General features: G+C 43.1%; 1 long non-coding RNA gene across 1 annotated transcript; it reads left to right on the top strand.

Annotated features, from left to right (window-relative positions):
- Nucleotides 1–7517: 7517 nt before the first annotated feature.
- LOC141417193 (uncharacterized) lies at nucleotides 7518–32195 on the top strand. Its single transcript, XR_012441782.1, has 3 exons — nucleotides 7518–7644; nucleotides 9043–9217; nucleotides 32042–32195. It is a non-coding gene; the product is annotated as an uncharacterized lncRNA (long non-coding RNA).
- The last annotated feature ends 39894 nt before the right edge of the window (nucleotides 32196–72089 follow it).

Raw genomic sequence — 72089 nt, forward strand, 5'->3', positions numbered from 1 at the left:
TGAACAACCTTTTCCATTTTCTGCCTTTTAAATTTTATTTATTTATTTATAACAAATACTGGAGTTTGTACTCAAGGGCCTCGCGCTCGTAAAGCAAGAGTTCTACCACTTGAGCCACGCCCTCTGTCTTTTTGCTTTTACTTTGTTCTTTAGGGTTTCTTGCTAACTTTACCCATGCTGGCCTCACACTGTGACCTTCCTGCCTCAGACTCCTGAGTAGCTGGGATTACATGCATGCTCTACCACATCCATAGCCCCTTCTGTTTGGAACAACTTGTGTTCTTGATGGTAAGGTTGCTGGCAGGGTGTCGGGATGTCACATTGGCCATTGTGCAGAAGTGGAGGTCCAGGAACAGAGTGAGGTAGATCTTACGGGAACTATGAAACATCAGTGACCATCACAGATCCTCCCTCCAAACTTCTTACAATCTGTTCTTTACCAAAGGGGAGGGCTGACTGGAGGTATAGCTCAAGCGATAGACTTCCTGGTTTGCAAGCACAAAGCCCTGAGTTCAAACCCCAGTCCCACCAAAAAAAAAAAGGGGGGGGAGGGCTGACTAAAACCACCCAGATATTTAGAGTCCAGTTAGATGGATGAGTTCCCAGTCATCCAATTTTTCTTTATTACTTTCTAAGTATAGCTTACTAACAGAATGGTTGCACAACTTATGGAAGAGAGAAAGAAAGAAAAGAGAGAGAGAGGAGAGAAGGAGGGAGAGAGGGGGGAGGAAAAGAAAACAAGTTTAAAATAATACTCTTTTCTGATCATAAAACTAATATGTGTTATAAGTTCAAACAATCCAGAAACATAAAAGATAGAAAGTGGAAGTCCCCTAAACACTATCCCATAGGAATAAATATTTTACAGCTATTAAAAACAGAGGTGCCTGATGGTGCCTGCGTGGAGGTGCCAGCCCTGCCGAGTCAGTCACTGCCCAGACTTCTGCAGTTCCGCTGTCAGCCCACATCTTCTTCCTTTGTCTTGAAAACACTCTGGGAACTCCAATCACCTTCCAGTTCCTCTGGAAGGTCCAGCCAAGAAAAGTGCTACTCAGGTACATTATGGATCTTGACTTCCACCCACCCCTCTACATCTATCTTTGGATCAAAAGGGACACTGGAAACCTGCTCATTTGTGCTGTATTTATTTAGGCTAAGGATGGCAGGTACACAGTGCACGTGTGATCAGCCATCTTCCCTATGACCATCTCTACACTAGCGTAGCCTCTTTTCTGTTCATCCTGATTGTGGCCTTGAATCTCTCTCAAGACAGAACTCTGTGAGCCCACCACAGGCCCTAAACAGGTGTCCATGTGTCTTGTTTTTTGTTTTTTGTTTTTTTTTTTATTCTGGCCTTGGGAATTCTGAACCTGTATTTGTTCTCAAAGTTGACATTGAACTTCTGTTCTCAATGTCCCCTTATGAAGATCCTTGAGTATAAAATTTACTTAAAAATGAAGCATTTGGAAATTTTGTCATTACTCATCCATCACCCTTTCACTCTGGCTGCCAGGAGGCTCTGAGGTAGCAAATATAATGAACCTATGATTGCCTTGTTTGCATGTCCAGAGTTTTGGTTTCTATCAAAAATACAAGGCAAACTGCCTTGTATTTAAGAGGCAAAGGTATAATTAAATAAACGATCAAATTAAAAAATCATGCATCCAATCTGGAGTCATATCAACACAGGCCTTGGTCTGACAGTCCTTTTGAGGGTTTTTGTTTGTTTGTTTGATGCTTAAAAAAAAAACCTATCCATGTATCCTTTGCATGGTAGCTAAGAAGAAACTATGCCTGTCAGAACAATGTAACCAGAGCTGGAAGCTGGAGATCAAACTGGGTTGATGAGCTGGATATATGAGGTCTTTATCTTCAGCCTTTTGAGAATATTGTTGTGGGCCCATTTTACAGAAAGTGAAGGTAAGCTCAGCTTCCAGGGTCCACCAGAGTGTGTCTGAGTGACACGTCCCTCCTGGATCCTGCTTCCAGTCCACTCTGGTGTGTAATTTTGCACAACCTTTTCCACTTCAAAGCACTTCTGCACTCTCTGATCTTGCCAAATGCTGCTAGTGAGCACATTTAATTTCTACTTTGTTTAGCAATCAGAATTGTCATGACTTGGGAGACGCATGAAATCTCTAAATGAAGGAACCCTAAGGCACTTGACACCCCCACCACCACCAATATGGAGAAAGACTCTGAATCCACAAAATTAGAAAAACATACAGCGAAAGGTTGTTTAAAATTCACAGCTGTCAACATCAAGTATTTTGTGTGAGAGAAAGAATGTAAGAGATATCAAGTTAACAAAAAGCTGCAGATGGATGCGTGCGCAGGGAGGACCGCCTGCCATTGTCGGCCCTCCCTTTTGCAGAGTCTCATTTGCATTCAGGGACAAAGGTCCGCTGTTGGAGACCCTTTCTCTCCATCCTCCTCCAAACTGCGCCTCCCCATCGCCGTGAGGACCCTCTGCCTCCCTCCTACAGGAATGAACACAAATCTGTTATTTTAACACAACGTGAGCACAAAGTGGTGTTTTCACTCCGAATGAAGCTGGGGGAAGACGAAGAATGGGGCCTTTTATTTGCAGGAGATACTCAAAGGAAGTAGGATTGAAGGGTAGGCCAGCGCATATGAATAAAGTTGTTACAGAATTCGCAGCCTGTGGCCTGGGAGCCCCCCTGGAAGTTCCCCAACTGTCAGTGTGGAGCACTCTGTATCAGAATGCATAATTGCATCTGTTAATTACATTTTCAGCCTCCTCCTCCAACATAGAATAAATTCATTTTCTCTCCACTTTTCACAGCGCCTGCAAGAAAAGACTTTTTTTTTCAATTTAATAAACATGATTGACAACAGAAAATGTAGGTTTACTTTCTTCCTGTTATGACTGTGTATTTGAGTGCAAAATGCGCACGTGTATTTTGCTGGTGATCACGGAGCAATCCATTAACAATTGCATTCATTCCACAAATTCTAAGGACCCTGTTCTACTGCTCTTCTAAGAGGAAGCTTGAAATGTGGCACCAAGATATGTTTAAAAAGACACGAAGACCCAGGACATTTAAGCACTGTATCTAAAGTTAAACGCCAGGATAGACTGGCATTGGAGTGGCCAAGACCAGCCTCTGAGACTCGTCCCTGGGCCACACAGTCTTGTACCAATGCCTCTGAACCAGGAAGACTTTGAGTATTTGCCAAAGTCACAAAGAGACAACAGTACCTTTGAATCTAGAGAGGAGGTTAGGGCTGTGGGAGGGAGCCTGTGGTGTCTGTACCTTTCCTGTCTTCTCTGTCTCTTTTTGTGATACTCAGAAGAAAAGGTGAAGTTCACCTGCTGTAGTTTGCATATGGTTTGTTTCCCAAAGTTGTCTTGGAAGCTTAAACCCAGTGTGGTGATGTGATGGAGCCTTTAAGAGGTAGGGCCTCCAGAAGTCATTACATAATGGGGGCTCCACTGTGGATAGAGTAATGCTGGTCTGAAGTTGGGTCTCACTAGAGTGGATTTGTTCTTGAGAAAGGGAGTTATAAATTTATAAAATTATAAATTTTATAATTTTATTAAATTATAAATTTATAAAATTATAAATTTTATAATTTTATTAAATTATAAATTTATAAAATTATAAATTTTATAATTTTATTAAATTATAAATTTATAAAATCCCTTTCATAAAGTTATAAAAGGGAGTCCACCCCATGTGCTTGGCCCCTTCTCCAAGCAGCTTTCTGTCTCTTTCTTTCTCTCTACCATATTATAACACAACTAGGAGGCCTTTGCCAGGGCGCCATTGCCATGACAGTTGCCAGAATCATGAGCTCTTTTCTTTATCCATTACCTAGAATCAGGCATTTGATTATAGCAATAAAACATGACACTACCTTTCCCACATGGGTGAGGGAAGAGCACAGCAAAGAAGACTGAGGCTGAGAACCCAGGGGACCATGGGTTTGTTCATCCTTCCTTCCTTCTTTGCTTTTTTCCTTCCTTCCTTCTTTCCTTCTCTCCTTCCTTCCTTTGTTGTTTTGTTTGTGTTTTTGTTTTTGCTGTGGTGCTTGGGATCCAACCCAGGGCTATGTGTGCTTTAAGCAAGCACTCCACCTCACAGCTCAACTCTCAGCCAAGAGAATGTGAATTCTGAGGCCACAGCATAAGGCACCATGAGTCTGCGGTGGTGACTGTCCAGGCCTGCTCAGGACAGCGTCCCCATGACGTCACTGAGAGTCTTGACCTCAGCCCTTTAAATCAGGGGCTCCTTTGGAGGCCCGCTTCTGTGTTCTCCCACAGGGCCTTAATTACAGGCCTGTGGGGCAAAGTAAATATTTTTTTCCTTTTTAATCACCAAAGAAACCCTGACGTTTTCGTAGAAGAGAGGCAAAAAAGCTAATGTTACAGAGCACACATAATCTCCTCTTGATCTGGTCTCCCTGGGCCTCTGACTGCACAGCTAACCTGCAAGTTGCTTCTGAGAAAATCAGTGTGAGAATCTATGTGAGCTTAAATCAGAATGCCCAAGGTTCTCAATTTATAAAGGGAAAAGGGTTATTTTGTCTTATGGGTTTGAATGTTTCAATCCATGACTGATGGCCCCATGGCTTTGGGCCTGTGGCAGGGCTGTAGATCATGGCGGGAACATTTACCAGAGTAACCTGTTCATCTCATGGCTCGGATATGAAAAGAGTGAGGAAGAGTCCCCTGTCTCACAATCCCCTTGGAGGGCACACTCCTAGTGATCTCAAACCTCCCACTAGGACCCACTACTCAAAGGTCCTACCACCTCCCGGTAGCAACAGCCAGGGGACCAGGCCTTTAACACATGGACCTTAGGGACATTCCCTACCTAGACCAAGGCAGTCTCCCTCCTTTAGGCTGGGTGAGCATGTGAAGGAGAGGGGTCCTGTGGATTTCTCAGAGACTGAAGCCAGCTCTCTGTTAACAGCTGCTGGAGACACACATGAATCTTGGTGTCCCTTGGTCGTCTGTCTTCATCCCAATGAGGAGTTACATGAGACCTGAAAGAGCTCTGTGAACTGTAAAGCACTAGGCAAACAGGGGTCTGTTTTTATTGTTAAACAGTGGCACAGTTCTTCTCTTGCCAAGGAGCTTGGTTAAAAAAGTTCTGTTTTGGTGGGGAGGTCCTCAGTTCTTTTAATCCTTTTTATTGTTAACAGATATGTGTTAACAGCCTACCACTGATCAGGCACTTTAAAAACATACATCAAATCATGTCACTCTACATTGGGAACAGACCAAGGCTCCCGATCACACCTAGTATGGTCAAGGTCCTTCTTGAGACTTGCAACACTGGTGAGGCTGGGCCTTAACATGAGCTTCTCCCTCATTTCCATGTAGTAGTCCTTTCCCTCTGTAGGACTGGGCTGCCACCCTTGTTGCTTCTCAAACTTGTCACCTTCCCTTTCACCTTAGGGCCCTCACACATGCAGCTGCACTGCCCGGAAAGCACGTGCTCTTTTATGGCACTCAGGCCTCAGGTGAAATGTCATTTCCTGTCACTTCCTCTGAGAGGCATTCTTTGGCCACAACCTCCAGAGACAGTGCTCTTCCTCCCTTCCCTTGTTTTAAAGTTCTTCATAGCCCTTGACAGAGCCTGGAGTGATTGCAGGTACGTGTGTGTGTGTGTGTGTGTGTGTGTGTGTGTGTGTGTGTGTGTGTGTGTTATTGCCGTTGTTTCTCTACTAGAATGTATTGTGCTCAGGGCTGCATGTCCGCCTACTAGAATAGTACTAGACCTAGCAGGTGCTCCAGAAATAATTGTGAAATGAATGCATTGCACTAAGATGCAAGAAGAGAAAAAATTGAGGGGCTCACAGTCCTGTCTTTTATCTGATGGGATTTAGCTCAGAAGGAAGTAAAAACAGTTAATATTGCCAAGCTTATTTTGTGGCTCAGTGTTAAACACTTGGATACTGTTTTTTTTTTGTCATAAGAAGGCTTGTTCAGGATTGACGATCAGGTTTCGAGAGGTTTCTCTGGGTCAGAAGTCTTGTCATGTGACATTGAGGACCAGGGTCAGTAGAGTCAGCACTCCTCGAGACACACACTAGGAGCCTCCCCAACTCCCAGGGACTCCTTCCATGGTTACATCGGCATTACCCAGCCTCTTCCACACCTCCACGTGTATCACATGGGAGCCCCATGGTGCCTGCTCGTTGCCTCCCCCATGCCGAACCAACCCAACTATACTCTCTCAAGCCTATCCAAAGGTGCTTTTAGCCAAACCAGAGTCCTCTCCTGGGGTCATTCCAACTGGAACCAGAGAGAAACACTGATTTCCTTTTCAGCCTCAAAGCTATGAGGTTGAGAGGCCAGGAACAGTCAGAAGTGAAGAGTCTTCCTTCACAGCAACAGCCCAGGCTGAGAGAGTCTTTGACAAGAGGTAGTGAGAGACAGACAATGCGAGGATATATAGGCCTTGGATTTGGATTCACCTCCATCTTTTCTTGGCTTATAGTCACGAGCCACTGAATTCCTCTTTGGCCTCAAGTAGCTCAGGCTGGGTTTGTTTTATCAACCAAAAGTTTTATCTCAGCTAGTTTTTTTTAATTATGACAAAATAAACACATAAATTTAATTTAAAATTTCCAGCACTCCAGGGGATTTACAGAAGTGGTCTTCCTTCCTGTCCCCAAGGCCTCCTTCTCCTCCACCTCACCCCCTCCCCACTTTCATTCTTAGAGGTAACCCGCAACCACTTATTAAACTTATTATCCTTCGAACTGTCACTTGGCCCACTTCTGGCAAGCATTCTGAAAAGCAGCAGAAAATCCTTTGTAATTTTGATTTATCTGATTGTAATATATATTACTCTTGTAGATTTTCAAACAATGGGTTATTCAACCATTTATTTCAGTCAGCTTTGTCTGCATTAGTAAATGTTTTGACATCAGCCATTTATTTTGGAGATGAATGATTCATTTGGGTATTTCTCAACAACATGAAATAATACTCGGGGTGAAGGCATTGCTGGCTTTTTGGCAGGGCCTGAATTATTTGTCTGCACATTCTTCAGATGGCTCTCGGTGTGCTTTGCGCAGAGTAGGGGCACAGTATGTGTTGGAAAGGATGAAGAATTTGGTGAAAAGAAACCCAAGACAGAAGGGAAAAGAATGAAGCGTTATTGAGCAGTTCCACTGGACATTGGCGTGGTTTATCTCTGTCCTTGCTGTAGCTCTGAGCAGCTCTTGTTCTTATCTTTTCTCCAGGCAGGACTTCAGTTTTTCGTGTTGTGTACTGCTGCCCCATTTCTCTTCGGTGTATTCATTTAGCTTAGGTTTCTGTTGCTTGCAACCCAAGAATTTTGACAGTGCATCAAATATGGTGAGCAGACTTGAGCAGGAAAAAATAGACATGACCCCACTTAGAAATGAGGAAGCCAAATGCACAGACCCATCAAGTACTTTGCTTCAGGCCACATAGCTGGGGAGAGGCCAAACAGGAATTAAGTCAGATTTGCCAAAGTACAAAAGCTTGGCCCTTTCCACCCCTCTGTAGCCAGGTGCCAGGATCTGGCACAGGAACAAGCTATTTCTAGAGGCCAAAAAAAGCATGACAGAACTGGTATGGTTCTCACCAAGATGTGGGGCTACATGTATTTTGCAGAAGATGGCTTCCTCCAGAAGTCTGTAAGTTTTTATCCTTCAAGAATTTTCTGGATCTTTGCTAGTGCAATAGTGTATCAATTCGCTTAGAAAAAAAATATTCAGATTAGAAGAGACGAATGAGGAAGAAACATCAGGTGCTATTCTCTTATTTGTCTTTCTTATCCGTCTTTGTGTTTCAACATATGCCTCGTTTCTCTTCTGTTGCCAGTCACTGCCCAGAGGAAAAACAAGCCTAGCATCTATGATGAATATCAATCATTTGTTTGGGGGTAGAAATATTTATTTGACATAATGTTACATCATGGTCAGAGCAGGGACTTTAGAGACTGATCCCCTGGGTTTGAATTCCTGTTCTACCACTTGCTGTGCAATCTTGTTGTGTGTGATAGGTTACTTACTGTTTTCTCATCTGTAAAATGAGTATAAGAAAACTTCCCTCCTCCTGGGATTGTCGTAAGAATTGAAAAGTTAACATATGTAAAACACTTAGAATAGGGCCTGGCATTAATATATTTGCTATTTGTATTATTCCTTAATATATTATTTTAATATTTAAAAAGTACTCAGGGAATCTGGACAGACAAATGAGTTTTAAATTCTGCAAGGATATATGTGGGGGGTGTGCAATTTGCAATTGAGAGTGGTTCTGAGTCTGTGATTAAGGCATTGGGTCTTAGAGTAACAAGTAACTGGTAGGAGGCAATAGGAACAGAAAAAAACTCTGCTCCATGGATATCCTAATTATTCTTTCCTCTTTGACACAAGTCCATGTTTAGCTACATGGCATTAAGCAACACTTAGGCAGTTTGAGAAAGGGCAATTTAGAAAGATCAGACCCAATGATCTTAAAGCTGGGAAATATTGGTTCAGTGAAAATATAAGTAGGTCAAATACCTCTAACATTGAATTAGCTGAAATTATGCAAGCTATTAAATTGGATACACTATTTGAACATTTTGAATAAACTGCAGTAATACACACTCATGTTTATGAGATGAATCAGAACTTAAAAGTAATTCTGGTGAATCAAGAATTGTATTTTCTAGGAATTAACTACCCCAATTTGACTGCAGCTGTAAAAATTTTATTAGGCAATACATCCAACCTCAAATTGGAAATTTGTGTTGGAATCAGTCTGGGAAATAATTATTGCTGTGTTGTTAATTTTATATTTGTCTAATAAAACACAGCAGGAGAAAGAGGGTTGGGTGACTGTAACAAAAGAAAGCCCTTGGACATGCTTTAAGTGAGTGTTTCTGACCAAGCTGGAGCTAGGAATGTGCATCTCTGATGGACACTGTAGCTGCTGACAATGTGGAATTAATAGTTTGTGCTTATCACACTGTGAAAGAGACATGAAACATGCCAGGGTTGTTTATATCATTCTAAGCAGCCAATAAGAAGTATTTCTGTGTGCAGATCTCCAACTGTTTGCTTTGGCAAAGTTGGGCTTCAGCTACTTAGGAGCTCCCAGAAGCAAGCACCTCTGCACACACGTGCATTGACCCTGACCCTCCAAGGCCCACTGGCTCGTTCCTGTTTCTCTGGCCTGCGTTGTGAAGAGCATTAGCGGAAAGCCCAACTTCTCCTGGAGGTAAGAGGTTGCTCTCAGTGTTGTTCTGGAGGGAAGGCTAACTGTCTCATGCAAGCATATGAATGGTTATTATGATCCCTTGTGCTAGTATTGTCTTCTAGTCTCTTCTACTATCATCTAGAATCTTCATCTTGAAGACATAACTCAAGGCTATAAACTATGTCAGTAGTTACTTGCTACCTGTTCCTGCGTGGTAATATTGTACAAAAGATAAAACACACATTGCCTTTGGATGGGATATCAAATAACATGATTCACACTACCAGGAAGGCTCAGTTTGGTGTCTTTAACACCTTTGTCACTCTTGTTCAACTCTAATTTTACCAATGAATGGGCAGGATTCAGGCTAAGAGCCTTGGGTGGCAGTAACAACTAGCTAGAGTTTAGCGATACTGAATTGCTTGCCCAGTCTTTTCTTTTTTTTAATTATTATATTCAATTTAGGGTAATTAATCATTGTTTTTCATTTCTAATAAGGATAGAATATATCCGCTTTAAAAATAATTAACTAGGAAATAAGCTAATCTATTTAAAGAAAACGTATATGATAATAATAAAAGAGGTCCTTGGAGAAGCCAAAATCAAGAAGATGGCTGTGAGAGGCAGGGCTGTGTCTGAGCATAGTTACATGCATAGGGTGTTAAAGGCATGGCTAATCACAGAGCTACAGGAGGGATTAGGGGAACTAACAGAGATGGCAAGCACCTAGGAATGAGCAACAGCAGGGGGCCATTAACCTCCTAGAGCTGAAGAGTAAGGGAAAAGAACAGGTTTCCTAGAGTCCAGTGAGAGCTGAGACTCTGGAAGCAAGGGACAGCTATCCTATTGGACAGCAAGGAGGGATCCAGTCATACAGATCCTAACCTCTCTCTCCTTCCATCTTCCAACACCCTGCTGGTGCTTTCCACTATCCAACCCAACCAGAAACCAAGGTCAAGGTGATGCTAGGAGATGAAGTCCTCAGAAATCAGCCTCCTGGGACATGTATCAAGAGAGGGAAGGACTAAGAGTATCAGAAAGTGGGGAGGGTAGCACAGAAAAAGAGAGCTGGTGCTGATCCTGCAGAGGTGTGTGGCAAAGAGCCAAATGGAGATTTAACTGACTTCTGAAAACCTACTTTGTTTGCCATAGTTCAAATATCCCTTACCTGATTTATTTAATTAGTGAACAAATCATCAGATACAGGAAATTCACTACTGAAATTCCAACATTGCATGTGTGCCAGGTAGGCTTGCAAATGAAGCCTTGGTTTAAAATCTCTACTCCAAGCAACTCAGCTCTATAAAACAGGCCAGCAGTGTGAGTCACAACCAGCTGGGGTTCAAGTCCAGTCCCATCATTCACTGTTGTCTGATGTTGGGCCCCTTGACTTTCTGTGCTCATTCACTCCTCTAGTAGGTGGAGACACGACAGTTCCTACTTCCCGGGGATGCTGTGATGCTCCACTGAGCATATGTTAGTGTGGATAGAGCTCTGTGTCCAACACCTAGCACATACTAAGTGCTCAATGGGTATTTTACAGTTGCGAGTTATTGCTGCCCTGTGTGGTTTTCATTTTATTTTGCAGAAATGGTACCCATTCTCTTTGAGGGATAAAAATAATAGCAAGTAGTTAGGCACTAAAAAATTGAACAGAGAAAGAACTTTTCTCCCCACTTTTTCTTAACTGCTATAAACCTGCAGTAGACCAGCAAACATGACATTCCAGAAAATAAGGTGCTGACTAATGAAACCTTTTTGCTCCGATAGATATTAAGACATTTTCTAAGCTAGACTAGACTGCTTAGCTGACCTAGTGCACAGAGTAGCAAAGACAGCTGAAAATTCTCTTGGAGGGTAAAAAACTCACTGCTCTGAGATTCATCATCTGTAAGATGTGGACTTATGCTTCTAGTCCAGTGGATCGCTCAGCGTTAGGCTACACATCGCAGGCATTAATTTTGAAAGATCTTTCCTTAATTCACAATACGTTATTTTATTCTCATTTGCACCTTTCTGATGAAATGAATCAAATACTCTAGAAGGTTAAGGCTCTCCTAGACAAAATGCTTTCAGCATTTTCATCTCCAAAATAACCAGCAAAATGGACTGGAGGTGTAACTCAAATGGCAGAGTACCTGCTTTGCAAGGGCAAAGCCCTGAGTTCAAACCCCAATCCTAGTTAAAAAAAAAAAAAAAAAAGAGTATTTGTTGGTCTTCAAACTTTAGAACACTGAAAAAGTGTCCCAGTTTCTGAGATTAAGGGATAGTAAATTATGCTTTACAGAGTTCACAGTCACACATGGAAGACACTAATGATGGTACCATGTGGTGAAGACCACAGGAGAGGGACTGTGGAGACAGACAAGCAGGCTTCCTGCTGAGTTACCCCTAGAAAGAGGAGGGCCTTGTGTAAGCCATAGGGATGGACAGTTGTTGACTCAACAAAAAAAATCAGGAAAAAAAAGGTGTTCATGCAGAGGATGTGTGTGTGCAAAGATCCAGAGGTGAAAAGAAGAGCACCACCAAGAAACAGTCAAGCACCTTCCTTAAAGGATATCCCGGCCATGGAGATTTTGTTTCCAAGGCACAGAAACCCACTCAAGCTACTGCAAATCAAAACGTGTGCTTACTGTGAGTAGGTCAAGATCTTCTGGGATCCAAAAACAGTGTAGTCAGGTATGACCACCAGGAATCAAACAGTCTTGCACCATCTCTCATCTCTGCCATTTCTGTCTACATGTCTCTCTTTTCTTTGACTTCAGTCTGACTCTGTGGCTATTAGCCCACAGCGCGACAGTCCATACAGCCCTAACTCAGCCTCTCTACCCATATTCCCAGGACAGGGCTCTGTCCCCGTTGCCTCAATTTAGGCAGAGCTCGTGGCTCCAAACCACGTGACCCCACTGTCTACAGACTTTAGGTCAAGACCTCTGGACCAATCAGCTATGGCTGAGAAGGGAGGGGGAATGTCACATGCTCCATGCCCAATCTTTCAAGGCAATGGGTTTTACACCCAAATCCTCAAAGGTTCCAGATGCCAGTGAAGTGACAGCTGTGGAGAAATTCAGGGAAGAGTTGGCTGATGATTTAAATGGAGAGCCCATCCCTGGACCTGACCACAGTGTCCTAGAAAAGCCAAAAGTGTGATTTTGTGAGAGCCACTGATGTTAATGGCAAGATCCAGTCTTTCTTTCCCTTTTTTCTTTTTCTTTCCTTCTTTCTTTCTCTCTTTCTTTTTTTTCCCCCCCCTTCCTTCCTTTCTTCCTTCCTTCTTCTCATTCTGGACCTACACTTTTCTTTAGGAGTAGCAAAGAATGAAGGATTCAATTAGGTATTTTTCTCTCCCCCCTATGGTGAGAACCATTGATAGGGATCTCCCCATCAAGTCGTCAGTTTTATCTTAAGCGCTCAGGGACAGAAAAGGGCTGCAAACAACAATTTGTGACTGAGAAAAAACATAAAGTGAGACCCTCCAGTCAGAATGTTAATTCTTAGAATTTTGCGTTTATCTTGATGGTATGCCTCCTTCGTTTTATTAAAAGACTAAGAACTTCTCTGATCAAAAATACAGTCATGTGCTGAGGAAAAAAACAAGCCCCTTCCCCCAAATAACAAAATGTTAAAAGTTATTTCCCAGCAGAGACAGTAAATTTCCATGAAATGAAAGAAAGAACTAATAGAGAATCATTTTCTGAGGAACCATGGGTTTGTTTTGTTTTGTTTTGTTTTCCCTGCAAAGAACACCCGTTCAGGCAAATGTATTTGTGTGACTCTTGAGGGATGTGATGTCTGTGGCTGTAAGACAATAGTAATTAAAGAATTAAACAATTAAAAAAGGAAAAAGTTTGTCGTCAATTTTAATTTTATGTTGTGTGAATTAATATTTCTTTTTATAATGCAATATTCTGCAATTTATCATGCAGGCACAGTCCTTGCTTCAGAATTGTGGATAATTAGTTTATATTACTCTACAGAAATGAATTGTCTCTGGTAATGTCGGTTTGCCTGCTAACAAATCATTTCTGTTGGGAATTCATTGAGATTCTGCTCAAGCTGCTCTATGCCAATATATTGTATTGTCCTTCCGTGTTAAAGATCATGCTAATTAAAAAAATAAGAAGAAGACTAGTCTAGACACCCATCCTACGGACAGATCAGCACTCTGTTTTTTACTTCACAGAAAGGACTTATGTGCTCCAAGTTTAATTCTCATTACTAATTTTTCTTCCCCCCCTCCTCCCCAACTCACCCAAGCAGGCCACTAAACAACACAGAAGGACTGTGAAGAGAGACTTGGGACTCTTCCAGGCTGTTAATGAGGCAAAATTACTCATGAGTCTTTGTGCCCCTTCTCCTCTGAAACTTGATCTTACCATAAAACACTCATTAAAAAAAAGAAAATTGACCTCAAGATCTAATTCAGAATTCCAGTGTGTTAGTTAACTTTCTGTTGCTATGACAAAATACCTGAAAAACAAGCCGGGTGCCTGTGGCTCACACCGTAATTCCAACCACTTGAGTGGCTGAGATAGGGAGGATCAGGACAGCCAGGCATAAAAGTTTATGAGACCTCCATCTCAACCAATAGTTGATTGTGATGATGTGCCTGTCATCCCAGCTAGGGCAGGAAGCCTAAACTAGGAGGCTCTCAGTGCAGGCTGACCTGGGCAAAAAGTGAGACCCTTTTTCAAAATTAAATAGAGGGAAAAAGGACTGGAGGCGTGACTGAAGTGGTAGAGGGCCTGCCTAGAAAGAACAAAGCCCTGAGTTCTAACCCCAGTACCACCAAAAAGAAACGAAAAAAAATTAGAACACTTGACAAACAACTTATAAGGAGGAAAGATGGATTTTGGTTCATGCAAAGCTTCTCACTATAGTAAACAGAAAGCAGAGAGCAAGAGAAAGAGAGCGCGAGAGAGGCCAGAGACAAAATATGTCCTTCAAGACCTTGCCACCAGTGACCACTTCCTCCTACTAAATCCTGTGCCCTAGACTGTCCACAGCCTTCCAAGAGCACCATCAGCTGGGAGCCAAGCTTTTAGCACATGGCCTTTGGAGAACACTTAAAATCCAAACCATAAAATCCAGTATTTGCCATCAATTTCATCATAGGAGAAAAGTTGGGCCAGGTGCTGGTGGCTTAAACCTGTAATCCTAGCTGTTCAGGAAATTGGGATTAGGAGGATCATGGTTCAAGGCCAGCCTGAGCAAATAGTTTGCAAAACTTCATCTCCAAAATAAACAGAGCAAAAATGGACTGGTAGAATGGTAGAGCACCTGCTTTGCAAAAGCATTAGCAAATTGGATGGTCTGCTGATGTTTTGTGAGGTCAGTATCACAGAGTTGATCTGTCTCATGCACATCAGTCTGTGCAGGTTAAGAACTGACCAGAAACTGAGATGCTGCCTCCAAAAGTATCTTCTATGGGATTTTTAGAAAAAAAAAAAGTTGCTAATTTTCAGTAAGTTGGATTCACTGTCGTCCAGAGACTCTTAAGGACTGAGTAATACTCTAGAAAATTCCAGAAAGACATTAGCTCAGTCTGCTGAGCGTTTCAAACCTATGCCATAACTAGATCTGACCAATAGTTAGTTATTGTGTATATTGTGACCTGTACAATAGTCGGGCGTGGAGTGAAACTACTGACTACGAGCTTAAGTCTGATCTGTTCATTTGAGGGACTTACAGACCAACTAAAGAAAAGATGGGCATAGGGAAAGAGCAAATTAAATTTAAGGGAATAAATACTGATCTATTTAGCATTTCCCCAAATTATGATGGCCCTTAAGTGACCTGAGGTGGACATGGACAACACATTAATTAATAATTTAATGAGAAAGTTAATTCTTTTCAATCTTTCTCATTCTCATAATGACAAGAGAAAGTCTTAGTTTGTTGTTAATATGTCTTTAGTATTTTGTTAATTCTTGCCAACTTCCCTTCCAACAACAGAAGGGCAGGTTTCAGGGCACAGCCTTAGTTGATATTACTAATTCTATTTTTGTGTATCTACTTATATTCTGTTCATGCCAAATGCCACGGGTTTTCAAATTCCAATTCTGATGCAAGTTTTAAAATCAAGTGTTTAAAGAGTGAGTCTATTTAAAGAAACATGTGAGGTAAACATCAGCCTATATGGTAGGTGGTTATAGAAAAACAAATAAAACGAATACAAAAATGTAGCTGCGCATGGCAATACACACCTGGAATCCCAGCACTCGGGAGGCTGAGGCAGGAAGATCACAAATTCAAGGCCAGCCTGGTGAATTTGAGACCATACTTTCTCCCTGTCTCAAAAAAAAGCGAAACAACAGAAAGTAAAGATGATACATGCATGACTAAATTTTGGGAAACTTGGATTTCCTGGAATCAGGCAATAAGCCCAATTGACCTTCATGGAAAGGCATGAGGAGGCACACTGAAGAAAGAGACAATGGGAAATGGAAGTGGAGGAATGTGGCCAGGGAAGGAGGCGAAGGTTGTGGACATCATGACACCATTGCTTCTTGTGACTTGTGGCCCTGATGAGCAGAAATCCTGTTCAGTAAGTCCGAAGGCTTGCAGGCATCCCAGCTGAGCCACTTAGATGCCCTGACACAAACACATATACTCAGACACCTGTCCCCATGTCCCACAAGTGAACATCTTCCTTTCAGCTAGAGTTCAGAGACAGGAACACACCTGTTTCCCAGCTCTAGCAGAACACTTGAGCTGCATCTGATGGACAAAAACAGTGACCAAGAACTAGAATGTCCACTTGGCCAGCTGGAGCTACATGCCCACCACCATAGCCCAGGACATGAGGCCAGGTGATCAGCAGTTTCAGTAGGGGTATGTGTGAATGTTCTTGAAATAAAAGATGCTGGGCAGAAAGTAACAACTACCCACCACAAATGGGTAAGATTTCGAAGACAGGAATAGAAAAGGGCCAACAAAACCTTTCTTTGGTGTGTAAGCATTCTTGGCTTCCTCCACAGAGCAGTGCCCACTCTCCATCTTCCTCTAGGTGCTCAGAGCATCTTGGTCCCCTTGGACCTTGGGAACTTTCCCCTAGACTTGCACTAATGGCTTTTTAAGCTAGACTGAACAGCCAGGAAGTATGTTAGCAATAGTTGTATCCTGGTACCATGTGGGGCTTCATGGCACCATCAAAGTTGTCCTGCCATGTGAATATCCCATTTCAGCCTCCAACTCATAGGACTCATTGGTTTATAGCTGAAATGGAGGGCTGTTTCCCAAGGAGGGTGAATCTTACTAAGAAGAAGGTCTTTGGTTTTGCTTAACACCTCAGTGGATTTAGGGCTGCCAATGGTAGACATCTTGAATCCAAGGGGGAAGCAGGAATTGGTGAGGAGTAAATTTACAGCATTCACTAAGACAGCATGGCAGGAGGTAGAAGAAGACCAAGGAAATGGTTTGATGTTATGTGGAGTGACTTGGCCGCTGAACAATCTCAAATGGCTGGGAGTGAAGAATTCACAAGCAGAAGGATGGAAACTAGGAAGTCATTTGCACAGCTGGGTTCCAAGTCTCTAGTCATTCCTCCTCCTCTATCACTCCAAACCTTCAAAGTCTACACATATCCGTGTGCATCTGTGCATGTGTGGAGTGGAGCTGGGACTGGTTTGATCTCTGAGTCTGGACCACATGGAGCATGGGAACTACATGTGTCATGTGGTTGTGATGATGCTATGGAAAAAGGCACTCGGTGTCAGAAGCTCTGGTGGCAAGTCACTCCCCTGAGGAGAGAGCTCTTTGCAGAGTGTTCAGGTGCGGAGGTAGAGAAATCTAGTTTTTAAAGGATGCAAGCAAGACCTGAGCTAACATCTATTTGGATCTCCAGAGAAAAATGGAAATAACCAACAAGGTCAAGTTTTGAACTGTCCTCAGACAAGAAATGGGAGCTTCAGACAAATTCTGACCCACACGCAGTATTCAGACACCAAGTAACCAAAGATGGAAGGGTTCAAGCCCCTCTGGGTCTGAAAATTAGACCTCAATTGCATTGTGGGTCCAAACTAATTGACATGTGGTCTTGGTACAGCTCTCAGATCTCTCCCATCCAATCAGTACATGTGTGTGTTATGACAGCATTGTTTGTTGATATCACAAACCTCCCTGGTGCGTTGTTATGCAAAGCTGTGGAACAATAAGTAGGTGTCTAAAAGCAGCCTTTTGAATCCTTAAAGAAGAGGCAATAGCCATTGTCAATGCAGAGCCTCATTCCATATATTCTACTTGCATAAGTCTCCCAAGAATAGTGGCCTTGGGAATCACCCTCCTGCACTGCCTATTGGAATTCCTCCATACTTGGAACAATCTCACCCCAGGCCCTACGTCACCAGCCTGACAGCGCTGTAGAGACAAGCAGGAGGGCATGAAGGAAGGGCAGACACCATTCCCACCCCATGGATGCTCCTCCAGGTGGGACTGCCACCCCCCCACTCCCCCCCCCCGACCCCCATCCATCCTTCTCCATCTCTGCCCACTCCCCAGTCTACCTCAGGTAAAATGCTTGGAATTGAAAACCACTGGATGGCTTCTCTGGAATGCAGACTGGTCGCCCCAAGTCCCATCTTTAGTGAGCCTTAAGGAGATATCATCTTTGAGAGACAGGACAGCAGGAAAACACCTTTTGTTATGGTTGTTTCTGTCTTTTCAGTTTTCCTTGTTGGCTATAAGTAAAACTTCTTAGAAAACCCAAGAAAGAAGGGAATGTAGATTTACTGGCAGGAGTCAGGCAGAGGGGCTCTCTTCCCAGGTGTTCCCCAGGCTCAGTACTCACCTTCTCCAAGGTTTGCTCAAGTATCACCTCCTCATGGAGCTCTCCCTGGCCTCCTTTTCCAAAACACTCCTCGCCTTGTTCCTCTGGTGTCATTTTCTCCTTAATACTTACTACTATGGAATATTCTATATAGAATTTTAACCTACAGATCTGACTGGATTGCCTATTGCCCCGAACCCCCATTAGAACATCTGCTCCATAAGAATGGAGATTTTTGACTATTTTGTTCACTTCCATCTCTCCAGAATCTAGAACAATGTCCAGCTCCCTCTAGGTGGCCAATAACTACCGGGTAATGAAAGACTTTTGTCTGCCTGGGCTAAGAGACCAAAGCCCCAGTTGGAAAACATAGATATTATCAATCAGATGGGAAGCAGACAGGCATCCCTTGGTCTTTACAAAGACCTGGGATGAGCAGAAATTCAGGCCAGGAAAAAGAATTGTGGTTACCACTTCATTACGATGTCCCAAAGCCCCACTCAATGCCCCAAAGCCCCACTCCTGCTAACATTCCCATCTCAGACTGCCTTTTGGAAATGCTGCTTCCACCCTGGAAACTGCAAAAGTGGTTGGTTCTGGGTAAGCCTTACTTCCTTCTAAAGTTTCTTTAAGGATGAAGTCCACACACTCGTCTTATCCTGGAGCTTAAGGGTATCATGGGTTAAAAGGCATTTGGAGATTTTCTTGGGATGCTCATCCCTGGACTGTCTGAGAAATAGGTCTGGCTTCCCTTAGCTCCCCCACTGCTGCTCATCTGTAGGATGGGATGTGGGAGCTGCCAGTCCCCAGGATGCACCCGTTGGAAAGTGTCTTTCCTTGCCTCCTACTGTTTAAAGGCTAATCTTTTTGCCTCACATGGGTTAAGAGTGCAAAGTGGAATCGAAAAAGGGCTCAATTCAATCTCATTTCCTCCTCCCTTTGATCCCTTCATTTCCTATTTCGCTTCCTCTGACATATTCCTCCTTCCATTCCCAGAAAAAACAACTCTCACCGTGGCACTTGGCCATGTTCAACCATTTTCCCAGAGGCCAAGCTTCTTACTTGGCTGCTGTTCACCGTTGCACCATGGACAATCAAATAAATGTCAGGTGCAGGCTGTAAAAAGGCCGGGCTGAGGACACCTCACCTGTGCCCTGTGGATCCTCACGACTGGAAACTTGGGTGTAGCTAGCATGTCAGTCCATCAATCCATGGATCCCCCACAAAGGGAACAACCATGAAGCCAGGCGTTTCACAGTTTAGAGTTGCTAAAGTCCTGCTTTCAGTCACTAGTGATGTTTTTTTCCTTAATGACCTCATAGGCAAAACCCAAATATTCCATAAAAAAAAAAATCAAGGAACAAAATGTTCTAGAAACTTCTGTGTTCTATTTTGACATTTAAGTCTCAATGTGAAATGGTTCCTGAACTAATCATATTAGTAAAACTGGCAAGATTAAAAGAGCCATAAACACACCCGCTCAGTGTTTCAACATCCATTAAAATGTATACGGCAGCATCCCAGAATATTTAATAGGCTTATATGACGATTGAATGTGAATTCATTCATCTCAGTCAAGTCGGGTTATTAAGATACACATGCTAAGTGATTTGTCCTGTGTTTACCCTGTGCTGGGAAAATGCTATCTGATTTTGAAAAAAAGGAAAAAATAATGAGGAACTGTTCTTTGTTAGAAGAAATGGGAGTCAGGACCCCACCCCACCCCCAGTTTCCATGCCAGCTTTATCACAAGCAAACTGTTTAATCCCTGCGGGACCCAGTCATTTGAAAAATTGGGAGGAGTGTCCAAATGATCTCTAATGGTTCTTCCACTCCTGACCCCTTTAAGTATGATAGGTGGGGTGAATTGGTGGTTAAAAGTGTGGACTCTGACATTAAACTGCTCAAACCCTGCCTCTACCACTAAGTACGTATATGATAAGTAAGCCTCAACATTTCCATCTGTAAGATGGGGAGGATAACAGAAGGCTCTAGAACAATGTAACGCATGGGGATTGTGGTATCTAGTGAGTGCTGAATAAGTATTGGTTAATTTTAGAAATTAATGTAACATCTACTGGGCATTTTGGTGCATGAATCTTGCTCTTGAAATTAAGAATACTGCACTTTAAAGGTATTCTTTACCTTTATTTAACTTAATCCTCACCACACCTTGCAAGGTCAATGGAGTTAGTTTTAATTTGCAGATGAGAAAGTTTGGACCCAGAGATGTTCTCTAACTTGCCGAAAGTGGCACAGCAGATTGGACTGACTTAGTTCTGCTCTCCCTTCTCTCTAAATCTGTTTTTCCTCCCTCTCACTCATTTCCAATGTGTTCTGCATTCCTCAGGGATCCTAAGTACACCTGCAAGAATTCCGTCTGTAGCCACTGCCTTCTCCACCTTGGGTAGACAAAAAGGGCTGGACAACTTTCTGATTGTGCTGGTTTCTTTGGAGTTTAGAGCTAAAAAATTGAAGCTGTATTTTCAGTTATTCTTCTTTCTCCTCCTCCATTAAAACTTAGTCAACCAAGAGCTGCTTATTATTATTATTATTATTATTTGCTGAGACCTTGACTCAACATCATATTTAGAATTAATGGACAAGTTGAATCAAGTGGAAACCCAGTGTCACATCCATGCCTTAATCAAAGTTTCTCAACCACGTCATTATTGATGTATTGGGTCAATTCTTTTTTGTGGGGCTGTCCAAACAATCTCAGATGTTGTTAGAATTTTAGCAGCCTTCTTGGCCTCTACGCAGGAGATGTCAATAGCCACCTCCACACTTCATTTGTGATAATTTAAAAGCAAACATGTTCCCAAACCTTATTGTATGTCCAGTTGGGAGCGAAACTGTCCTTGGCTGAGACCCACTGGGATGAAAGGCTGAGGCCAAGTATCCTTTTTGTTCTTCGTTTCCTTCTTCAGCACCTAACTTTGGGAGTTACTTGGGTTCTACCTAAGTAATTGTTTTACTTGGCAACATCCTATAAGGCAAAATGTTTACCATCCTGTGATACTTTGGATTTGAAGATAAATTTATTGAGACAGAGATCAACGTTCTTATCCCAGAGAGTTTTCTTTGGGACATGAAGGCAGCCATTTTCAAAATGGTTTCCCAACTTTCAATGGAGCCAGTGCCCTCTGCTGGAAAGTTCATCGGCACTACCTCAGAGTGGGTTGGGTCAAGTGGTTTGAAACTTTAAGGAACAGCTTCTACTGTTCAGAAGGAGGGTCAATGAAGCAATCCAATTAGTTGGAAACTTGGGCAATGGCTTCCTGTGTACTTAGTAATTGTTTTCACAAGGTTTCTGATTCTCAGTAGAGCATGGTTTTTCTTTTTTTTGTACATTAACCAAAACTTCCTTTTCATCCTTCCATGTATAAACCTACCCTTCTTTTGTTGATAATTATAATGCCCATATCAAAATAATCTTACCCAGTATTTACTGAACACCAACCATAAGCTAGTCACTGTACCCACCTCCTTTTGCCTTCTCAATAGTGTAGGACCCAGCTACACACATGAAGAATTGAGACTAACTGACCAAGATCATACAGCTCTTGGTGGCGGAGAAAGGCCTCGATGGACATCCACAGCTCAGGGTCTAATCCTTCTCTCTTAGTAGACATTCATTTGTTCATCTTGTCTTTTTCACCCCATCTGAAGTTCCCTTTCTCAGTAATACTCATTACTGACCTAAGAAAGCAGGATGTGGGTGTGCAGTGTCATTTTGAATCTGTGTCCATTTATTTAAAGCTTATTTTTCATCAAGTTATTATTTGAGCTTCTGAAACCCCAGGACGATAAGCTGCTTTTCTCCAAAAGTGGTCTCTGTCTCCAAACTGCAGAATTCTAAAAAAGGGATACATGCTCCAACATTCCACTGTGCTTGAAGCTATCTGAAAATATTATTTCTGAGTCCCACTTGTGTGCCTCTGAATAGATCAGAATCTACCAGAGACATTGTAATTTATGGCCTTTCTTATTACTTTAAAAGCCCAGATTCTTGTAGAATGTGCTTTAGTGGGTCCGACATTCCCTCTCCTCCCATTTATCAGGCTTTTGATCTCACGTCAGTCCTGGTCACTGCTACGGCCTAGCCCACAACCGTGTGCTAACAGATCATGCATACAACAGGCCCTCTTCCGTTTTAAAAACTTGGGGGGCTGCTGGTGTCCCAGCCCTGCCTGGGTAGGCAGAGGAGGTATTGAGTTCCCCCCAGTCTTCACTGCCTCTTTGTCTATTATTATTTTATAGTTTGGTTCTGCATTCCTTCGACTCAACCTCCAGTCCATAGAAGCCTGTTTCTTTATTGGTTGCATATGTCTGCACCTTTTTACCCCAGCAGGGAAAGACAAAATATTCTGGAGGGCTCGGAGGCCTGGGATGGACAGCTAATCCATTCCCAGCTTGAACTAATCGTCGGGCCGATGTGCTATTGTACCGGGCCCTGTTCTGTGTAGCTGAGCGGTGGGGTTTCAATTTGTAGGAGCATAAACAGATACTAAAGTTAGGTCATTTGTTAGCAGAGTTCAGATCAAATTATCACAGCGGTCCCCTGCTGACAGCCTGAACAATTACCTCCTTTTTTCTTGATCTTTAAATGTTTTCTGTTTCACTTAAGCCTCAGTAAATAGTTTACTTCTCATGGGCTTCATTTATTGACACAGAGGGGCTTGATTTATTTAATTTCGTTTCTCTGCCGCCTTCCCAGAAAGAAGTCATAATGTTTTGTTGAAATCTCCCCCCTCCCACCCCACCTCTCCAAATGATAAGTTTATCAGGGTAGGCTGAGGAAGCGGGTTAATGCTGTGAATATAAATTACCTGGCTTTTTAGTAAGAAGTCTGGATGGCCAAATTCTAAAGCCAATTTTGAAAACTTTAAACCAGAACCCAGCCACTGTGGCTTGAAAGAGGTTGCAATCCTGAGTCAGAAACCGGTGGAAAGAAAGATCACTGAGATTCCGGGATCTGAATCCATAATTGGATTATTCAAAACCCAGGAATGTGATTATTCTTTTAAGAAAAAAAATGGAATATATTGTGTCTGTGATGTGTCTCCTATCCCGGCGTGGACTCATTGATGTTCTGCGTGAGTTCACAGGAATTAATTCCAACATTTGTTTTCACTCTTCCCCCTCCCCCAGCTTCACCCTTGACTTTCACTCTTCCATAGTTACATTTGTCTGCTTCTTACAGTCCTACTGGGACGGATTTATCATCATTTGCTAACATATCTGTCTCAAAATCTCAGCTTTGATCAACTTGTGTTTTATAACTTACATCTGTTCTACATTTAACCTTTTGTAATGCTGTTTTTCAAAAATATTACCTGATTTAACAAAAGGATTGTACTGGAGTGAGAGCTCCAGAGTATAGGTTTCCTTTAGAAAAAAAAAAAAAAATCACCAAACATACTTGCCTCCTTGACCATATTTTTATTACTCTTCCAGAATCACCCTTTCATTAAATATATAAATCCACCATTTTCCCCACCAAGTGACAGGGCCTCTGTCGATCCAGGGGCCTCATGATCTACCTTTGTCCTTGTCCCATCATCTTGACCCCTCCTTTGCCTGGATTGAGTGCCAGAGCACCAGGGTTTAAGCTGGGAACTTCTGTCACCATCTACTGCTGGACCTAGACCTGGCCTTCCTACCCACCAGGCTGTCCCGGAGGGGACAGAGTCCTTTCCAACAGGTTCTAACTTCCTACACATTTGGATTCAATTTCACTGCTTATTTTAACAAAGTTAATTTATTTTTACCAGTGAGTTATGAAATATTTTGGACACCCAAAAATGTACTAAAATTTTTATAATTACCCATGTGTCCATCACTCTTAAGAATAGAATATTACAAGCACAATAAGAGGCCCCATCTACATATGTCCCTCTCCCCCAAATTACATCCTCCCTACTCCTTCTCCAGAAAGAAAAGCTGCCCTGAATTGTGGTTGCTCATTTCCAGGTATTTCTCTATACTTTACTGATGTATACAGTTGGCCCTTAGAGTTGGAGAGTGCTGAATTTGTGGATTCAACCAACTGTGCACCAAAAAAATATTTGGGAAAAAATTGCGCACGCTGAACATGCTTTTTCTTGTCATCATTTCCTACATGACACAGTTTGACAACAACATACATAGGGGTTATAAGTAATGGAGAGGGGAAGATTTGCATAGGTCATACACAAATACTACACAATTTTGGTATCCACTGGGGGGTCTTGGAACCAGTCCACCCAAATACAGAGGAATGACTGTACTTCTTCACAGGAAGTTCTTATTCTTTTGCTACTTGTTTTCTTTATCCATGTTGATATGTGCACTACTAAGTAGTCACTTTCATTGTCATAGGATATCCCATTTTAGGATGAATACTTACATTATTTTCAACTTTCATGCTGTCACAAGCAATACTTTATGAAAATTCTTGTGTGGGTCTCCTGGGGCACATGAGGGAGAGGTGTTCTAGGGTGCATTATGGAAGGATATACACTTCTTTATTTTATTGGCCATCGCCAAACCCTTTCCCAAAAGTGATCACACCACTTTACAATCTCACTAGTGCTTGTATAGCTGTTCCCAACTGATGGGAATTAAGATATCTCATAGAAGTTTCAATTAGTGTTTATCTGTTTACTAACAAAGTTTAAATGAGATGATACAAAATAATATTGCTTATCATAGTGCCTAGCAAATACTAAATATTCCATGATATTAGCATTACTTATGTAGATGATAATTCATGCAGCAGGTGTGATGGGCAAAACAATAATTACCTCTATTTTACCCACGAGAGACACGGATCTGGAAGCATCCTAGTGAACATGCTGGATCCAAGGTGATGGCAGTGGTAGACAGCAACCTATTACTCAGTAACTCAATTGCTGCTGTTGGGACCACAGAGGCAGACTGGCAGCTAAGCTGGGCTGCCATCTTGAATAAGGCTTCTTATTTTTTCTAATTATTTTTACACTCACTGTGCATCTAGACCCAACACCAGAATGTGAAGGTCAAAGATTAGACTCTCCTTTTTGGCACATGGCTTTGTGAGAGGACAGTTAGCCATTAGCTACCCTGAGGCCAGTTTGTTCCTATAGTGAAGGATCACCCAGGCAGATGGGGTCTCCACAGCATCAACTCCAAACAGACCCTAGGGTGTCTCCCTCCCTACCTCTGTCTGTCCTCTACAAAGCACACCTGGACAGCATGGATTTCTCACCAGCCTTGAAAAGCTAGAATGAAGTCCTCTCCCTGCCATCCAGCTGATAGAAGGTATTTTGAAGGTATTTTGACCCACCAGGGTGACTCACAATAATGATCTTGCTGATGAAGATGGAGAGGAGGAAGAGAAGAATAGCTTCCATGTGTTTTGTTCCTTCTATTCTGAGCATCCTATGGACGTCTTAGGTACCTTCTTTGCCATATTGGGAGCTCATGATAACTCTATGAAGCAGTGTTATCTTCACTCACAGCCACAGGTGGATTGTTAAAAACACAAATAAGTAGACTCCGAAAAAGCTGGTTTGGAGAAAGTGGGAGTGAAGATACCCCATTTCTACTTCAGTATTTCTACACTCCAAACTCTCTTCCTTCTTAAAATTACTAAATTAATTTTCTTCAACCAGAGTCAATCAAGGACTTGTAATCTAGTCCTAGTTGAGTTCAAACAACCAATGAAATTGAAGCTCTGAGTCTGGGTTCCCACAAACGCAGTGCCTGGGGAGTCAAGCAATGACTTTGGCTCCATATTTTAGCACTTTGCACTGAGCAATGGAGACAGAAGCATCCTGTTACCACTCTGAGCATGGGGTCTGAGCTGAGACCATATGCCCTTTTCTCTTTTGATTTCCAGAGTGCTCAGGAATAGTTAAGGTTGCCAGATATGCCTCTTTTGATGGGGGCAGGAAGTTCTCTCTCTCTCTCTCTCTCTCTCTCTCTCTCTCAATCTGGTTTTCTTATGCCAAATTGTACTCTTTGAAAAATGCAGAAGCCCATTAAAGATTAAGAGGATAAACAAACTTAAAACACATCTTAAGGCATTCCCAAAGGTCGCAGGTGTAGGCAGGTCAAAGTGATCTCTTGTTCTCCTAAATATTTCAACAGATAAACAAACTTTTGATTGCACTATCTACTAAAAAAATGACTTTGAACTTTCCGCCAGTGCTGCCCACTTGGACTTTCTGAAACCCATGAAGGGCCAGCCTGCAGATAAGGGGCTGAGTGGTCCCCGCCAGCCAGCCCGGCCTTTCATCTCACCTGGGCTGTGTGTGTACACTAGCAGTTTGCTTAGCTTGGCTGTTAGCCTGAGGACCTTTTAAAAATCCTCCCATTTGTTAGGCTCTACACCTGATCTGCAAATAAGCCCAGGAGAAAAATGTAGATTTCAGCTGCAGTCTGAATGTAGTTCACCTCCAGGAGGCTGACCCCTCCCTCTCACTCGTGTTATTCTCTCCAGCGGTCTGGAACCCCTCTTCGCTCTTCTCCCCTCCCTTCATTTCTCCTCCCCTTCCCTATGTCCTTCTTTCCTTCAGCCACTTGCAAATAATAAAAACAAAATAGATTGGCTGTATTTTTTATGTGGACTTCTTAAATTCACGTATCACAAATGAATAAAGTCTAGTGGTAGAGAACACAGACTGCCTAGCTTTGAATTGTGGTGGTGTGGCCTAAGACAATTTACATGACCTCTCTGTGCCTCCAGTTTTTCTCATCAGCAAAATGCAGGTGACAATAGCACCCATCCATGGTGCTGTTTTAAGGATTAAAGGGGTTAGAGAGATGAAGGACATAGACCAGGATGGTACACATGGGACACACTGTGTCTTGGCCAGAAAGATTGTGACTCTGCTATAATTCCCATACAGGAAGGTCTGAGGATAGTTTCCATGGAGTTACCCATGGTGTTGAAGGAGTCATACTATACTGTGTGGTCTTGAACAAACACCTCCCTGAAAGGGGCAATGGCCCCTTGCAGACAAGGTTTTCCACAGTTGTGTCTGGTTGTCTCTTCATCTGTAGAGGGAGAATAGAATTACTTAATTGGACAGTGTTGTTGTCAGGATTAGAACTAACAGAAGACATGGTCGGCATTGCTTCTTTCTCTACCACTAGATGTGAAGGATGTGAAAAAAGCAAGTATCCCTGACACCTCTTGTACCCAAAGCCCACTGGGAAAATACCAAGGTCTCCAAATTGTCCCCCAACTTAGTTTATATCCATATACCTCAAGTGACAAGCAGACCAATGCAACAAACTGGACAGACATGTTAACTTGTGGAGGAGTGTAGTGGCAATTATGTTTCCTAAGTAAGAAAACACATGCTAAATGAAATTCTACTATTATTACAAATTAGTGGGTCCCTCCTTTGCCTCTGCAGCAGGGGGAAGTTGCCAGGCATCCTATTTAGCAGGTTGCCAGTAAGCTGCTGGGAAGTACATGTGAGTGCCAAGAAGGGAGGGCATAGGGAAGGGACTGTCAAAAAAGAGGCTCTGAGTTGTGCAGTACTGTAAGACAATTCACAGCAGCCCTTTTGCATTTCATTGTTGTGACTAAATACCTAAGCAACTTAACTTAAAGGAAGAAAGGTCTATTGTGGCTCAGAGTTTCAGTCATGATTGGCTGGCTCTGTGTTTCTGAGCCTGGGGTAAGGCAGAGCATCATGGTGGAGAGGGTATATTGAAGCAGAGTTGCTCACCTGTTGGCAGCCAGGACCCTCCCTCTCTAGCAAAGGTCCCAGGACAAGATATATCCTTCAAAATCATGTCCTCAGTGATCTATCCTCCAACCAGGCTCCACTTCCTAATAGTCCATTCAGCTATGAATTCACCAATGGATTAATCCATTGGCTCATTAAGTCCTTCAAGTTAATTACCTCTCAAAAGTCTATCAGTTGGCAACCAAGTCTTTAACACTTGAGATTTCGGTCCATTTCATAGCCTAACCATCACACTTTGGTGAATACTTACTGTATGCCAGGCACTGCAGTGGGTTCTCTGCATTTTCAGCCCATTTATGAGGTAGACACAGGAAATTGGCCACCTTTTGCATACAAGGAAACTAACACTATGAGGAGTTAAGTCACTTGCTTTGGAGCACATGACTAATAATAGTGATACCAGGATCCAAACACTGGACTTCAAAATTTATTGTAGCACAGTGTCTGCTGAAGGCTTGCACCTCTTGTGAGCCAAAGCCACAGACAGTAGGCAACATAAGTTATACTCGTATACTTTTAAAATGTCGGTTAGTTGCCTCCATTCACAAGTTAGGAGATTTTATATTGAATTCTAGACTTGGGACTTCTCATGACAAATCAGAAGATGCAGCTGCAGACTTCATGAGGACTTGAGTTGTCCCTCAGTGTTGACTACCTGAACCTAGGAGAGACTGTCTCACTTAGGAAAGACAAGCACAGTCCAGTTGGCCACAAGTCCCACCCTTCCTTCTTGACTCTTCTCATCCAGCTCTCTCATGTCCTTTCCTTCCTGGTCCTGGTGGGTGTTTGAGTTCAAGATCCCTTTCCTCACCTCTATGAGGCCCTCACCTTCACAAGGCACCTGGAAGAAGCAACAGAAATTTTAACATGCCCTATTTTTTTTTAATTGTTTTATTATTCACATGTGCATACAACGCTTGGGTCATTTCTCCCCTCTGCCCCCACCCCCTCCCTTACCACCCACTCCACCCCCTCCCTCTCCCCCCAACCCCCTCAATACCCAGCAGAAACTATTTTGCCCTTATCTCAAATTTTGTTGAAGAGAGAGTATAAGCAATACTAGGAAGGAACAAGGGTTTTTGCTGGTTGAGATAAGGATAGCTATACTTAGAGTATAGTGACACCAGAATTGGTGGTATTGGTGAGGGCAAGGAGGAGTGGTCTATGATATAAGCAATCCAGAACGTTCTAACAGGCAGATGTCTTTGCTCAAGAGGGCACCATCTTCCCCCATCCCACCCTCCACCCCACCCCCAGGGCTCAAGAATCTGACCGGCACTTGTTAGCCCACTTCCCTGAGCCAAAAGCCCTCAGTGGCTCCTACGGAACCTATTTTATTCATTTCACTTGATCTCTAAAGAGCCCAGACTCATTACAGAACTTAGTAAATGCTTCCCTCCCCTCAGCTCTATGGGGAGATCAGCCAACTTGATCAATAGAACCAAACTTTAATTTTTCTTATACAGCTAGGGCTATATGGTAGGGATGGAGGGGAGCAGAAGGGGGAGCCTTAAAACAGCATAGTATGATTCCTTTCGCCTTGAGGAGTAAATGATGTTGCTTCAATTTTGGCTCAAGTGAAACCTGATGCAGACATTGCTGCAAATGGGTCAGGCAGTGGAGAAAACCAACAGTTGGCCACGTTTGTGCTAACTCTAGTCTTTTTGTTTTTGCCAGAGGTAAAAAAAAAAAAAATTCTAATTTCTATCAGTCTAAATTGAGTTGGGGAACATTATCAGCTGGAAGGACCCTTCTGATTTGACAGGCCCCACTGTATGATGATTAATTACTTCTCAGCTTCATTGGACTTTTTTAATTTCCTTTTGCCACTGGCTGGAGGCACCGCGCGATAAGTACTGCTCTTATTATTTCGTGCAAAGGAAAATGTCTATTACGCTCTGTCGTACAAGCGAGCAGAGTGAAAAGACAGCTGATCAGGATGCTTGCAAGCTCTTCTATCTTGATTTCGTCTCCCTGGTCTTCCTTCCTCATTTGTTCTGAGACAGAGGTGGCCACACACAGTTTCCTGTCAAAATAAAAAGATAAAATCATAATCTCTATCAGAGCACTTGACATTTTGAAATTTGTATAATGATTTCATGGGATTTAATCCTCCAGCTCACCACAAATCCTCCTCCAAATGCAAATGCAACTAAAATAGTGTACTGAAATACACAAGGCCATTCTTATCGGCCCATTTATTTGGTCATAAATTAAACTTGGAGATTGTCTTATTCTATATCTTGCTCAAACGAGAAAAATAACTTGTTCTTATTGTCATTGTCATTGTTGTTATTAAAAAACTACATAAGAATGGAAGGAGGACGTTCTCTCAGACTGGACTCAACACCTAAGTGATCACACATTGGTTCATAGGAGCGTCGCACAGTAGCACACGATAGTTGACGTGGCCGAGGGGCTGGCTGCCTTCTTAGGGTGATCACAGGTTTCTCCACAATGGCCAACTGAGACTCTGCACAAGCCGTTTGTTTTCCTGGAGAGGAGAGATATGAAAACATACAAAAGATCCTACTTCTGCAGCCCCTTCTGCCTGCTAATCCCAGGGCCTCACTGATACCGAGTGTCATTCAGGTGCTCAGGGGAACTGTTTGCTGAGGAGGCTTATGCAATCAAAGCCCCACCAATCGAGCGAGCAAGGGAGCAAGCCAGCAGTCAGGAAGGCTCCACTTCTCCACAGTCTCACTGCAAAGCAGGGGAAGACAGAGGACAACTGGAGGGCAAAAGGCTGGGCTGGATGCCCAGCGCCCTGGGTTCCTTTCATATTCTGAATAGCAGGCTTTGGAATTCTGCAGTCTGATGCCACTCTGGCCTTTGCTGGAGGGGAATGATGAGCAGTCTGGGAGTTACTGAAGGAGAAAAGAGTCACGTGGCTTCTCCTTTTCATCATAGCATTCATTAGCATTAAATGAGCACCTACTGTGTGCTAGACACTGTGCCAAGTGTGCTATGTCTGTTCTCCCATTTAATCCTTGCATCTCACTTGATGCTGATGCCATCGTGAAACCATTTCACAGACAAGGACATTTGAGCATTCAAGTTAAATGACTCGTTCATGATCACACAGCCAGTGAACAGAGCCGACCTTGGACCCCAGGACTTTCACTTGCTCTCAGCATCTCTGCTCTCCTGCCTCCCATTTCTACATAAGCTTTTTCTCTCCTGCAAAAGCCCACTTGATAGTATCTGTGGTAAGGAATATTGGCTGGGAGAACCTTGCTTTTTGTTTGGGGGAGGTTCTGGGATTTGAACTCAGTGGCTTGCACTTTTTAGGCAGGTGCTCTATCACTTGAGCTACACATCCAACCCAATATGGCTTTTTTAAATTAATTCACATACAACATTATCCTCTCACTTATAGCTCTGTTCATTCCACAAGCATGTGTCAAGTACCCACTATGTGTCAGGTGCTGTACTGGGCCAAGGGTCCCCAGAGAACATCTCTGGGGGTCCCTGCCTTCCAGAAGCTCAGATAAATGTCAACAAATAAATGATGAAAAGATCAAAGCACAAAGCTAGAAACACTACCAGACCAATGTGTAAGATGACCAAGAACACCTGGTTTTTCCGGCCAGATGGGGGAGGTCTGCAAGAGAGGCTGACGTTTGACAATGACCTTCCCAGCAGAAGGTCATTCAATCAGACAGAACCGTCTAAGTAAAGACTTATGTAAAGTGGAGGGGCTCAGGTGTGGGGTGCTCGGGAGACTGAGGGTGCAGAACCACCAGAGACTGAGGCTGGTGGTGCCCCTGAGACAATGAGGCACACTAATGAGTTTGACTCTAGTTAAGTCTCTGAAATGAGGCCTCAGTTTCCCCATCTATGCAATACAGTCATTAACCTTGACCAAAGACTTAAAACTAATAGGCTACTGACTGGCACCAGCAGTGTTTCCTTTGGACTGCATGATACTTTCTTGAACAGAAAGCAACTAGGGAGAATCCAGTCCCCAGAATCCAGATGTCTAACTAACTTTTTTTTTTTGAGACAGGATCTCACTATGCACCCTAAGCAGACCTTGAACTCACAATCCTCCCAACTCAGCCTCTCAAGTGCTGGGATTATAGACTTGAACCACCACACCAGCTCAGATATCTAGCTTCTATTAAACACAAAGCTGTGACAGATGACACCTACATGTCCACCCATCTGGAAGTGACTGGAGCTAAGGACCAGGTCTGTGGTTCAGATGGATTGGGTGTTTTCCGTTCTCCACAATCTCCTCCACTCATTATGATGTAGCCAACAACCTGACCAACTAAAAATGGTCACTTTTTCCTCATGTTTGTATTATTGATTCATGTTTTTTTCTTTCTCTCTTGTTTTTTTCAGAATAGAGAAAATAAAACATGCTACTCATGATGCTAACAAAAATAAGAAAACAAAATATAGACCAGTAGAGGACTACATTTTAAGAAAAACAGAAGTGAACATATCTCCATGTTGAATTAAAGAATGTTCCTATGTATTTTATGTATGAGCAATACTGTGCGGGTATTAAAAGAATTCAACTTCATCTGTCCAGTGCTCCTGCTGGCATTTGAGTTTGTACCCTGGTTTCTGAGTGGGCCTGTCATGGAGTCCTGGAGCTGGGGCTCTGTCAACAACACAGGGCCAGTACAGGCTGATTCCTAGTCACTAAGACGACCTCCAAAAGTGGCCCTTTGTGAACAACCCCTCTATGGCTCTCTCTGAGAGAGGTATTGCATAACAGCTTCCAACTGCTAAGTGTTTTCCGGGAGACAGACTCCATCACCCATAGGTACATGGGGAGCACCTCACAGGAGTCCAGGAAGAAGGGCTCCAGTGTGGTATAGATGAGGCATCCCAAGTTAGTCACGGGAAATTGCAGCTAACTAGGACATGTTCCTGTGTGACAGATTCTTTATCTTCCCTAGAGTCATGCCCTTCACTGTACCTTGGTGGTACATGCTTCTTGACCCTGAACTAGTCATATGACTTGCTTTGGTCAACAAAATGTTAGCAAAGAGGCTTGAAATGTGCTTGTGTGTTTCTGCTTCCTCTCTTGCCCTTCCTCCTTTTCCATAGGAACATACCCAGGCTAACCTATTAGAAGTTGAGATTTTCTGCACAGAGCTGAGCTCAGCCAGTTGTCCAAACCAAGGACATCTTTGACCAGCAACAGCCAGCGGGTCTAAGCCATGAAAGAGACCCCAAGGTCAGCAGAGCCCCTAGCCCACCCACACCTTGCCCTAGACTCAAGTTTTGGGTCAGTCAAATCAGAAGAATCATTAGGTCAACCCACTGAGTCAGGGGCCAAAGAAGTGCTCATTGCTCATGCTGCTGACTTTTAGAGTGGCTCCTACTGCAGAATCATGGTGGCAGCAGACACTTCTATGCCCTCCTTGTGATACTTACAGTTTTCTCATCACAAACAATCCCTCTCTCACATGTCAGCAACTCTTACTTATCTCTTGTACCCAGGCTTGCTCCCGAAGAAGTGGCAAATCCCAAAATGTTCACAAAGCTGGGGCTTAACTTTACCAATTCCCACTCTGTGGGACTCACCTTTCACAATTACCTCATTTCTCAAAGCCTCAGTTTCCTCAACTGTATAACGGGCACAATAATAACACAAAAGCGCCTGCTTCTTAGAGTAATTGTAATAGCTAAATGAAAAGAGGCAGGTAGACACATTGCAAACATTTAATAAATATCAACTCAAAGTGTATGCATCCCTTCCCCTTTCCTCTTTCTGTTAAATCCTCAAAGTTTTGGTAGAGTTTCATCCTTCTTTCACCCAGCCATGGGTAGTCGGGCAGTTCCTTCAGTCTGCACCATGCTCTATGATACCAGGACACATCATTGCAGAATGTCCTTCTGTCTAGACCATGGGCAAAACCTAGTAATGTTGAGCACTGCCCCGTCATCTTAGGTAGGTCATCAGCATGTTTAGATGTGCTGGGCATTACTTTACACTTAGAAAACATCATCAGCGATGTTCTAGAAGACAAGCTTTGCCCACAGAGGCTGCGGATGAAGAAGTATGGCATTCCTGCTGTAGTGTGAGTGCCTGTGTTCCAAAGTGAGTAATAAAAGCATGTTTCTATATGGTAACCCCTAAATAAGCACACATACAGATAGACAAAAGGGACAATCTATGGACAAGCAAATTTGATCAATTCTGAGCCAAACAGACTTCTTTGTTGCAGGACTTCCCAGAGACGTTCTGGGATAATGTATACCTCCAACAAGGAGGTGAAGAATGTGTTTTTGAAAGCAACTTGACCAGAAATTTGTTGGTTTGGGTGGTTTTTGGTCCTAATAGGCCATAGAAGATCCTTCTGGGAAATATGATCTAGACACCTCATTGATAGTAGGCTCAGATGAAAGAGCCCCTTAGGTGGGAATTTCTGTGTCATGCTCTCTCCTCATTGTCCTTGGCTCTTTTGTTTGGATCTGTCTTTACTTGCCTGGTTGTTTTACCACCAATAAGAGCCAAAAGGTTGGCTTGCCTTGGTTACCACTTTTTATTTCTCTCTGTTCTTAGAGTGAATTGTGCAGTCAGAGTGGACAATTGCCTATTCCTCCCTTGTAGACACAAGTCTTGTCTTTGTGCGGGAATAAAGCAAGGGTGCTTGAAACATTATTACCTCTCCATCGTCACTCCAATCAGCTGAGGTTTAAATGGAATTCTGCCAGGGTCACCGACAAGATTTTTTTTTAAAAAAACAGGCACACGAGATATCATTACATTTCATCTCGGGACAATCGTTCTCTGAGCAAAGTGCGTTACTCCAGCACGTAATCCCTCACCAGACTGTGGATTTTCCATGTCCAACAACAGCCCTTACAACCAAAGAGCAACGAACTGTGTTATTGACAACGTTTTAATTACAATACATAAAAGACATAAGCTAGCAAAGATGGGGATATTCTGTGCATGTAGAGGCATTTGTATATTTCAGAAAACTCCAGAGTTGATTCTAGCATAGAAAATAAGTAGTGTTCTGCTAATACTAAAAATTCTAGTGCCATGTGTGGGATTTCTTTAAAGGAAATAACATTCATAGAAATGTTCGTCCTTGGCAGCCCAATAAATGAAATTTGAAGCTCTTAGAATTGTCAGCTTGCAACAATGTTAGTGTGAACAGAATCGTGCAATTGCTTTGTTCTTTTTTTCCAATAAAAGGTGGAAGCTATCGAGTGTTGTTACCAGGCAAGCTAATCTGGGCTTCTGTATAGCATAGTTTTGTGTATTTGAACCAGCAGAAGCTTTTGAAGTCCCACGATTCCTTCTGCTTGCTAATTCTTCCATTTGTTTGATTTTTTGGTACAAAGAAAATGAAAGAATATGATGAGATTATGGCATTTTAAGTCAATATTTATTAAAAAATCAATCTAGATGAAAATCTGCCCATCCCTCTAATTAGATGAGGCAACTCGAGGTTGATTTTTAATTGCAAAAGTAATTACACGGAGCAGATAGCCAGTGACATTTGATTATGTAGGTGATTGATTAAAAAGCCAGGCTCACCGAGCAGATTGTCAGCCAGGGAATCCAGACAAAAGAGCAAATTAAAAAAGTTGTCCTGTTAGTAATCACAAAATTCAAGGATGAAATTAGAGACCCAAACACCCCCATCACTCCCGTTCCCATCACTCACTCTACACACACACACTCCAACGCCTGATAAAGGAATGGATTAGTGTGAAATTAATTGAAGGGAAAAAACTGGGAACCAAATTCATGGCTAAGAATAAGGCTTTTAACAAGTTGAAACAAATTTCTCCAGTTTTTTAATACAACTTTTTTTTTTTTGGCAAGAGAGACATGTTCATAAAGGATCTTTTCAGGATGTTTGATGATATTAACTTAACTATTACGAGAGAGGGAGGGGGAATCTCACTTTCTAGCAGAATAGGATATTAAGATGTCTTGCTTGTTATTCATTTCATTATAACATGAAAGCCTGGGGAACAGGCTGTACATTTGGCAAGAGAATCCCTGGATTTGTAAACAGTCCCTGATAACATATTGGGTAGAATAATGAAGGGTTTCCTGGTCACTCACGAGAACTCTGGTGGGGTCCACTTGAGGATATTGTAGATAAAAGTAGAAAGGATGCATACTGGAGCAGTTCCCAAGACAACATGAGCCTGGCTCACAGCAAAAACTCCAGATCTCCAGGAGTCACAGGAAAGCAAAGGGAAACTGAGGCAGGGCCAGCCAGTGCAGCTCCAGCAACAATGAGAATTCTGTGCCACCTCCTCTCAAGGTTGCTCCTCCATGCTAGTATGGCTAGGCAGGATGTAATGAACTAGTCAGGAGGCAGAGCCCCAATCTCTGCCCACATCTATGCCTGCAGAAGACATCCAGGCAGCTGATTTCAGTTCTTTCCAGGTTCCCAGCCTATGTGAGCCACTTGGCATGTGGATTCCAGTAGATAGTCTCTGAGACTGGTTAATGTGATCCTCTCCTTGTGTTTGGTATTTTGCATTTTTAAAAAAATCCATCCAAACCTGGCACTGATGGCTCAAATCAAATCTGTAACCCTAGCTACTTGGGAAGCTAAGATCAGATTGGGAAGATCATGGCTCAAGGTCAGCCTGGACAAAAAGTGAGATCCCCATCTCAGTCAATAGTTGGACATGGTGACATGCAACCGTCATCCCAGCTTCAGTTGAAAGCATAAATAGAAGGATCTCAGACCAGGTCAGTATGGGCAAGAAGCAAGACTCTATGTCCAAAATAACCAGAGCAAAAGGGCTTGAGGCGTAGCTCAAGAGCAGGAGAGCACTTGTCCAGTAAGCTCAAAGTCCTGAGTTCAAACCCCAGTACTGCAAAAACAAAAGCAGTATTCATTCCTTCAGCACATATTTTGGGCAGCTTGATATTGTGGTTTAGAAAGAGTTCTGGCTCTTAGAAAATAGCTTGTTATTACCCAATACAAGTAGTGTTACATACACCGTCTATCCTAGCAATTCCTCTGTAAGGTTTGCATCATAGAAAGACATGCTCAATGTATGCTAGCAGACATAGGCAGGAACACACCAAACAAATATCACCTGAAGAATGAGTTCATAAATTCAGGTGTGTCATTCAATGGCAAAGTATTTATGCAAAAGAAGTCATAATCACAGCATTAAACCAAAACAGGAAGACACAAAAGAATGTTTACTGAGTGATTCCACCTCTAAAAAGCTCAAAGTCAAGGGCAGCAAAATTATATTGTTTGAGAATCCATAGTGGTGCCAGGGGAGGACTATAATCAGGGAGAAGTACAGTGGAATGTTCTAGGCTTTGTCTACCATAGCAGTCAAGGTTTTGTCCAACTGTACATTTATGTTTTATGCTCTTATGAATATAGACTTTCTGTCTCATCTCTCTCTCTGTCTCTCTCTCTCCCCTTCCCTCCATCCCCTGTCTCTCCCCCTCTTTATGTCTCTATCTCTGTCTCCCTATCTCTATCTGTTTGTCTGTCTCTCTCATGCACAAACACACACACACACACACACACACACACACAGACTCACATGTGTAGGGGCAGAGGCTTTGGGGCCAGATTGCCTGGGTTTAAGTAACTGCTCAATGCTCCATGTCTGTCTGATATTGAGCAAGGTACATATTCTCTCTTTGTTTCAGTTTCTTTACATAAAACTGGACTTGATTATGGAGCTTTCCCCACAAGATCATTGAAATGAGTTAATACACACAAAGAAGTAGCTTTGAACTGGGTTTAGAACATGGTAAGTCTTCAGAAAATGTGAACTAAAATCACCATTATCATCATTGCCTAAGTGCCAGGTGCTCTGCTAAATTTTGGCTCTAAAAAGACCTATAGTCCTTGCCTTACAGAAAGACAGACACATACATATACACTTGTGAATATGTGTATATATATATATATATATATACACACATATATATATGTATATGTATACATATATATGAATTTAAAAATAGATACACAGGATTCCTAACCAATTCATGCCAGGGGGTGAGGTAGGGTGAAGGACTGAAAGCATGGAGTTTCAATTTCGTCTATAGGGTTTTCTTTCTTTAAAATAAATTTTATGAGATGGAGTCCTCACTATATTGCCCAGGCTAGACTTAAACTCCTGGGCTCAAGTTATCTTCCTGCCTCAGTCTCCTTAGTAGTTGAGACTATAGGTGCATGCTGCCACACCTAGTTTATTTTTCATTTCCAAAAATTTATTTCAATTTGATTTGTTAGACATTAGCACTTTTGTCTTTAAAAATGGTGGAAGGGAGAGGGAAGGGGCGAGGGGCAGGGGGGAGAAATGACCCAAACAATGTATGCACATAGGAATATACAAATAAAGAAAAAATGGCAAAATGGTAGCAAACATAAATTCTAGTTCATGGGAGCACAGATACTTGTGATCTTTATTAGTGTAATCTTCTTTAAAAAATTCTGGCAATAAAATATTTACTGTGTAAGAATAGCACTCTAATAAGGATGCATGCTGAGTTTTGCAGGAGCCAAAGGCTGAGGGTAAGCATGGATGGCTCCTAGAGGAGATGACATTTGATTAAGTTCTTAGCAATAAGTAGGAGTTCACCAGACAGACAAGGAAGATGCGGTAGTCAAGTGGAAGTGAACATAGCACTGTGAGTAGACTGCAGACACATGACATCACTGGAAGCCCCCCTCTGGGTCTGGTCTCCCCTATCTCTCACATAGCAGCTCCAGAGAGAATGGAGACTCCATATGGCAAAAGCAGTTTGAAATGCCCACACAAGGTGAAGTCCACCACCATGGCTTATTAGCTCTAAGACTTTGGGGAAACAGTCATTCTCCCTGTGTTTCTCTCTTCCTTTGTCTATAAAGATAGTGAGGACAGCATGCCAGTATTGCCTTAGTTCCTTTTCTGTTCTATAACTGATCACCCAAGAATGAGTAATCTATAAAGAAAAGAAATTTATTTCTTACAGTTCTGGAGGCAGGGAAGCCCAAGCACATGGTGTCAGTATCTGCTCCTGTCTGGTAAGACTTTCTATGCATCATAAAACAGTATGAGACACCACATGGTGACCCAGAGCAAGTATGGCAGCTGAGGTCTCTTGTCCTCTTCTTATAAAGCCACTAATGCCATCCTGGGAGCCCCATCCTCATGATTTATCTAATCCTAATTATTTCCCAAAGTAATTACTCCAAATGCTCTTAACATATAAAAATTTGGGGCGTTAAATTTCCAACACACTGGGACTGGAGGTATGGCTCAAGTGGTAGAGCACCTGCCTGAGTTCAAAACCCAGAATTGCAAAAAACAAAGTTTTTAACACATGAATATTTGGGACCACATTCAAACCACGGTAAGTATTTACATCATAGGACTTTTGTAAGCTTTAATAAGTATACTCATTTAATGAGTATACTTAAAATAGTTAGATCAGTGCCTGGCAAATGTTAAACTGTTATTGTATTATTACAGGAGGGTTTACTTAATTTATTTTCGGGGACCTGTGACATCCATTCATTGCTCTTTTCAGAAGCTGTGGCTCTTCTGTCTCCTTTCAGAGCAGTTTCCTAGGATGAAGGGTTCTACCATGTTTGCCAGGGAATCCTCAGCCCAGGTAGCTCACCTGTTTGATGCACCACCAGATTGCCTGGCCATAGCCACTCCCAATCCCTGTAATAGTGGTTTTTGTTTTTGTTTTGGCTGGAATTTCATTAATTCTTACTGTCTATATTTTCGCTTCTTATCTTACTGTCAGCCAAATTCTCCAAGGGCCACAAGCAAAGCTCCCCGAAATCCATACTCATTAAATTGTCCTCTGGAGGGTTAGTCTATGACAGTAGGAGCAAGAAGTAATTGTTGCCTTTTCTGGTAAGCAGAGCTTCGAAGCAGAGATTATTCTGTCTGCAGCAGCAGCAGGCAATCCTTGGTGAACCTGTCCTGGCAGGTGCTCACTGTCCAGGCATTATTGGTGGGGTTGTGGGCTGACATTTGCAGAGCAGAGCTGGGCGAGTGGACAAATGGAGCACAGTCTTCTGACTCATGTGTTGGAGTTAGACATGGAGAAGTAGGGAGGAGCTGGGCTTGGGTTTGACCCACAACTGTCAGAGCTGGGGGAAAACAGAGCAAAGCCTGGTCCAGCACTCTTGTAGCACAGATGAAGAAACTGAGGACAGTCAGTTACACTTCCAACCTACTAATACCTTTGCCACATTGATTAGCTCAGTACCTCATCCCCAGAGCTCTACCACTGGAGCTACACTGAAGCACTTTGGTTTTTATTTTTATTTGTTTGTTTGTTTTTTGAGATAGGGTTTCACTTGTTTTGTTCAGGCTGGCTTTGAACCCTATCTTCCTACCTCCATCCCTAGAGAAGCCCAGCTAATGCTGATCTGTAGTTTGTCTATATCCTTGATGTTTTTCTGTCTATTGTCTATTACTGACAGAATAGTGTTAAAGTTTCCAACTATAGGGGTTTGGGAATGTAGCTTAGTGGTACAGCATGTGCAAGACTCTGGGTTCCATCCCTAGCATAAGAAAGAGAGAAAGAAAAGCTATGTTTGTGGTTTGTCTTATCCTTTTAGTTCTAATGGTTTTTGCTGCATGTCTTTTGAAGCACTGTTGTTTGGGACATAGACACTTAGAGTCATCATGTGTGCTTGGTGAATTAATCCTTTAATCACTAGGCAATGTCTCTCCTTATCTCTAGTAATTTCCACATCTCTGAAGTATGCTTTGCTGATGATATTAATATACCCATTTCTGTCTTCTTTGGTTTCTGGTTTTCATGGCAGATCCTCTTCTGCCTTTTCACTTTTAACCTTCTTCTATGATTATCTTTCAAGTTGGTTTCTTGTAGACAGCATATACTTGAGTTAAGCCTTTTTTATCTATTGTGGCACTCTCCTGTTTAACTGGCAGTTTCAGATCATGTATATGTGATGTAATTATTGATGTATTTGAATTTAGGTCTGCCATTTTATTACTTGGTACTTTAAAAAAAAAATCTCTGTTTCTGTCCTTTGGTTCCTTCTTTTTTGCCTTCTTTTGAACTGTTTGAACATTTTTTGCATCTCACTGTAATTTTAAAATTCTATTAAAATGTCTTTTGTTTAGGTTTTTGTGTATTGTTCTAGAGTTTATAATATGTATATTTAACTTCTACAAAATACTTAGAATGTATAGTTTACCATATCACATGGAAAGTAGAAAGTAACCTGCTAGCAGGAGGCCAGTAGCTCATGCCTATAATCCTAGCTACTCAGGAAACAGAGATCAGAAGGATGGTGGTTCAAAGCCAGTCCAGGCAAATAGTTCTCAAGACTCTATCTTGAAAATACTCAACACAAAACAGGGCTGGTAGAGTGCCTGCCTAGGAAGTGTGAGCCCTTATTCAAGCCCCGGTACTACAAAAACAAAAAGAAAAAAGAAAGGAAGGAAGAAATAGAAAAAAAGAAAGAGACCTGCTACATGTAGGTCCTTTCACCCACCTTCCTTCATCATGTTGTAGTTATTTTATATATTATATCTGAGGGAGTTTAAAACTCCATCAGACAATGTTAGAATTTTTGTTTTCAATCATTGACCATACTTTTTTCTTTTCGTTTCTTTTCTTTTTTTTTGTTTTTTTGGTGAGACTGGGGTTTGAACTCAGGGCTTCATGCTTGCAAAGCAGGCACTCTACCACTTGAGTCACACCTCCAGTCTGTTTTACTCTGGTTATCTTTGGAGATGCAGTTTCATAAATATTTACCTAGTCTGGCCTCGAGCCATGATCCTCCCAATGTAGCTAAGATTACCAACATGAGCCACCATGTTGGCTTACTTTTTTCTTTTTATCATATTTTTTGATAGTGCTGAGGATGGGGCCCAGGGCCTCACAAATGCTAGGCAAGTGCTCTTCCACTGAGCCACATCCCCTACCCCAACCATGGAATATACTTTAAATAAGTGAGAACAAGAGTAGTTTATTATATTTGCCCAGATATTTATCATCTCTGCAACTCTTCCTTCATTCCTGACGATCCCAATTTCCTTCTGATATCCCTCAGCTATTAATGTTAGAACATGCCTGCTAGCAATGAGTTCTTCCAGGTTTCCTTCATTTAGAAATATGTTCCATACAACCTTCATTTCTGAAGGCCATTTTTGCTGGTTATAGAATTTGTTGTTTCCTTTCTCTTACCACTTTTTAAATACCCCTCCAAATTTGTTGTGGCTTCCATCTTTCTGATAAAAATTTATAATTATTCAAATTGCTGGCTCCATCAAGTTACTATATCCTTTAATTTGGCTCATGTGAAGATTTTTTACTCTGATGTAGTTTTCAGCAGTGTGATTTTTATTCGTTAGATTTTATCTGTTTGAGATTCTTGAATCTTTAAGCTTATATGTTTCTTCCTGACCAAGACTTTACTCCAGCATCACTTTCCATGGTCGAGCCCGTTTGGAGAATTTTCCATTATGTTAATGTATTTTTCAGTTCTAAAATTTTCATTTAATTCTTTGTCGCTGAGCTTTTTCCTTTCCCTGATTTACTTCAGACATATTCACAATTAGTTAGAGCATTTACATAATTGCTACTTTGTTAGAGAAATCCAACATTTTTGTTGCTTCAGTATTGGCACCTGTTAATTGCCTTTTCCCTTGCAAAGTGAGCTTTCCCTAGTTATTCTTATGCCAGGTAATTTTTGGATGCTCTCATGGCTATTTTGAATATCACATTTTGAAGCAGCAGGTTTTGTGGTGGTCCTAGAAAGAAGTTGATGTTTTTGTTTTAGCAGTCAACTGGACCTTGTTTTGTTCAGACCATAATGCCAGCCTATCTTCTGTGAGCTAGGGGTCTGATGCCAGTTCACTTTTCAGAGACTTTGCAGTGTTGTTTTAATCTGGTCCACATGCACATCATCCAGGGGCCAGTGTGGCCCTTGGACAGTGCTCTCTGTGACAGCTCAGTCCTTAAAGTCTCTGGTATGCTAATTTAGATCTGATTCACAAGTGTTCAGCTCAGTAATGAGGCCACAAATTCATAAACTACCTTTGAAATTGCTTTCCTGAATCTTCTGTCTTTGCTGTCTTAGCTCCCTGTCACTTTCCAGAATACTGGGGAGTCCCTCTTCATTTTGGAGCTTTGGTCAGACTCAATCTTCCACATACTTCTATGATTGTACTTTCATCCAAGGTCAGGTGATGGAAAGACAAGGAAGAAAAATTATGACTTCACCCTCACTTCAATGACATTTTAATTTCTGGCATTTTTTCCTGAATCTTCCTACTACTCTGATTTCTCAGAATCCCCAACTAGCTGCTCCATGTATTGTGTGCAAGTTTCATAGACACATTCAGAGAGAGAGAGAGAGAGAACTGTGCTCACTCCATCTTATCTGGAACCAGAGCCAATCTGTATTGCTTCTGACTAGCCAGTCTGGAAAGTCACCCAACATCTCTTCTGCCACACTCTGTTAGTCAAGGTAGCCACAGAGGTCCACACTCACTGGTTCAAGGGAAAGAGAGTGGCAAGGGTCTGAAGGTGCATTTAGAACCAGAAATACTATTATAGTCAATTTCAGAAAATAAAATCTGCAGGCCGGCTTGGTGGTACATGTCTGTAAGCCCAGCACTCAAGAGGCAGATGCAGGAGGACTGTGAGTAAATTTGCTGAAAATATTAATAAAGAAGAATGAAATTATATCAAGCAGAAGATAAGAGGAAACTTGGGGTGAGGCTCTTAAACACAAGGAAATCTACACAAATCTCAGCAAGTATTGTTACAGATCTAAGGGCCATGAAGCTATGGTGTATATATTTTAAGGTAAATAGGATTGTGCAAAGGAATGCAGGAAGTCACAGGTCAAACATGGGACATTTGCCTGGAGTGTCTACTTGACCATGAAAGTAATGGACCAACTTCACTGTTCCCTTGTGGTCTGCAGTTGATATCAACCCCTCTCCCAAAATGATGTCTGGATTCCAGGGAGAAATGAAAGCAAGCCCCTAGATGACCTCAAGGTACCTGGCCACCACAAGAGTGCAGGTGCTGTGTAGCCACAGCCCTGGCATCTTTCTCCATCCCGGCTGCTCCAAGCACAGCCGTTTTCCACATTCCCCTTCATTAAACAAGAAACTCAGATGTTGATAATTAGACTGCTGTCCCCAGCTGCCAAGTCACATTCGGTTCCAAAAAGCCCTGTATACTGCTACTTGTGCATTTGTTAACAATGCCCCCACCACAGGTCTGCAATTAGAGCCCATCTGTTCTGTTTCTCAGAGAGCATTGCCAATAGCGCTGGTGAACTTGGAGTCCTCATTGTTGTGAATTCCTGGCTGTAAACCCTGCACAGGAGGACTCTTGTGCTGGTGTTTGGGACTGCAGGCCCCAGTCCTAACGACCATGATGTGGAGGTAGGTACGATCAGGGCTGCATTTGTGGATCTCCTGAGGTGTCTATGCTGGTCTCCCCAGTAAAAAACGACCCTCTTGCTCCCCCACCACAACTGCTGGCCTGCCCATTGATCGGGCCACATCTTGTTGGTCTGTCTTCTGTCTCTTGTAGGGATCTCTTTCAGGCCAATGCTGTTTGACCAAAATCAAATATTCTGCTTCCACCAGGAGAGGGGTCTCCAATCCTACCCCCCACCCAGTAGTCAATGTCAATATCAGCTTCCCCTCCCTACAAGCCCCCTTGCAGAGGAGTCAATGGCCAAGAAGAGCTTCTTGGGAGGTGGGGTATAGAAAAGGGGAGGAAGGACAAGACCATGATGGTGAAATGCAGTATGCTCGAACCAATGCAAATTTTAAAAACGATTTTCTGAGAAGGAAGCCATGTTGCATGCCACAGAAAAGAGTGACTGAGCAGTTACTTGGTGCTAGACCTCACCAGGCACTAAAGGGAGCCCCAAAGTTGGGAAGACACTCGCTCTTCTTTTCCTTAGGAAGTGGTTTTCAGCCTTAACTGCACATCAGTGTCTCTTAGGGAGCTTTAAAAAATACTAATGCAATGAGGAAAGTGATTCCATTTTCATCAGCACCTAAAAGAATTAAATACTTAGGAAAAAAAATCTAACCAAGGAGCCAGGAATGCTGGTGCAGGTCTGTAAGCCCAGCACTTGAGAGGCTGAGGCAGAAGGATTACAAGTTCAAGACCAGCCTGTGCTACATAGCAAGACCCTGTCTCAAAAAGCCAAAACAACAAAAAAAAGTCTAACAAAGAGGGGAAAAGCTTGTATGCTGAAAACTGCAATGGCTGAAGAAAACGAAGTATGTGAAAAGACACCAGTGCTCAGGGACAGGACAATGTAGCATTGTTATGATGTTGATTTCACCAAAGCAATCTACTCATGCAGAAAGATTCCTGTCAAAATTTCAATAGCCTTTTTTACAGAAATGGAAAAGCCAATCCTCAGTTTTCTATGGGATTGCACAGGGCCCTGGATAGTCAAAACAATCTTTAAAAAGAAGAATGAAGTTGGAGGTCTCATACTACTCAACTTTGAAACTTATTGCAAAGCTACAGTAATAAAAACAATAGTTTTTTGATCTAAGAACAAACATATAGACCAATGGGATACAATAGAGAGCCTAGAAATCAATTCTCACGTATACAGTTACTTGATTTGTAGCAAGGGTGCCCAAGGGGTGTTCAAATGAGGAAACGACAACATTTTCAATAAATGCTGTTGGGAAAACTTGATATGCACAATGCAGAAAAATGAAGCAAGACACCATTGAAGGCTTACCTTATCACATGTATGAGGTAAAAATTAACTTAAATCAAAGAGTAAGGCGTTGGTGGGTCACTTGTAATCTTAGCTACTCAGGAGGCAGAGACCAAGAAGATCCTGGTTCAAAGCCAGCCCAGGCAAATAGTTTGAGACCCTGTCTGGAAAAAAACCATCACAAAAATAGGACAGGTGGAGTGGCTCAAGGTGTAGGCCCTGAGTTCAAGCCCCAGTAATGCAATAAATTAATAAATAAACCAAAGACCTGAGCTTATAAAACTCTTATCCTGACATTGGATTTGGCAAACAACTTCATACCTGTGATACCACAAGCACAGGTGACAGGATAAAAAAAAAATAGATAAATGGGATTTTATAAAAAAAAGTTCTTAATAAGATTAAGAACTTTTGTGCATCTAATACCATCTAGAGAGCTATAACATGAATTCCCTGGGAGAAAAAATTAAAAAAAAAAAAAGACTGATAAAGGGCTCAAATAGATACACCTCCAAAGAAAACAGACAAATAGCCGACAAGCACAAAGAAAGGTGCTCAACATCACTAGTTATTAGGGAAATGCAAATCAAACCACAAGGAGGTACCACTTCACATTTGCTAGGACAGCTGTGATTTAGAAAACAACTGAACAACAAGTGTCATCCAGGAGTGGAGAAATCGGAGCGCGCATGCATTACTAGTAAGAAGGTAGGTGTGACCACTGGGGAAAGTAGTAGGATGGTTTCTCAAACAGTGAACCGTGGAACTACAATATGACCCCAAAATTCTTCTTCTTATTCAAAAGAATCGAAAGCAGGGACTACAGGAGATATCTGCACACCAGTGTTCAAGGCAGCCTTATTCGCAACAGCCAAAAGGTGGAAACAACCCAAGTGTCCACCAACAGATAAATGGATAAACAAAATGTGAGATAGCCATACAATGGAATACTATCCAGCCTCAAAAAGGAGTAAAATTTTGATATACAATATAAAACATGGATACATCTTGAAAACATTACGCTTACCAAAATAAGCCAGATAAAGAAGGATCTAAGTGGTTCCACTTATAAATTGTACCTAGAGCAGATAATTAATGACGACCGAAAGCAGATTAGAGGATACCAAGGAACTAGTAGGGAAGGAAGAGGAAGTTATCATTTAATGGGGACAGAGTTTTTGTTAAGGATGATGAGAAAGCTTTGGGAATAGATAGTGGAGAACATTCAATAGTATGAATGTTTCATGCCACTGCATTTTACATTTATGAGTGACTAAAGTGATAAATATTACATATATTTCACCACAATAAGCAAAAACAAATATATGTTATACTATTGCAAGAGGCCACCCCAGACCAATTAAATCAGGATCCCTGGGCTTCTCGTCTTTAGGAGCCCCCTTTCTGATGCTAAAGTTGAGAGCCCTTGACCTAACAGAAGAGAGGAGACAAGACATCCTGATGATAAGAATAAAAGATGAGTAATCAGTTGCTGGTCACTAAGCACTCAGCACAATGTTAAGCTCCTCACAAGCACTCTATCTCTCTTAAATTCCCCAATAATCCTAGGAGGACTAGGATTTGGGGACCATTTTTTTTGGTCCCCAAATGTCTTCACTGACTAATGTCACAAAGCCACAAAGTAGCAGAGACAGGACTCGTACCCAGGGCTCTCTGAAACCAGAGCTGGAGCCCTTAATTCCTGCACCCTAGCAAGCTCACCAGCAGTCTTGGAGGGTAATAAAGAGAGGCTGTCCAACATCACAAGCTGGTCAGCAGCAAAGCTGGGGGTCAAAGCCAGGGCCTGTACTTTGCTCTACCACCCAGGCATAGGACTTGTAAAAATGGTATCGGGTGTGCTAAAAGCAATGGGACTAAGGAGGAGTGCACAAACTCCTCTGAGCCTTATAATGTGGTCCTCTTGTTGCTGGTGGAGGACGGGTGGATGGAGCCAAGGCCCAACTCAGGAACACTCCCCCCCCACACACTGTATGCAGAGCCTGGGAGCAGGCTCAGAGGAGCGAGATCACAGGCCAGGGCTGGGCTGGTGTTCTCACCCTGTGCTCATATCGAATGTATTGTAGAATATAAGAATCATCTCTGACTGGCTGGGCACTAAAGGGGGTGTCAACTCACTAGAGAGCCTCTGCAGCTTCTCCTGGGACCTTGCTGTCACTTCTCACTGTCTTTCCTGTCAGGGTGAGGAGCTTGGAGCCCCACCTCTGGATCTGGGAATTGCAGGAGCCAGCAGCCCCAGAGGACCAGCATTCAACTGAGCAAACAGGGAGACAGCCTCCCCGCCCCCCGCAAGGGGACGGGATCCTTCTCCATACTGAGAAAACCCTCCCCTCCCTACTCAGACCTGAGGCTTCACTCAAAATCACCAGCAGGACTGAGAACATGCTTGGAGCTATGTTCAGATACAACTTCATATGCCCCACCACCCATGCAGCCTGCTCACCTTGGCAAAGGCTGTTAAAAAAGATGTGCTCCAAAAGTCAGTCAGTTCACCCATGTAGGGCTGCTTTGTACCAAATCCTTGCCTCTAGGTAGCATTTATCTCCAACGTGTGCTCACACACATGTACACACACACACACACACACACACACCCTGGCCTCCTGAGTTTTAGCCTCCTGACTCCTGACCCTCTAGAAACACCCAAGAAAGCATCCCATGCCACCTGGCACCTCCACATTTGTTGGGAGCTGGGCTCCAGTTAGCAGGCCAGTGGACCTTTCTCCCAAATTTAAGAACTGAATAGAAGGGATGGCCTCAGGGAAGGGAGGGAACCTCCCTGCTGAGCACCACACCTGGAGGTCTCTGCTGTTTGCATTCGCCTGGCTTTCTGCAGCCACTGCAAGTTAATCTCAGCAGTGAAGATTAGTTTATTCGATTAACTGCTCCCTGTAGACTATCCAAGCCCTCCTCTGAGCTGCCACAGCCAGCCTCACCAACATTCCACCAGCCGGGAGAAGAGTCCACAAAATCATTCCTTTCATATGATTGGAAAATAAATTGAAAATGAATTTCAGGCATTGCTTGTGTTTTAAATATGAGATAAAGGGTACCCCCCCCCACCAAGCAAGTTCAGCTATTGGCAGCCTGAGGGAGGGAAGGAGGGAGGGAGTAGGGCTGCATTTTTGAGCCCCACACAGGGACTCTGACTAGAGGCCTTGGAGCAAGGGGGCTGGTCACCAATAGTATTTGTGTAATTAGGAGACTGGATTTTGACATCTATAACTGACTATTATGAGTTTGTTCCTTTCTAGGGAACTAGAGTGTAGCCATCAAAAAGTGAGGTGATAAAAATGCTCCCTCTGGAATCCTATTTTAGGGTGTCTGTTAAGCTCCTGTTACCCATGGATGCCTGGGTCCCGCTCTCAGGAATTCTAACTTCATTGGCTGGGGATATGGCCTTCCAGGGAGATTATTCTTTAATTGATTTGAGATACTGGGGTTTGAACTCAGGACATCACATTTGCTAGGCAGGCGCTCTACCACCTGAGCCACTCCACCAGCCCCTTTTTAAAGCTTTAAAAAACTTAACATTATTTAATCATTACTTAATTATTTAAGAATATTAAGCTAGGCTTAGTGGTGTAAACTTGTAATCCCAGCCTATTGGGGAGATGGAGTTAGGAGAACGGGGTCTGAGGCTGGCTCTTGTCAAAAGCAAGAGACCTTATCTGAAAAATAAGCTAAAAGGCAAAATGGACTAGGGGTATGACCCAAGTGAGGCCCTCAGTTCACACCCCACCCAGTACTGCCAAAAAGCAGTGGTTGCCACTTGACGAGCATGCACAAGGCCCTAAGTTTAATGCCCAGCACAGCCAAAAAAAAAAAGTATTTTTAAAGATTACTTCTCGAGATGATTCTACGATGTAGCCAAGTTTAAAAATTTTGTCACTCAACTGTTCTATATTAATAGCACTATCAGGTCAACTGAGAGGTGTCACAACCTCATTAGTGGCCCCAGAAGCAGGGCACTCTTCAGACTCCAGCACGTTAGAGACTTAAGCCCAGCGTAGCCCTTGTCACTGTCTTTTCCAGTGGGGCATCTGCTTGCCTGGCAGGAGAGGTCTTGGGGGCATGCCCTGGGCAGACAGTGACCCTAAACAGGAGTAATGTAACATTCCTAGATGTAGTCACACGGGGCCTGTGCTCAGCATCCAGCATCACTGTCTTGGAAAATGATTCCCTGGATCAGAAAAACGATTTTCAAGTTTGACCTGGAGATTTCTCTTGCCTCTTTGCTTCTCTGGTTTAAATCGTGATGTCAAATGCTGCTGTTGGTGGCTCCTTTTCAAATGGAGCTTCCTCACGTTGATGGCAGTGTCTCGTGGGAAAGGGCTGTGTTTCGCTGGTGGTGAGGCAGAAAGATGGTGACCCCTGGAACGATGAGGGACAGGACAGTGAGGTGCCCACCGGGTGATGAGGCTGGGAGATGCGTACACGTGTGTATCACCTTCCAAGGCAGCTTCCTTCCACAAATCATTGTCACCACTGACAACGATGAAGGTAGGATGATTCTTGGTAGTAGGAATTTTTTGACCAAATAAGAAATTTCTGATTCTTACACACAATGCAGCTACCATTTACACAGCCCTCCACACACATATTTTTTAAGGCACTGAGATCTAGTTAAAGTGGACTGACAATACTTTTCATTGTTCATTATAGTTCGAGCGTATAATTATAATAATGGTCACCTGGGCACAGGTGGCTCACACCTGTAATCCTAACTGCTCAGAAGGCAGAAACCAGGAGGATCACAGTGCCAAGCAACTGCCAGCCGTGAGGAAATAATTCTCAAGACCCAATCTCAAAAAAAAATCACAAAATAGGGGAGGGACTGGCAGAGTGGCTCAAGTAGTAAGAGCACCAGCCTAACAAAATGAGGCCCTGGGACCAGGAACTAGAGAAAAGGTTAGATCAAAAAGAATTAACCTAGAAGGTAACACCCACGCACAGGAAATCAATGTGAGTCAATGCCCTGTATAGCTATCCTTATCTCAACCAGCAAAAACCCTTGTTCCTTCCTATTATTGCTTATACTCTCTCTACAACAAAATTAGAAATAAGGGCAAAATAGTTTCTGCTGGGTGTTGGGGTGGGGGAGAGGGAGGGGGTGGAGTGGGTGGTAAGGGAGGGGGTAGGGGCAGGGGGGAGAAATGAACCAAGCCTTGTATGCACATATGAATAATAAAAGAAAAATGAAAAAAAAAATGAGGCCCTGAGTTCAAATCCCAGTGCCACCAAAAAAAAAGCTATTAATTATTGTCAAATAATGATTCCCCACCATCTCTCACTTTCACACAAAATTGGGTATGGGTCACTTTCCACTTGATTTTATTAATCCAACATCATTATAGGTTGCAAAAGGCAAGGGATCAAGCATACTCTCAAAGAAGAATCCTATTGTAAAATTAGATTATTAAAACACTCAGGTAAGAAGATAAACCAGAATAAATTGTAAGCTTAATAGCTGGGACCTACTGTAGTTTTGCTTGTGTTTGTTTCTGTTTTTGCATTGCAGTGCAGTGCTGGGATGGATTCTGAGCCTTGCACAGACTAGGCAAATGCTGGACCATTGAGCTACACCCAGCCTCCTAGTGTAGCTTCTATGAGACCAAGCATGTACATTAGCATTAAGTGAATGACTGAACACTTGGGTAAGGTAAATTAGACTCAAAATTAGGACAGTGTATTTCTTTTAAAAAATAACAACAACCAAGAAAAAAAATTACAAGCAATTTAAGACAAATCTAGGTGTGTTATTTCTGTCCCACCCAAAGAAACAAATACTGCCTCAACTGTTTGGTTTTAATTCCTTTAATAACCCAGCACTACAAATAGATTTCAGATCACCCAAGCTCATCTTTCCAGAGGTCTTTGAAGCTGTTTATCTCAGGGGCTTCTTCTATTTTTTTTTTCTTTTTTGGTGGGGATTGGGGTTTGAACTCAGGGTTTCATGCTTGCAAAGCAGGGGCTCTACCACTTGAGCCAATTCTCCAGTTTATTTTGCTCTGGCTATTTTGGAGATGGGCTTTTGGTACTATTCATTTGGGCTGGCCTCAAACCTTGATCCTCCTGTTCTTGGCCTCCCAAATAGCTAGGATTATAGTCATGAGTCACCAATGTCCATCTAGGGGGTTCTTAAATACATGTATCTTCAAGTCCCACCTGGTTGAGGACAACCTGGATTTCGCTTAGCGATTCTGAATCTGTACACTCCTGTCTCCTTCTTGAGAATATTTTATTGGTAAACCAAATGGTATATTCCTTTGGAATCTGTGCTATTTCACCTTTGGAATTTGGGATTTCTTTTGTCGGAGTGATTTCAAATAATGCCCTCCTCTGTACATTTCCAGTGTTTTAAAGAGAACCCTGATCCAACACCACGCAGAACCAAGAGCCAGAAACATTCTTAGGTTCTGGGTTTTTTTTCTCTTGGTTTGGCTTGGTTTTTTGGTGGACTGGAGTTTAAACTCACGGCTTCCTCCTTGCTAGGCAGGTGCTCGACCATCTTGAGCCACACCTCCAGTCCCATTTTTAGATCATCTTAACAGGTCTCTAGCTGCCATTAAATCTTGATGTAAAATGACCTGCTTTCCATTGGAGTCCCTCCTGAGTTTTCCAGTCATTTTTCCCCATGGAGAGGTTTTTAAGCTGGGTCTGGTGGCTGGATGGTTTGACTACCTCATTTACATCTTCTCCCAATGGGGAAATGTTCCAATCTGTAGATTACTCTGCACACAGTAGTCACTCAACAGTTGTTCCTAGGATGGCCATTAGTTTGCCAGCGAATTGGGCTCTCATGTTCCACAGAACAGCATGCCCAACCTCCTCCCCCACAGTCGTGCATTCGAGGAGGCTCCTGGGAGCTTCTGCCTCCGGGTTTGGTGAGCCTGATTCTCTGCAGGGAGCTGCCACGCAGGCTCCCCCAGGGCACTGCTGTCAGGCCCTCTGACTGCCCCCCAGCTCCTGTTCTCTAACAAAGTACAGAATATCAATAGCATTTTCGGCTTAGAAAGTTCAAGGGTCAATCTTCAAGGTGCTTAAGGCAGAGGGATGTCCCCAGAGACTTGAAGCCAAAACCTCAGCTCTCAATAGGCAGCCTGGTGTCCTTTGGGCGCCTGGTGACAGTGACGGCATCTCCAAGTAAATAGAGGCATCCCCGTGTGAAAGCGCCAGCATTCCTCATGCTAATTAAACAAACCAATTATGGTAATTAACTGGCACAAATGTTTAAATGGCTGTGAATCAGAATGAAGGAGGTTACCGCTTAACTTCCACATAATTATCCTGGTGTTTTGTTTTGTTTTTTAATGGACTTCCAAACAAAATCACAGTAAAAACTTTTTATCGTATTCAAAATGTATAGACAGATTTTAAGTTCTTTGAAAATACATGTCACATTATTAAAGACAAGAAAGATTGGAAAGAAACAAAGAGAAAAAAGAAAAGGAAAACAAAAGCCAAATTTAAAAAAACCCACTCCACTGACGGGATGTGGATTTACTTTTCCCATTACTTCAGCTGTAGTAATTAGAAAAATTCAGTTTTATTGAAGGTCACCTTGGTTTTAGGAACAAAACAAGCCTGAGTGATATGCTAATCAGGACATATCTCTTTGAATAACTGTCTAAATGACTGAATATATATGTAGTTCTAGCTATAGCTAGCTAGCTAAAGACAAGATATTTTTAAAGCTGGCCTGTGATGAAGATAAAATGCGCCAAAAGTTCTCCCTTTTTGTTTTCTTCCTAAAGAGAGTTGGTTGGTCAAGTTGATCTGGTGTTGTTGAAATTCAATCAAGGGCATTAAAGTGTAAACCAGTTGGAAAAACAAAGAGCTTTAGGGAAATTAGTTGCTTCAACAACAACAAACAAGCAGTGCGTAATCTTCTTAGAGAAATTAATGAAAGGAAAGCCCCCTTCAATTTGGGAGGAGAAGGATCCCAGCTCTCAAAGCTCGAGCCAGGAGGTTTGGAGACGCACGAAGGTGCATAGGAAGAATGCAGGATTAGAGGGGCCTTCAATGAGAACACAAAGAAATTGGGGGATCTCACAACCAGGCACCCACTTTCAGATGGAAGAGTGTTTTAAAAGGCCCATGGGTCCTAATCCTTTATGCAAATCTCCTTAGACTGAAGTTTGCTTAAGTGTTTTACTTCTTTGCATACAATTAACATGTGAAACTGAAATGCTAACCTACTTCAAAGAAGCCCCCCTGCGCTGGCAGAGCCTACACTATCACGCATGCTGCATTTCCTAATCTTCCCAGATTTCTGATAGTTAGGATGACATCTCAGTTTTTGGACAGTTGTGAAAGTCTTGACAATACTGGAAAGAAAAATAAACAAAAATGTATCACCACCACAAAGCAAATAAATACCTAGCTTGCTCATTGCAGGCCAGAATTACCTTCTTTCTGTTGGTTGTAGGCTGAAAAGTTTATATCCTATATATTTTCTATCTTTTCTTCCAGTTGGATAGTATCCCTTAATATTCCTTTTCTTTTGAACATGAAAGCCACAATCCTGAATAATCAGCAGTGTTTTGTTTTTCAACTGTCTATTTTGGAAACTGCTACAAATTTATAGGAAAGTTACAAAAGTTAAAAACAGTATAAAGTAAACCCCTTTGCCTAGGTTGATCTGCTGTTAACAAGTTGTCCTTTGTTATTGGTGCATGTGATACACACACCCACACATCACAGGTACACATGCTTGTACACGCAGCATGCAACAAATCTGCCTCCCTAACCCACTCAGCAGGAAGTTACATACCTGAGTGACAGACCCCAAACCTCGGTGGGGATTTCCTGAGAGCACGAATATTCTCTTAGGTAGCCATGATAGTTATCAACAGCAGTAACCTTGATAGAATGACACTAACATGTCATTGGTGTTTCAGTTTGTCATTTGGCCCAGTCATGTTCTCTAGAACACTTTTCCCTCTATACTACAAGATCTGGTCTAGTACCAGGTATGAGTTTGGTTATCATTCCTTTTATTTTTGGTTTGAGCAATGTTATAAAGCATTTGGATGTTTATATTGATTTTAAAGTGGTTAAATTCAATAAATTACTATAGCTGTTAATTTAGACATCCAAAGTTCAAGGTTTTGCCAACTTTTGTAATGGACGTATGCAGAATTCTGGAGTCAGGGAACAGCAACAATAATAAGAAACCTTGATGCGATTATCTTTGGGCTCACCTATCCCACCAGGGCTCCTCTCCCCCACCCCCATCCCAAAGAGGGTCCCCTTCTCATCTTTCCTGAGAAGCTCCGTGTTCAAACCCTCCTTCTGAGACTGGGTGGTGAGGGTTGGGTAAGGTATGAAGGAGGTCCCACACTCCAGGTCTTCATCTCTAATTTCAGGGGTACTACTGCCACTCCAGCCCAGCCCAGCACCCTACATGGCCACAGATGAACCCCCTGCTGTGGGTGCACACAGGAGAGCACACACACTCACTCACTCACACACACACACACACACACACACACACCAGTCCATCTCTAGCCCTCTCCCAGCTCCACTTACCCACTGTGCATCCCCAAGCAAGTCAAAGGGCTCTCTGTGCTGCCCCTGGGGAAACAGAAGAAGCAAACCGAGTGGTTTTCAAAAGCATGGAAGGCCCTGACTCCCACCTAAAAACCTCCTGTTCTTTCTCTATGCCCCTGGTGGGTTGCAGTGCCACAGAGGCTTTGGATGGTAGCTGTTGGTGGGGGGCTGGTGTGGGAGTAGTGTGAGAATAGATTTCAGATGCTAGCTGGCTGAGATTTAGTCAACAATGTCTGAAGCACACTGGAAAACTACCAGGGAAAAAGGAGCAAGAAAGGAATGGGGGGAGGTGGGGGGAAGGACAAAGAAGTATGTTTCAGAACACAAAAATACCCAGGCAAAGGCCCAGAAAGGGGCTCATACAGCAGACAGAGAGATGACTGACAAGCCAGGTGTAGCCTAGAAAGCCAGGAAGGACCAGGCTGGGGTAGAGTATAAAGAAAGGATGAAGAGCACAGGTGGCTCATGCCTGTAATTTTAACTACTAGAGAGGCAGAGATCAGGAAGATCATAGTTTGAGGCCACTGGAAAAAACTGAGACCCTATCTCAAAAATACCCTACATGTAAAAGAGCTGGTGGAATGGTTCAAGTAATAGAGCACCTCTCTAGCAAGCATGAGGCCCTGAGTTCAAAACCAGTACTGCCAAATAAAAAAAAAAGAAAGAAGAAAAAACTCAGGGGCTGCACCTTAAATGCTGGTTCCCTGAGCAGGATAGCAGCCACCTGCCAAGCTGCGGAGTGCTGGGGCAGAAAGAGCCTACAGTGTGCAGCACCCAGAAGGCATCTGAGATGTCTTTGCAAAAAGAAGAAGGCAGGGAGGTGGGAGGGGTGGATGAACAACAGCGCCGTTTTTGCATTCTACTCCAGATAATAAAGTCATTCATTCATTGCATGCATACTTTTTGTGCAGGTTCTATGAATCAGCCAGTGATTTAAGTCCTAGAACACAGTGGCAGATAAAAACAGGCAAGGGCTGGGTGATAAATGCTAGGGAGGGAAGTTAAGCTTGGTAGGAGAGAGAGTGACATGAATATGGGGAAGGCAAGGGTCATGTATCTAGGGAGACCAGGGAAGACCTCTCTAACGAGGTAGCATTTGAGAACAGACTTGATGGCAGGGGGTGATGGCAGGGACCATGTGACTCAAGAGCAACCTAGGTAGAGGAGTGCTAAGTGCAAAGGCTCTAAGTGCTTAGTGTGCGTGAGGCACTGTATGCTTACCATGGCTAAAGCAGAGTGATAAGAGAGGGGAATGATGGGACAGAACATAGCTGAGGTGGCCAGAAAGAGACAGGGTAGGGCCTGGTAGTGATCACACTGGCTTTTCCTGAGTGACATGAGAAGCTACTGCAGGGATCCTTTTAAAGGTAAGATAGAAGCCCATAGGAAGCAGCAGGCTGGGTGAGGGAGCCGTCACAGACATGTAGGCAAGGAATGCTGGCTACACTGAATGAACTGGATGGGACATGGGACAGGAGAGAGAGAGGAATACAAGATAACTCTAAAACTTTAGTCCTGAGCAACTGGGAGGACAGAGCTGTCACTTACTGAGATGGGACAGGGATGGTTTTGGTGAGAACAGCCAGCAGGCCTCCTCTGAACACTATGGACCTCTTATTAGACACCCGAGTGGCAGCAGACGTGTGTGGTCCTCCCAGAGCCCAGCGTTAGAGCATTCTGAGGATGGATATTTTATTTCCTCCCTCACCACAACTGCCCCTTTATGCAGATTTCTTACCTTGAAATTTCTCATCGTCTTCCCCCACGAGTAAGGTCATGAAGGAATCAAGGGCACGTGTGGTGACTCTTCAGTGCTGTGCTCCACACATGAATTTCTTGTAGAAGTCCAGCTGTGAGAAAGTTTGTGTACACACAGTATCATATGGTGAAATGTACTTCATATCATAAATTTAGCTGGATATGTTAAAGACTGATGCGGCCCAGTACTATCCTTTGTCACCAAGGAGTGAGTAGGGGCAATCCCTACCAGCCCCTGTCTTACCTGTGCCACCTGAGGCAAAGCGTTGAAATTCTCTGAGCCTCAGTTTCCGTATCAGTCACATGGGGGGTGATGATGGGACATACCCATCCTTTAGGGTGGCCGCAAGTTTGTGATACTCCGCTAGTCTACAGAGTGCACTTATGCAAAGTAGAAAAGGTCTATGCTTCTTAGGGACACTGCCCTACACCAGGGCAATGGCTTGGGGAGAAAATGTAGCGTAAACTTTGGCTCCCTGGGCATCTTTGGCAGGTATTACCGCTCCAAATCATCCACACAAGCCTGGAAATAACAACAACGGCATTTTTAGAACTTGCTGTGTGCCTAAGAATACTCATCGGTATTACTAAGTACTGCTATTAAGTGGGTGGTGGCAGCCATATTGGCCAGAGCGCCATCTTTATCCTGCTTTCAATCATGTGAGGACCCCAGCAAGTTTCTTCTCTGAATTCTGACAAGGTAACCAAACAAAAGGGGGAGAAGGAGTCCCACCAAACCCCACCTTTCCCTTCCTCAGAGCATCTGGATGAGACTGGGGAGAATGGATATTGTCACAGGAACCTCCACGTACCTGGGAGCAGCTGGTGGTATTTCTGAACTTGTAAAGAAGGGAAACTAATTTCCCCAGTTCCAGAAAATGACTTGAGACCTCCTAAGGGCCCCCTTCAGACGGGCAGCTGGAACAGGCTGGGGAGAGAGCCGCACCGCGTGGGCTTCCCCAGGACCATATGGGCAACAGGGCTCATCCGTGCCTAGGCCCGCCCTGCTTGTCAGCCGCAATCATACTGACTCTAATCCGTGTTTTAATTTACTGTGCGGGCGCAACACCCGTGCTGCCAGGGAGGTCCTTGGGGCCCCCTCATTCCTGCAGCTGATGACAAGGCGTATGCAAAAGGCACAATTATTCACCCACCAAGGTGACAGAGAAGGCCTCTGCCAGGGAATAGGTTTCCAGCTTCTAGCATTTTCTTGTCAGTCGCTGAAGCACTTTGCAGTTTGCAAACAATTCTATGGAGACCTTTTTTAATTCTTTTTTTAGGAAGCATTTTGATCATAGCAAGTGATGAGACTTCAAGTGGGTGGCCGGCGCACACACTCCTCTATCAGCTGGATTATTGGATTTTTTTTTTTTTTTTCATCAAATGAGATTCTCCTCTCCTTCTTCTCCTTCTCCATACTGCCATTCCCCACCCCCACCTCCCACCCCCACTCCCGCCTGTTTGGCCTCAAACAAAGGGAAAGATGTCAAGCCCAGCCTATTAATTCGTACAGATTCGGCATTGTTTATGTTCTCATGCGGACCACATTCCAAAGCACCAAAATAAAACAGCATCAGTGTAGCTTTCAGCTCCCGGTCCCTCCGTGATGTATCTCATTACCACGGGCCGAGCCTCGTTAGCACTGCCTTTCATTTTCCTAAGGCCTAAAATGATTTTCTTTCTGTGCGGGTCATTTTGAGAGAGGGAGAGGCAGAGAGAGAGAGAGAGAGAGAGAGAGAGAGAGAGAGAGAAGAGCAGAAAAGAAAACCACTTCCCTCCCTTTTTCAGGGTATCATTTGCAACTTAAAGCTAACCTGGGGTGTGGAGGACAATGGCTTTGCCCATAAAATAGTCCCAGCCGGGCTGCATGCCGAATGAGGTGATGTCGCCCTATTTAGCTCTTTGTCCTTCCATAATATCTACTTAATGCAGTTCAATAGCGGCGGATTGTAGCAGCATTAAGAATTCTATTAAGTTCTTTCCAAAGCCTGCTATTCTCCTCCAGCTGTTGAAAGCCAGACAGAACTTTTCAGAAGGCCTTTCTGGAAAATGGGTCTTCTTCAGCCTAGGATTTGAAACTTGTGATTGTAGAACTCTGCTCAGAAATGTCTGCCTGCTGTCAAATAGATCTGGTTTTCAAATCCCACCAAGTCCCAAAGTTCTAAATTTGTGAGTGTCCCCTTCATATTGTCTTGCAATACATAAAACACTTGTGCATCTCACAGTAAATATAATCTTTACTCCAGAAATCTCTTCTGAAAGCATCTTTAGAATATTTTCATCATTTCATTCTTCTTGTATATTCTTCCTTGTTTGGATGTAATCAGACAAGAGTTTAAATTCAGACATCATCTTACCTCTTTAGCTATCTGATTAAACATGTTGTAAGTTGCACTTGCAACTTTCTGTTGTATATTTTGAAGTCGATAGTTTTCAAGAGAAATCATCCCATGGGCCTTCACAAAGTGGGCTGTGGGCCAACAGTTGAAATTCTTTCTATCTGTGAAAATTTAGCCTGCTTCTGATTCAACACTATTCTTGTTAAGTCAACTGGTCAGTCCCAGGGGCAGCCTTTAAATCACTTTGTTTGTTTTAGATAGGGTCTCAGAAAGGAGAATGATGGAGGAGGTGAATTCAACTATGATATATTGTAAGAACTTTGTAAATGTCACAATATACCCCAGCACACAATAATATGATGATGATAATAATAAATAATAATAATAAAGATAGAATCGCAGTATGTAATTTAGGCTAGCCTAGAACCCTTGCTCTTCCTGTCTCAGCCTCCTGAGTGCTAGGATTACATTCATGCACCACCATACCCAGCTATAAATCTTACAAGCTGATCTCATAGGATTTTGCTAGAACAAATAGAGCCAGGCAGCTGGGTTTACATTTTCAGGGCCCAGTACCATGCCTGGGACACAGGAGAATCCATTCATCCCATTCATTCAATGAGTCCTAGAAAGGCATGGGGGAAGCAAGTCTTCTCCTTTCTCCCGCCTAGATTTGAATTCCTTCCCCCAGCAGACACAGGTGTGTGGGGGGGGGGCGGCAGGTGGGGGGGCTCTGTTGCCTGTTGCAGCAAGAGGAACAACAGCAGAGGAGCCTGGACTGGATAGTGTGGCCACTCTGAGCTGGCTGCTCTGGTCTCTGTGCTACTAGCCCAGAATGGCAGAGCAAGGGAGGCAACGGGACCAGGGCTGTGGGAGGCGAGAGAGCGGGAGGGGAAAGGGCCACACCAGAACTTCACACAGTTGGCTTGAAGAGGCAAGCGCTAAGCTGCCTTTTCAACCATGGTAAACCTCGTCCATCTGGCCACCCTAAAACTCTGTTAGCTTGTTCCCCTTCCCCACGGCTGATTGGAGCCCCTGGAGCAGAAGTAACTACATCAATGGTGTAAGCCCGGCCACTTGAGGGCATTACATTTCATTTCATGCTTGACTTCATCAAAACTGGGGAAATGAAATGTACACCTTTTTGATGTTCTTTTCCCTGCTGTTTAAAGAGAGAATCTTGACCCATTTGATCTCCCATGCACCGGGTAAATGACCAAATGTGCCAAGCTGTCGAAAGCAGGAGGCGGCCAGTTGCCAGGGGGTGCCGGGCCACTGGGAAGGCTCTTAGTGCAGGCGAATTGAAGTTTGGAGCCTAGGAACTTTGCAGCAAGTGCAGCCTTTCTCTCCCATGTGGCAGTAGCTTGGAACTTTTTAAGCGAAAAGATGGGTGGAGAAATAAAACACGCCATGCTCTTCCTGAGAGGCAGAGAGGAAGCACAGTTTGGCTTTGGCTAGAAGACGCTTGTTCCTACTGCCACCTCCTTGAAGATTTCCCACCTTCTCCCTAGCATTGATGAAGAGAGGTACCCCAGCATCCTGTGTGACCTTTCTAGGAGCCTCAGTTAGCTCACCTGCACTATGGGATGATTATAGCTGCTATGAGAATTGACATAAGGTATACAGAGTTGGTAGCGGGAAGCCAGGCATGGAAGATGTTCTTAATGAATGCGGCCTTTTGTTGCAATTAGGTATCTTTCATTTTGTTATGGGCTGAATTGTCTCCCCCTCCAAAATTCATATGTTGATGTCTAACCCCAAATATGATTTTGCATTTGGTGATAGGATCTTTAAGGGGGAAATTATGGAAAAGAAAAGAGAGAGAGAGAGATCTCCATGCACATACACTGAAAAAAGACCATGTGAGGACAAAGCAAGTAGGTGGCAGACTGTAAGTCAAGAAGAGAGCCTTCAATAGAAACCCAGTCAGCTGGCACCTTGATCTTGGACTTCCCAGCCTCCAGAGTTGTGAGAAGTAAATTCTAGGGTTGCAGAATGGCTCAAGTGGTAGAGTGCCTGCCTAGCAAGCATGATACCCTGAGTTCAAACCCCAGGACTGCCAAAAAAAAAAAAAAAAAAGAAAGAAAGAAAGAAAAGGAGAAATTCTGTTGTTGTGTACCCAGTCTGAGGTATTTGTTACAACAGCAGACACTGACATATATATTAGCCCAGCTATCAGAATGCTCTAACCATGATTACATGTCCATCTCTTGCAATGAGGTTTCACATTCTTTAAAGGAGATCCATGACTTATCTGGCTCTGAATACTGGAGTCAATCTAGCACAATGCCTGATACAGTGGATATTCCATAGGTGCTTGTTAAATACATAAGTGGGTGGACACAGTGAAGTGTAACAAGAAAGCCACAGACTTTTTCTTGTCCCAGTTTGCTCATAGATATGTTCAGTGACCTTGGGTAAGTTGCTTACCCAATCTGTGCCTCAGCTTGTCTATCTGTATGTAACACATCCACTAGTCCAGGCCTCAGAGATGGTCAGATTCTGCCTTTAATCAAAGACTGACGTGGGGTGAACAGGGCCCAGTGAGAAAGAAAGAAGCCACTCTCTTCCCTCTACTCCAGGCAATAGGGCAATGTTTAAGTATGACCTTGCACTAGCAGAAAGAAGCCAAGCAGCTGGCCTTGGGGGTTAGAAGGGCACAGGCTCCAGGCTGTGCAAACAAAGGTTTTCATATTTGAGGTCTTGCTTGCTGCCCCGCTGCAGATCTGAGAAATGGTCCTGAGCTGTCTGAGTCCACAGGATAGTGTGGGAGCAGAAGCCTGCTGCATTTGGAGTCTTAAGCTCAGATTTACCCGGAAGGAATACAGTGACCCATGGTTGGGTGCTTGTCAATAGCATTGTAAGCCAAAGCACCTGGAAGGGGTGCCTAGCCCCAAGCCTGTAACGTTCACTTGCTCAGTAAAGAGTCCATCTGGGCTTTCTACTGAGCTTTCTAGAGATCCAGGAATGCTTCCCACATGGGATCCTACCCAACCTATTCTCCTGGCCTCCTATTCTGCCACTCACTCACTAGTGACAAGTTATATTGACTTACTGAGCCTCCATCTCTTCAGTTTTGAAAGGAGAATAGCAAACATCTGTCTCTTCTAGGAGGGCAGGTATTTTGTTTGCTTTGGCTGCTTGTCTGTAAGAGCCCCAAGTCAGAAATTTAAGTTCTTGGGGGCAACAGGCAAGAAGTTTGCCAGAGTAGGAAACTGGAAACAACATAAATACACTGTGTTACAGAAACGATATAAATAATGCCCTTCGAAATACAAGAGACAGCAGTAGAGCTGACATGGGAGGTGTCTGAAGTACAAAGTTAGGTCAAAATAAGAAGTCCCAAAACATGCTTTGTACAATGTATGTACCCCTGCATGCCTGCCTGCCTGTTCATATCTTTGGGCTCTAGGAAGTAGACGGAGTTCTGATCTGGACTCTGTCACTTCATAACCTCATGAAAATGAATTTACTGAACTTCAGTTACGCCTCTGTTTCCTTCCCTGTAAGATAGGAATGATACCAATGACTACCAGCCACATCTGATTGTTATAAAGATTAAATGAGCCAATACAGTATAAGAGTCTTAGCACAGGCTGGAAGTAGACAGCCAGCAAAATGTGAGTCATTATTCATTGCATGGAGCGTTTTTTTAAAGTCACGTGGTCTACATGCCCAAATTATATCCACAGGCACCTCTCATTTCTGTATTATATAATGCAAAACAACAAACAAAAGAGGTGAGCCTGGTGCTGGTGGCTCACACCTGTAATCCTAGCTACTCAGGAGGCAGCGATCAGGAGGATTGAGGTTTGAAGCCAGCCCCAGACAAACAGTTCTCGAAACTCAATCTTGAAAAAACCCATCACAAAAAAGGGGTGATGGAGTGGCTCAAGTGGTAAAGTACCTAGCAAATGTAAGGTCCTGAGTTCAAACCCCCATACAAAAGAGGTGAGACTTTAACAACGCAAGCATGGGGCAGAATCTTTGTTTTTGAAAGGGAAGTGTCCAAAATCTATCAGGTAAGTGAACAGGTGAGCTCTGCCACAGTACACTTGTTGGGAAATCATGCTGCCAATATGGGTGAAAGTTTAGTCTGCATGATGAGACACTCCACAAGCCAGGGCTTCAAACTCCAGCCAAGGATAGCCCCACAGCAGGGGTCATGCAAGCCAGGAACCTAGCACATAAGAGCTGCACCTGCCTGGCTCCAAGATTTGGCACCTGCTAAGATTAGGTGTGCTACCTGCCTCGTTCACCTCACTCCAGACCCATGCATGCCGAGGAGGGTGTCACTCTATTACCTGCTCTGCTCTATTTTTCTGTACTGTTTTAGTTATTTTGATAATTACCATGCATTTCATTAACGAAGTGGAGAATCCATAAAGACAGTAATAGTTACTACAGTTATACATGCAGTATGGAGCTGCCTGCCCCTCCCCCCATCTAGCTTGTGTGCTCATTAATGTGCCTATGAAATAACATGGCAGGCGCCCTGTTGGAGTCCTCACTGTGTGCCAGGCCCTGTGCTGTCACAGGGATTTGCTCAGCTAATCCTCCTAAGAGATCTTCCATGGAAAGTCTGTTATTATCCTCATTTTAACAGCTAGTTCAGAGACCTCAAGAGACTTGTTCAGGTTTGCACAGCAAGCAAAAGCTAGAGGTGGGATTTGCATCTCAGAGTTGGACCGCAGAGCCTGCACGCCCAACAGAGACCCCCTCACCTCACTACTCTGCGCTGTGAGCAATCTACATTTGTTCTTAAAAAGCATATCCTGCATTGGTGTCCCTGGGACTTTTTTTTTTTTTTGTGGACTTGTATGCAATAGGTCAGGCTTAATATGTCAAAGAACCCAAACATTCCACCAACAAAATCCCAGTCTCTGCTCCGCCTCTGGGCTGAACTAACACTTCTTCCCTCTTTTGTGATAGGGTCTCATTTCTGACTTGATGAAAACATTTGTAATAGATAATCAAATGCGGCTATGTTGCAAAGGACAACGCGGTATTTGTTAAATATTAATGAACATGAACGGAGTCTTCAGTGGCAGAAAGGCAAAAGGTTCGGATGCTTTTCAGTGGTGCAGGCTGAGCCCCAGGGAAGAAAGCTGGGAGCCCCCAGAGGGTCTGGCCCAGGACAGTGATCGTCAGACAGCTCTTGTGTGACAAGATACATAGTTTCTTTTCAGCAACAGGCAGATTATTGGTTACTATAGTTTCCTTAATGCTCAAATAGAGCCCAGGCCTAAGCTGAACAGAATAGGTTAAAAGTGCCGAAGTTTGGCCCGGGAAACACATGTTGAGAATCAGGCACCAAACAAAGCAAAAATCACATGTCTCTGGTCTTTGATGTCTTTTCTGAAGGATGTAGAGTGAGAAAAACACAACCGGTGCTCAGGCCAGGGGCTTGATGGGCTGCTGTGACAATGGCCAGCTGAGCGGGAGCTGAACACAATGCCTAGAGACAATGTCCCCAGTCCCAGGCGTCCCTGGGCATGCGGCTCACAAACACCCTGCTGGAAATGGCAATTCAACCCCTACTCTCTTAGAAAGTTCCTGCCGGTCTCGCCAGCCCAGTTAAACCCAGCTGCCTCCCAAACCAGGCCTCTTTGCAAGTTTCCTCCTCAGACAGGTGACTTGGTCACTAAATTGTCCCCATCACTGCCAGCACGTAAACACAGGCACCTTTTGCACCATTTTCTGCCCATTTTGAGTTTTCCTCCATCTGTATAAACAGCTTTCCTCCATCTCTGCAGAGAGATAAGCTTTCTCCTCTCCAATAATTCATCTTGGCTCTAAAATATTGCCTTGCATCTCCCTTGGAGGGGAAAGACAGTGTGACTTTTTTTTTTTTCATAAACAGGATTAAATTAACCACTATTTATGGCGGCAATGTGAGTTTCTCCTCTTCTGCTGAGATGTGTTTATTTCATTTTGCTTTTTATTTAAATTTAGGAAGCAAGATAAATGTGCTTTTGTATTCAGAGATCTCTATCCATCACCAGCCGCCTGCATCTGGGAAAATAAGTGTGTAGGAGATTATGAGAGAGAGAGAGAGAGAGAGAGAGAGAGAGAGCCAGAGTCAAGCACATGGAGTTCTGAACATTTTTTAGTGGTTGTTGCTGTATTGTGCTTCTGGTTGTCATTAGTTCTTTATAATGTTTCATGAAAATATCTAATTGTAACAACTGTATTCCTCCAGTGAACATATTCCCTGAATTGAGGGGCTCACAATGGCCATAGAATAACTGTCCTTGAATTTGAGGCCTTTGTGAACTGTCAATAGGCTTACAATGAGCTGAATTAGGAGGCATATTAATGGACAGATGCCTTGAGGGCCATTATTCCACCTCAAATCTTCTTATGCAAATACCCCATGAATTCAGTTCAAAGCACAGTCTTCAAAATGAGTTGAGCCCCTCTCAGAAGGGACCCCAGGAGAAAGTGACATGAGAAAAGTTTAGACACTTGTTTTTATAACTGAACATGATCTTGTTATCATAATCTGATACTGGTCACTTGCATGGCCGGCTTGTAGGATTTTAAACCTTTAACAGAGAGAGATAATCTCTGCCTTTGTAGACGTGTGGACAGAATCCCGGGGCGCGCAGGAAAGCCGGCAGTGAGAAGCGCAGTTCAAGCTTTCTCAAACAAAACTTTTCATGATAAAAGCTTTCATCCCATGATAATCACCAGGCAGATTTTGGTGGTGTTGGTACGTTTGGCAAAGGACAGGGGAGGCGAAGCTTTTTAAAAAATGAAAACAGCTAATTTTTGATGATGCCCAAATCAGTTTGAATCAGCTTGTCAGGTCCCCAAAACAACAGGAGGAGAGTTTTCCCAGATCCCATAGAAAACTGAGTCCTTGTAACCTCTCCCTAGCCCCAGGCAGGATGACGTCACATAAGACTAGTTAACATTTCTGGTCACCGAAACCTGCTGGACATTTCTACTCCATTTTTGGCCCTTTATGCAGATGAACTCATTTAATTTTCACAAATACCTCTTGGAGTAGCTTCTAGTATTATCCCCATTTTACAGATGAGAAAAAACAAGGAAAGGAGGATTAAGCGACTCTTCCAGGCACTAGGAAATTACAAACCTTCTTAAGGAGAAATCTGCCTCAGGCAGGTTGTCTAATTCCAGTGGAAAGTGGGAATACCCCCAGACTCCAATGGGAATCTTTCCTTATCAGAAAAATGCTACCACCCCCACCCCCAATCTGCATGAGGGTATTTGGCCAGTTGACCCCTATGAAATGTTCTTCCTTCTTGGCACGGTTATATGATCAACTTGCATTTATAAGAACTTGCCAGAGGAGAATGTAGATTCAATAGTAGTGCTCATTTATATAAGAAGCACTGTCATTGTGTAGACAGCTGGATCCCATGGCCTCTCTTCAGTTAAATACATGGAGACATAATGATATAAATTGAAAATCAGTTATGTTGCCTAAGGAGAAGTGGCACATCATGAGCCATCATTATTAACAGTAACAGCCAGCATTACCTGAACTATTTATTCATTTATTTACCGAATGTCAACGTGTTTCCTCATGTCCGCACTCTGAAGAAGTTTGGTTTATAATTTCCATTTACAGCTGAGGAAGCTGAAGCCGGAGTAGAGGAGTCAACTTTCTACCAGTCTGCTCCATGCCAGTCAAGATGTCCCAGCCACCCTAGGATGTGCCCCTAAACTCCAGTCCTCACCAGGGCATGCTCCCTCCCCTCCCTTCCCCAAAGCCTTGCATCTGTGTCCTCGCCGTTCTCTGTAAGAGTTCTGGGTTAATTCCATTACTGACTTGCATTCGTGTGGGTATGTGTTTGTGTGTGCATGGGTGTGTGTGTTGTGTGTACATTTGCTTGTCAGGGGTGTGGAGGATGGTGGTGGGAAGGGAAGTGACATAAATTTTGCTTAAGGTCTTGGGTTGGCCCCTCAGGCAAATGACATCTCCTTCCCAGGATTTAGGATTCTAATGGTTCTCACCAGATAGAATCAAATAACAAAGAGTGGAATGTGTCTATGCTTATCAAAATATATGGATAACAACACCGTTAACAAAAAATGGCAATGTGCGTAACAATAGGCATTAATTATAGATGATTCACCTTGTCCTAAACTTTGTGCTCAAGGCTTTGATGGATAAGATAATGCAAAGGACAAACCCCTATAAATGTGGAATAAAATGAACTAATTGTCAGGAACACTGAGCAAGATAGGGGAAATGACTGATGGCGGCTATATTATTCTGCTTACCTGTCCAGGCCACCATAACCAACCTTCACAGAAACAACAGATTTATTTCCTCAATTCTGGAGGCTGGAAGTCCAAGATCAAGGTACAGTTAGGGCTGGTTTCTGATATAGCCCCTATTCCTGGCTTGAAGATGGCCACCTTCTCACTGTGTCCTCATGTGGCCTTTTCTGTATGTGGGAAGGGAAGGAGGGAAAGAGAGAAAGAAGAAAGAATAAGGAGAGAGAAGGAAGAGAGAGGGAAGGAGAGAGAGAGAGGGAAAGAGTGCACAGAGCAAGCTTTGGTGTCTCCTCTTCTTTTGAGGGTACTGTCTGGATTGGGGCTGCAGCCTTATGAATTTATTTAACCTTAATAACCTCTTTAAAGGCCCTGTCTCCAAATACAGTCACATGGGGAATTAGAATGTCAACATATGACTTTGGGGGGACTCAATCATAACAAGTGGGGCACATGGGAACACATTTCAAGGCAGGCTACAAATGAGTGACTGATTTGAACACAGAAGCTATAAACAGGCAGACTAGTTTTGTTTGGGCTGCACAGTGTTTTTAAAATGGGAAGAAAGGACACATTGATTTCTGCATTTTCAGCTTCTTTTGAAAAGCTCTGGCAACACAGATGGCCTTCTGGAGCTTGGTGGAGGGGCCAAGTTCACTTTTCCAAAGTCTCCACCACTCCCTATCGTTCAGGTCTGATTCCTCATTCAAACTTTAGCGGTTAAATATGTCTTAGAATTCATATTTTTTAATATTATAAAGAGTTAACACAGTGCCTGTATCTCCTGCCGTATACTCCCCCAGGGACATCTGGGGCAGTACCTCCAGAATCAATCACATTAATGTCTCTCTAGCAAAGTGCATGGATATTTATCCAAGTGCCCTGGGCAGGTTTTGTTGCCAAATAAGATCAGGTCTAGACAGGTTTGGCCACAAGTGATTTACAGCAAACCTGGAGTGCCAGAGCCTTTTAGATTTGGGGACTTCAGGTCAGGGTGTGGTCCTGTCTAATAAGCAGCCAGTTTTACTCACCTGCGTACTGGCCTGGCAGGGAGGAACATCTATGTTTTAACTTCTGCTTTAAAAGGTAAAGTATGGGGGGTGGCCTAAGGTCTGAGAAGAGGAGGGTTTCTAAACACAAAAGAAAGTATTGGGTGCATTTTAGGGAGATACTTGCTGGCCTAAGTTCAATGAATCTAATTCTCTTTAAAACAATTTCTGGAAAGGGAAACAAACTGTAGAAAATCCTTCAGAATAAAAAATGCAGTGTGTACTAAAACAAAATGAGGACTCGAGCCAGGAAGAGACATGGGGGAACCTTAAACACTAAGTGAAAGAGACCAGTCTGAAAAGCCAACATACTGTGTGCTTCCAACTCTGACATTCTGGAAAAAGCCAAACAACAGAGACAGTAAAACTATCAGTGGTTTCCAAGAGCTTGAGGGGGTTGGGAGAAGGGATGAATGGTCTGAGCACAGAGAATGTTTAGGGCACTGTATTTGTCCAAGCCCATAGAATTTACACCACCGAGAATGGATCCTAACATAAACCATAGATTTTGGGTGATCGTGAGTCAATGAGGGCTCATGCTATAACAAATGAACCACTGTGATAGGTGGTGTTGATATTGGGGAGGTTTTGCTTATGTGGAGGCAGGGTCATGTAGGAAACCTCTGTACCTTTCCCTGAATTTTGTGTGAGTTCAGAACTGCTCTAAGAAAATTGGAATCCTGAAAAATTCAGGTCCCGTATCCTCCTTCGTGTTTTACCAGCACCCACCAAAGCTCATTTTGTCCTTTTTGGTCCATGGGGGTGGCAGCTCTAGGTGTTTCTGTAGAAGCCCATGCAGTGGCCTTGACCTTAGACACTGTGGGGACATAGTTTTCACTGTAATTGACATAGCCATCCAAATGCTGTAGCCGAGCTCTCTCTGCTTTGCCATATTGAGTCAGAATGGGTGGAATGCCAAAGGGTTATCAGAATAATCCTAGCCAGCAAGCCACACGGATCCCCAAACATAATGAAAAACTCTTAACAATTTCACCTGAGGCCAAAATTAGAAAGGAAAAAAAAAGAAAGAAAGAAAAAGAAAAAAAAAACAGTCAGGCAGGCATGGCAGTGTGTAGCTGTAATCCCAGCTACTCAAGATGTGGAGGTAGGAGGATCACGGTTCATAGCTGGCCCCAGGCAAAAAGTATGAGCCCCTCTCTGAAATGCAAACTAAAACAGAAAAGACTGCAGGCATGTCTTGCATGGTAGAGTACTTTAGCACGAGGCCCTGAGTTTAAACCCCAGTAACCACAAAAAATAAAAACACCCTGATTCTTCCTTTCTTGTTTTTCTAGACATCAAACCATATTTATTTAGTACTAAAATAGACCATTTAAAAATATAAATACAGTCAAATCCCATCCTTGCTCAATGACTTCACAGCAATGAAGAAGACCTTACCGGCATTTAGATTGCACTGAGGGGTGGGGTTGGCCCATGGCTCCTGTAGTGCCTGGTACCACACCAGTGTCCCTGGAGACAATTGGTCTGCCCATAGTACCTTCAAAAGAGGGGAAACTGAGGCATGCCTAGTGGAAGGAGGTGCCTTTTTTCCTCATCCTGATTGGACCATATTTTTGGTGCAAATCAGTTGTTGTTTCAATTTGAACACATTGGAACATTCCCCTGAAGAAAGAGAATTCATTTTGTTGGGTTGGTTCTGGTTTTGCCCCAGACTGTGGATGTAGAAAGGATCTTAGAAGATGACTATAGCTTTCCTCCTTGTCTTTTCTCCAGGTACATTGTGTACTTCTGAGGGGTCTCAACTTCCCCGGAGTTGTTCTGGAGGGTAATTGGAAACGGTGGTTAACGTAGCATGGCTTTTCAAATTGAGTTGAAAAGTTCATCAAAATGTCATTAATCTGCTTCCCGTAGCCTTTCTTGATTAAGTTAAACTTGGATCTGACTGATTATTTATGAAACCGAGCTCTAGATGGTACTGTTTTGGCATTTGTGGCCTGACTTTAGGTTGGAGAAGGGAATGAACACGTCACACTCAGGGCACTCGAGACCCCTCAAATGCTGTCACCACTCACTTACAGTGAATGGAGGCGCTATGGTTCACACAGGTAATTTCTAACCCGTCAATGATTTTTGATTGTCAAGTTCAGCTGAGCATCTACTGTGCGTAATGTCCCTCCCCCGCCAAAAAAAAGTCATCTCTTGCAATCTTGGTGTGATCATTTGGAAGAAACTTTTGCATATTTCAAGTTATTTTTTAGTGTGTATGCTGTGATAGTTTTTTACACTCTTATTAGCGTTTATTAGTCATACAAAGGGATTTCATTGTGACATTCTCATACATGCATGCAAGATACCCTTGTCAATTTCACCCCTCTAGCCCTTCTCCCTTGTCCTCCCTTTCCACTTTTTAAAACAATTTCAACAATTTTCATTGTTCTATTGCCCCCAATGTCTATAAGGTACTTCGGCCATACTCACCTCCTCTTTACCCTCTCCTTTCATCCTCCCCAACTCCTAAAACAGAACCCACCCTAACACAGAACCTGCTTTACATTCCTGTTGTTGTTTTTTATTTTTTTGGTAGAACTGGAACTTGAACTCAGGGCTTTTTGCTTGCAAAGCAGACACTTTCAAAGCAGGTGCTCTACCACTTGAGCCTTGCCTCCAGTCCATTTTGCTTTGGTTATTTTGGAGATGGGGTCTCGAGAACTATTTGACAAGTTCTTGGTCTGTGTGATACAATATTTTATGACTTGGGCATGAGTCACAAAACCTGTGCCTTATTAAGGGGACATACCACCCTCCTGAGAGCCTCAAGGTCAGAGATGAGTCAACTCCAGGAAAAAGCTAGTGGTGTGAGGATGGGTCTGAAATAGTCTTCTGGAGACCACTCTGATGCAGCCCCATGCCTCACTAACTCCACCTCTACACAGCCTCGGGGGATCCAAGAAAGAGGATGCTGCCATGCTGAGGAGCAAGGGCCTGTGTTCTACTGGTTCTACTGGGGTTTCCTGTTTCTTATGGTAGCAAAAATATAGCAGGTGGTACACCTGGAACTGTGCCAGGAAGTTCAATGCATGTCACTGGACAGTATTTATGTAGACCAAGTTTTCCAGAGAGAGAGAAAGAAAGAGAGAGACTATATTTCTGGGGTGTCAGTGACTCCTGACGGTGCTCTGGGCAAGCTGCCACCCAATACGCTGGGGCTCAGGCAGACTGCTTTATGAGCTTCTGGGTCCCCCCAAAGACATCTTTATTAATGTCCGGCTCCAGAATATGTCTTCTTAGATTTGAGTGTCTCATCTCTCTGATATATCCTTCAGGAAGAGAAGGGACAATGAGGCACAGAGGCTCCTGGGTTTGTGTTTGTTTTTATTGTTTAGAGTCCTCCTCCTCCTCCCTTTCCCTTCTTCCTCTTTTTTTTTTCCTCCCCTTTCTCCTTCTAACGTTCTCCTTCTTCTTTGATAGTTAAAGTCTGTCACCAGGTGCCATATTATATGGTAAAGTATATCACCCAAACACTTTGGTACCTCCCCCTGCCTGGAGGACCATTCTATAAGACAGACAACCTTCAGTGAAGCCATTCTCTCTTTTAATAACCAGGCTTGGCTTTATTTGTGAGCAACAAAAACTCCAATGTGACTACCTTAAACAAAAACAGCAATTTTGAACTGGAAGTGTGGCTCAAGCAGTAGAGCACCTGCCTGGCAAGCATGAAGCCCTGAGTTCATACCCCAGTATTGCCAAAAAAACAAAAACGGAATTTTTTGGCTGGGTAGTAAGAGTTC

The sequence above is a fragment of the Castor canadensis genome, chromosome 15 (assembly GCF_047511655.1).
Source record: "Castor canadensis chromosome 15, mCasCan1.hap1v2, whole genome shotgun sequence".
Taxonomy (NCBI): Eukaryota; Metazoa; Chordata; class Mammalia; order Rodentia; family Castoridae; genus Castor; species Castor canadensis.